The sequence below is a fragment of the Xylocopa sonorina genome, unplaced genomic scaffold (genome assembly GCF_050948175.1).
Source record: "Xylocopa sonorina isolate GNS202 unplaced genomic scaffold, iyXylSono1_principal scaffold0392, whole genome shotgun sequence".
Taxonomy (NCBI): Eukaryota; Metazoa; Arthropoda; class Insecta; order Hymenoptera; family Apidae; genus Xylocopa; species Xylocopa sonorina.
The window spans coordinates 142,474-214,562 of record NW_027490463.1 but is presented as its reverse complement, the minus strand read 5'-3'; the positions used below and the strand labels follow the sequence as shown (position 1 = coordinate 214,562).

The following is a 72,089-nucleotide window of genomic DNA, read 5'->3' as shown; positions in this document are numbered from 1 at the left end:
CAAAGATTCTGACCATTTCAAAATGGTTGACCTTCATCAATTTTCTTAAAAATTAAAGTACTGTCCAACTGATTGTACTAAAGACTGTAATTAAAGTTTTCAAATTATTTTATCTCCTATAGATGCATTCTGGAATTGAAATTGAACGTTTGATTTTTCTAACTCCTGTTTAGAACAGTTTTCTATTGGAATGTTCAGGTATTTTCTATATTCGTAATTATTGAAAATGTTTTGCATAGTTCTCTAATTTAATATTTAGAATTTCCTGAGAAATATTTTTTATCGTAGTGAGCTATATAATTGCAATTAGAATACTTTATGACATAGTAATAATAGAGAGGTATGTATCCAGTCTTGTAGTTTTGTAAAGAGTATTTTATCTTACTATTTAGAATGAAATATTAAGATTTGTTTACAATCTAATGGAATATAATTACCTTTTGATTCAAATTCACAATGAAAATCTTCCGTAGTTCAACAATTCGGTGAGCTGTCCTCAGGAATCCGCAACTCAGTACATATAAAATGGACGACACAAAGACCAGCCTAAACAAAAGTAATCGAACCGATTTTTCAATACTAATCTTAGCATGTTTAACTTATCCTGCAAACTATTAAAATGCCCTTCGAACAGTGTTTTTCACAGTGAAGTAAACAGTAAACATTATTAAATTAAACGTATGTTTCATTTACTATCAAAACCGCAAGTATTATCGCCTTTCTTTACTTTTTATTACCTTCAATGGCTTCATGTTACTGGTCGTTGAACTCGTTTTAAAATACTCTATCGTATTACGGAAGAATGAACACACCAATTCATTTTAAAATATGAAGGTAATCTTTAAATGTCCAGCATACCTCCACTTTCAAAAAAACTATTTTCATCAACAGATGGGCCCTTTGTACTGTGCAATTTTATATCAGCTGAAATGTCTATGAAACTTATAGTTTCAAGGATATCTGAGGTGTAGTTATTACTGCCCTACCTTGTATATTGTTACGGATGTGTCCAACAAGGCAACGATGAGCAACGTTAAATTTAATATTACGATGCTTATTATATTCTTTATAATATAATTGTTTGTCTGTAATTTAGCCAAAAAACAGTGTTCACGATGTCGGCAGATGAATGACAATATCGAAAGTAGAATATTTCTTTACTCCGCTCACCGAATCACTGGAAACGCCCACTGGAATACCCACACGCACGCTCACATACACACACACGCACATGCACATACGAAAACCATCAAGATTAAAGATACTGTGTATGTATTGGGGGACGCATACAAAAAGAAAGGACTATTACATGGATAAGTTGCAGAATTCAATTTGTAATTGATAATTGGATTATAAACATTTATATGCTTTTCTCAGAAATTTAAATACGTCAAAATTGCAGCACGCAGGTGTGTAAATATCACTTTGCGATCTCATTTCATTTTGGCAGTTATACTTATATATAAGCATCCATCCCGGCATGAAACTTGATAACCTTTCAACTATAAAATAATTATGAAACATTAGACTTTTTTCTGGCGTTGGTCTATTTTATCATTTTCGGAACTGGTGAAGTAGCTAGAAATATAAAGTAATTTATATCTTTATTCATTATTTCCAAAGAAAATATTAAATACGAATAACTATGTTCATTTTATTATAAATGTATGAGTAAAGTTTAATCTACATGAATAAATATTTTCAAACGTAATTTATTTAATTTTTATCACTTAGCGTTACAAAATATATTTAAAAAATATATAAAAATATATTTTACTTTAGTTTTTTTAATATTTTAAATATTTTATATTATCATATTAAACTTTTACAAAAAGTAACAAAATTTTTATAAGTAGGAATGATTTTTCCTTAATTAGTTAATATGTCGATTCATTTTAAAAAGATGGTATTTAATTTTTCAAAATATGTTTCGACTTTAAATTGACCATCAATTTTTATAATTTCATTACTGTTCATAGATCACCGTTAATTTTCAACTTTCCCATTACGACTTTGTCGATGCAAGTTTTAATTCTCCCAAAGATATATAGTATTGTGTTATTAGTAAAATTATTTTGCATTTCTCATTAATTTGAACGTAAAAAATATATACTTCTTATGAGATAGCATTGCGAGAAAATTTTGAGAATCCATTGTTAATGTTGTACCTAGCGGTTAACTAGGTTCTCCTCACCCTGCAACACCTTTTTATCATTTTTAAGATCCAATAACCGTTTACCAGCATCGTCACTTTTAAAATTTACGAAATTTACATACTGTAAATTTTTGCATATGTGATGTTAATTAACTGTTGAATTATGGTTGCTTGGGCAATTAATCAGACTGATCTGTGATGTGCTGTAATGTACGAGGAATAGTAAATTTTTTTTAATATAATGAACAATATAGTATTTGAGCTTACAGTTTTGTTAACAAACTCGCTGTTTAAATTAGTTTGGATGACAATTAACATTTGCATGATCCTTTCCTCTGATTTATCTGTATAATTTGTTCGCTCCTTTCAATTGTCATATATAATTATCCAAATTTATGTTCCAAATTCTCCTCTAAGATGGAATCAGGCAACAATTTATCTTATCAATAATATTTATATTCTGTCAAATAAATTGATTTGTTTACTAAAATATAAATTATACATTCATGTATTAATTGTAAACCATTAGTCAATTATTCACACCTGCATTACACGCATAATGGGTAAAATAGGACATTCCTTCAGTGTTTTAATATTGCCTTATTGATTAAAGACTGATTAATAACAGATTTACTGTCTTTGGAAAATAAAAGCGTACATTTCATCACCCATTATTTCCAGCTTCCCACTATAATTTTGTGATTCTGAACCAACTAACGTCTCTATCGCAGCCATTTGTATACCTGAAACAACACGTGCGTAAGCCAATCTTAAATTGAGAGAATTATTTTTCTTAACAATGAAATTAGGAATATGTATAATTTACTGCAGTCTTTGAAAAGACTGCATTCACAACAATACCATCATTTTCATATTCATTTTCAAGATAGGCCCTTTCAAGAGCACACATTAACATTAACATTTCAATCTTGGATATTATATAATTGACACGAGTTTGAAACCATATTTGTTTAATTTTTATACTTAGTGGTGGGCTGATATTTATTTTATGAGGATTTGTGCCTTTCTTTAAATATGGTAAGCATATCTTGGACCTGAAATAAGTATAATGTCATATTAGTGAATTTTATTTCTACAACTAAAACAGAACTTTTATTCTTACACTGGAAATGTTCATCTAGAATTGATATTATTTACAAGATCATAATTTTTCATACCTATGGATTCTATGCCTGGTTAAAGTAATGGCGCTAGCATTATTAACCCTTTCAGCCTGAGTTGTGTGACAAATGGTTTTGTGAGAACCCATATGTGTCCTTCGTTGTTGTCAGACCAGTGGCGTCATCTCTGTGAAAACTGCTCAAGCTAATCGCAATTCTGTTTCAGCAATGATTGAAGAGATGGTGAAACAAGTCAATACATGCCTACGGATGGTTGTTCCCATTAAGAATAACTTATAAGTTACCGATGGATGGTGCTGCTGGCGGTCGGTTATTCACAATCGACCGACGGCTGGTGATACTTGTGCTTAATAATCCATAAGTTGTTGACGACTGGTGTTACCAACAACCGATAGCGCATACTTTCACATACAGCTGCTGCAACCGATAGTAGGTAATTCAAGACTTATCAACGACTGGTGTTGCGTGTAGTCGGTAACTCACGATATATCGACAGTAGGTGATGCCTGCGGTCGATAACTGATGATATATTAACTCTAAACTTAATTTAAACCAAGCTAACTTCAGTTACACCTAATCTGACTTATTCTGCCTTCACTCAAATCTAACCCAACCTAACGCAATCTAACATTACCTTTCTTAAACATAAACAAATCAAACCTACGCTTTCTTAAATCTAATCCAACATAAACGAACAACCTACAAACATTCCCAAACTTAACCCAACCTAACCTAACCGAGCGTAACCTAACTAAGTCTAACATAACCACACTTCCATCTCGGAACGGAAGCAACCTCCGCAACTATCCCAGGGATGTGGCTATACAGTAAGTCTTCCGCAGTTACGAAGTGGCAGAGATTCGCTCCGATTGAACGTTTATTCACGTAACATAATATAATAATCGGCGGATTCTATCGGAGCGGGTCTGCCTTAAATACAGGAGCGCCTTCGGCTATGGAAGGCAATTATTTCGACGCGAATCCAATATACATCTAACTAAAACGTAATTCGAAAGATACAAAGGATAAGTGGAAATATTCTCCAATATGGGACATATACAAATCGACGGATGCAAGGGAGAACACTCGATTCCGGGGTAGCGAGACCAGGGCGCCATCATGAAGTAATCGTATAATGCCGGTTCCGGGATGGTGCAGAAAGGAAATGTGGAGGATAAAGAGCATAAAATAGCAACAACGTAACTAAAAAGAAAAAAAAAGAAAATCTGTGGAAACATTGCATTTATTAAGAGCAAATTCTAGAGATATCAAACATCAAATTATATATCATACCGTAAGGACAAGATACAACGAAATAGACGATGTGGTGAGAGAAAGTAAGAAATTGACAACTTTAAAAGAAAATAATAATTTAAATTGAACGAATCAATATCACTGATCCCGGCAAGCTTAGTGGTAAACGCATGACTGCGAGTCGGTTAGAGTATAAGACAGATGCATTATAGACCGTGATAGCGCACTTCATTTCAACGTTTCAAAGTAGGTAAGATGTAATATTCTATGCAACGCGTAACGTTTATTTCCGTCCACGCTTCAAAAGAATGTAAATCCTAAAGTTTCTTTCGAGGGGATAGCATTTCTGGATGAGGGGATAGCTACCTGTCGATGAAATAGAGATCGAATGCTTCATTCAACGCGATGTCGCAACTCATTTCAATGACTCATGGTAAATTGCAATGTTCTATGCAATATGTATATTATATTTATCTGCATCTAGACTTTAGAAGAATGTGAATCCTACACTTGCATGCAACAGAATATCGTTTCCAGATAACTTTTGTTTAATATAAGTGAAAACATTAAGCGTGATTATAAGTGTAATATTAGAAGTATAAATAAGTGACTAAACTATAAAAGAAACATTATTAGTGAATATAAATCTGTCTTTTAAAAATAAAAAAAGGATAGTGCAAAAACCAAAAGGAACATTAAACAATTTGATAGTGATCGCTACAAAATGTGGAAATTGTGAATTCGTGCACTGTCAAGCGAATTAGATGTCATCAAAGATATTGATGACCCCATTCCAGTAAAAATAGCTAAATATTGGAAGAAAGCGAAGAGGATTGCGAAAGGTGTCATTATTGAATATGTGGCAGGTTCCTTTTTGGGCTTCGCAAATAATGCGAAGACTGCTATTGAAATTTTGCAGAAATTGGATGGCATATATGAAAGGAAGAGTTTAACCACGCAATTGGCTGTTAGAAAAAACTATTACGTTTAAAACTACAGGGAGAGCAGCCCTTGATCAAACATTTTACGATACTCAACGACATAATCACGGAACTCTTAGCAGCGTGTGCAAAATTAGAAGAAACGGATAAAGCTTCCCATTTACTGCTAACCCTTCCAACGTGTTATGGCGAGTAATTACGGCGGTTGAACGTTTTCCGAAGACAACCTAACATTAGCGTTTGAAAAAACTCGTTTATCCGTCCACGAAGTAAAATTATGAACAGGCTGCTCGACAAGCGCGAAAATATTACATACTCAGAAAATACATACAGATAGAGATAATCTTAATCCAAAAGTACATAATAGACAAAACGATAGAAACGGCAAGATGGGATAATTTCAATGGTCAAAGAAACGATAAATATAAAATGCCATCATTATGGAGGAAAGGGCATAAAATAAAAGAACGTTTTTATTATAAAAAAACGGTCCAGCACGCAGGAAAGAAAAAGGTGATCGCCCAGGCAGCTCAAGTAACAGAAGAATTGGATATTCAAAAGGCTGGGACATCCTCGTTTGTCTTTATGACAGGGTACAATGAAAATGGCGAAGACGATAAGAACAAATTAAAGTTTCTGTTGGATTCCGGAACGTCGGATCACATTGTCAAATGTGACAATCTTTTTTTGACATTCGACGAGTTGAGTACACCCTTGAAGATTTCGGTGGTAGGAAAGTGCTGTCCATTAAAAGGATGCAAGAAGCAAAAATGAACATCGTATTTGTGACAGATGGAAACGTTGGGGTAATGAAAACTGGTCAGAAAACAATGAAAGGTATGAAACTTATCTATTACTAATTTTCAAATGGAAAATGGTGAAAAGTTGATTAATCACGAGATTCATAGTACAGTAAATAATGACTATGAACTGTGGCATCAGCGTTTGGGCGACGTTGGAATATAAAATTCGTAGAATTGAAGAATAAAAATATGTTCAATGATGTAAATCATATTGAAATGATAGTGTCGTATTATAATTTATGTGCGGCTTGCATTAAAGGTAAGCAAGTACGGTTATCATTCGAAAAGGTAAAGAATATGGAGCATATAAAGCGACCATTGTTTATTATTTATTCAGATGTATGTGATTTTATCATTCCTTCAACGATTAACGCTAAGAATTATTTTCTCCTGTTTGTGGACGAATATACACTTTACCGTATAACATATCTGATTACATATAAATCAGAAGTATTTTCTGCTTTTAAAGATTTTGTAACCAGAAGCAAGGCTCATTTTAATTTAAAAGTTATTCACTTGTATAGCGATAATGGCAGAGAATATCTGTCAAATGAGATGAAAGATTATTGTGTAGAAAAAGGTACTAGTTACCATTTAACAGTTCCGCGAATGCCTCCAATTCGTGTTTCTGAGAGAATGGTCAGAACCATAACAGAGAAGGCACGCACGATGATAAGTGGTGCCAGTTGAAATAAAGTGCTTTTGGTGGAAGCAGCTTCAACTACGACGAATTTAATAAACCTAAGCTCAACAAAGGCTTTAAAAGAAAGTAAAACGCCATTTGAAATGTGGCTGGATAAGAAGCCTAAAGTAAAGTATTTACGAATTTTCGGTTCCACGGCTTATATTCCTGATAAGCCCCGAAAAGCCATATTTGATGAAAAATCGTAGAAGGGCAATAGAAATCATGACCAATAGATAATATTATGTCTAATGATTGTGAATTCTACTGTACCATGCAACGGAATGGCGTTTCACATTGTCTGCTTGTCGAAGCAGTAGTGCTCTCATGCTCCACGCGATGCGATGGCACATCCAATTTCTACGTTTGGAACATTAACGCCGGCGTGCAGCACAGGTGGGTCACACGTGTCAGTTCCGTGGGGCGATGTACATCACCGGTGGGTCACATGCGTCTGTTTCGTGGAGCGGCTTGCATCAGCGGTGCGTCACACGCGTCTATTTTGTGATCCGGCATCACGATGGGTCGCACTTGTATTTCAGAATGTAGATAGTACAAAATAGGTTTATTTTTCAATTTTCACCATTATAAACAGATATTTAATCTATAAAATATAACGATTGAATATTGTAAACTTAACATAATTATTTAATTTTTTTATGTAATTTTTCAAAATATGTTGGGTGGAGTTCCGGTTGACCCTTACATCGGTTACAATAGGTTTTTACATTTATCGCCTTATTCGCGACATACTGCCTACCATTTATTCTAGACATATGTTGAACAAAACGTTGAAATTATATGCAACATAGCATTTCATAGAGTAAAAGAAATCTATTGCCTTAACAACCAGAGAGAACGAACCGCCATTCCGATGCATCGAACTGTAAATTTCACATTCTTATGAAGTGTAGAAGCAGATGAGCATAGTATGTTATGCATACAAGATTACAGCGTACTTCATTTCAAGCGTTGAAATGAATTGCGGCATCGCATTGCATGGAACATTAGGACTCTACTGTATCGACACCGAGACACTATGGAACGCCATGCCGTTACTTGGAACTACAGAATTCACATTTCTTGGAAATGTAGAGACAGATAACCATAGTGCTATGCATGAAAGATTAAAGACTACTTACCTTGAAACGTTGAAATGATATGCGCCACCGCATTGCATGGAGCGTTAGTACACCATTGCTCTGACACTCAGACATTATAAAGCGCCATCCCGATGCATGGAGCTGCAGAGTTCACATTCCTTGGAAGTGTAGAAGCAGCTAAGCATAACTGAGAAGCCATCCTGCTGCAAGGATGCAGAAGCAGATAAACATAATGCAATGCATAGAACGTTACAGCTTACATGCATTGAAACGCTAAAAGGAGATGCGCCAACTCATTGTAGGTAGCCACAGAACTTTATTGCCTTGACACGTAGACACTATGAAGCCCCATCACATTGCATGCAACTGGAGGATTCACAGGATTCATAAGTATCGATATAATAGAGTTCTAATGTTCATGTATCGCGATGATACACTTCATTCCAAAGTTTCAGAGCAAATAAGTAATAATGCGCTATGCAATGCATTATACTCGTCTGCTACTCCTCCTCAGAAGAATCACATTACGAATATTTGTTGTAAAGCGATCGCGTTTCATAGTGTCTGCGTGCCAAAACAACAGACTCCTAGTGCTCAATGCAGTGCGATGGCGTTTCTCATTTCAACGTCTCAAAGTAAGTAAGCTATAATACTCTTTGCATATCATTACGCTTATCTGCTTCCACACGTCATTAGAATGCAAATTATACAGTTCAATCCATCGGAATAGGGCTTCATAGTGTCTACGTATCAAAGCAACGGAGTTCTAATGTACTCCATGTAATACGGTGGCACATCTCATTTCAGCCATTCAAAGCAATCAGTGTAGTGTACTGGTATGTGGTAGGTGTAATCCTGTATGCATAAAACTATGCTTAGCTCCTTCAATTCCTCCAAAGAGTATGCACTATGGAGTTCCATACAACCCGATGGCGCTCTATAGTGTCTGAGTATCAATGCAATAGATTTCTAATGTTCCATGCAGTGCGATGGCGCATCTCATTTCATTGTATCAAAGTAAGTAAGCTGTATTCTACTATGCATAGCAATATGCTTATCTGCTTCTACACATTAAAGGAGTGTGTATGTTACAGTTCCATGCAATGGCATGGTGCATATCATTCCAACGATTCAAAGAATGTAAGCTGTAATCTTTTATGCATATCACTATGCCTAACGCATTGACAACCGACGACCTAAGAGACATTTAAAGACTGAGAGCCTGTAACGTATTGGCATCTTTAATCCCAGTTCCCCGCCGGCCAAATTCGTTTGTTTCAGGTCACTGAATAGCGAAATAAAATATTTAAAACGTTATATATTGTCGTCAAATAGAACATTTTATTTGCATATTCATCATATACAATTTAACGGTAATTAGAAAAAGAATATCGAAATTTTAAATTTATATTAACAAAGAAAAATACAGTTTCTTATTTCATGCTGGATTATCTCATATATATAACGTAAACAGAAGGCAAATGTGTTAATATTTGAAGCAAGTGTGGTATTTCTGGAAACACTGTCCAAGATGTAAAGGTACTATGCATTCAGCACACATAAAGCTGCTCTCGCTTCTATTTTTACCAGCAGAGCAAACATTGAAGGTCGTCTTACGATTCAATTTTTTTTCCCTGGTCCAAGAATTCTGGTAACTTTATTATTCTTCATATGGTCCGGAAGTCTCTGGGGCTATCAAATATTGGTGTGCGAGGTGTAGGAATATGTACAGAAGTACTTGAATTGTTAGAAGGAGTAGTAATAGAGGTATCAGTTAGTACATCTTGTACATTTGCGCTTTCCTCGATCCAAGAACGTCCATCAGTATGTAAAAATTGTTTATATTTTATAATGTTGCCATTCAATTCAATACGTAATCTAAGTGCAATAAACAGTGCGCAATTTAAAAGAAACGAGACTCTCTTCTTTGTCCACTTCACCGTTTTTCTCATGATGGAATAATATGATAAATAATGATCTGCCAAATCTGCACCCATCATATATTTATTATATTCTATGACGGAATAAGGTTTTGTAATTTCTTGTTTAGTTTTCCTGTGTATTTTATTTATTTCCATTAATTCTCCCGAATGTATCGTAGAACCCATGTGTACGACATTCTGTTTCAGTTTCCACGCCTGTACTTAAACTTCACCCTTTCGTTTACATCTATATTCTCCACTTCACAATCTGAAATGCAGTAAAGACTCAGGAACACCCCTATTTGGACTAATTGTACCACAAACTCGTGTACCATTTGTCATGAGCAATTCTGCAGTTTTAATGCTATTACAATAGATGTCCATGTATAAGTGATGTTCCCAACATATATTTTTATCAAGTAATGACATAATTGTCGGGTCCAATTTTTTGCCTTCCGCACAGTGCATTTCTATATTGGAAATATATCTGATTCTAGCTTCGCATAGCATACGGCAAAGTAGGCCGTACGTTGTTATTTTTGCCGGATTGTATGTTTTTATAGACAATTTTCCACGCCATGGAATAATGGATTCATCAAACAAAAATTCTTTCCTAGACGTATATACAGATTTAAATTTATCTACTAAATAGCTCAGAATGGACTCAATCTTAGCGAGCTTATTAGAACCGGTTATTGTTTGATTATTTGAAAAATGCCACGTCCTACAAATCTGGCAAAATCTATTACGTGGCATTATAGTGGAGAACGATGGTGTTCTCGTGTAGAATTCGGAGCACCAGTAATCATCTTTTACATCTTTCTTTACCTGGCCCATCACCATAATTATACCAAGAAATTCTTTTATCTCGGCTAGAGTAATATCACGTCACTCTGATATTTTCTTCTTCTCACTTTTGTCCTTATATTGCTGGTAATACATGCTGGATTCATTGATCATTAATTGAAACAAATAATTTCCAATAAACAATTCGGCGATTTCTTTTACGCTTTTCTTATCAGTAGGAAAAATCTTTGGGACGGTCTCCCCTGTAAAATCTGATGTGGCAAGAATTTTATCGACATCTGACCACACTTCACTGTAACTATGCAATGCTGTGAACATTTCACAATCACTGGAATCATTCGGAATCGCTTGAATGCTGTAGTGAAATGGCTCTTGATCTTCTTCTTGGACCCACATAACTATCGCAGTCCTCGACTTTTATATCAGAATCTTCTGAATGTACTGAATAATTTGACATCAAGTCAGCAATATATTCATTAATAATATCACTATATTATGTGGGTAAAAAGTTACAAAATAATAAAATTTGCTATACTGGTAAATTAAAGGCATAAGCGAACGAAACAGAAAATGACAATAGGATACACTGTACGAGAATAATTCTTGCCTTGATTGTTTCTAAACTATCGCATAGGTTTTATGTTTTGAGTATAAAAAATGAAGATCGACATAACCATGGCAAGTAAATCCAAGTCGATGTACAAGACACTCAGTCCAGCAAAAAAAATTGCACATCATCGTAAGATCAGTGCTCAATCGTCAGACTTAGAAACCCGCGTTTGCGCGAAGCCGGTGCTCAAATAGTAGACTCAGAAAGCCGCTGGCGCTTCATATTGTCTGCGTGTCAAAACAGTAGAGCTCTAATTCTTCATGCCATGCAATAGCGTATCTAGTTTCTACGTATTCAAGTAAGTAAGCTGTAATTTAATAAGAATAGCAGTATACTCGTTTACTATCAAACCTCAAAATAATGTGAATTCTACAGTGACGAGCAACGGGATGGCGCATCATTGTGTCTGCGTGCTACATCAATAGACTTCTACTGCTCCATGCAATGCGATATCGCATCTCATTTCAACGTTTCAAGGTATGTAAGCTGTAATCTTCTATACATAGCATAATGCTTATCTGCTTCTACACTTGTGGAGAATGTAAATTCTACAGTACCATGCAAAGGGTTGGCGCTTCATAGTGTCAGCTTGCCAAAGGAGTGGAATTCCAATTCTCCATACAATGCGATATCGCACCTCATCTGCACGTTTCAAAGTAAGTAAGCTGTAATTTTCTATGCATAACATTATGCCTGTCTGCTTCTACGCTTTAAAAGAATGTGAATTCTACAATTCTATGCAACTAGTTGGCACTTCGTAGCGTCTGCGTATAAAAGCAATAGACTTCTACTGTTCCATGTTATGCAATGGCGCATCTTATGCTATACTAATTTCATATTATGATATTATCTATTTTACTTTGAAACTTGCAAATAAGATGTGTCATTTTAATGTATGGAGCAGTAGAAGTCTATTGATTTTGTACGCAGATACTATGAAGCACCAACTAGCTGCATATAGCAGTAGAATTCATATTCTTTTAAAGCGTAGAAGCAGACAGCCATAATGCTATGCATACAAGAATATAGCTTACTTACTTTGAAACGTGGAAGTGAGGTGCGAGCCTGTTTTGGCAGGTAGACACTATGAACCGCTATTCCGTTGCGAGGAAGCGCAGAATTTAGATTCGTCTGCAACGTGGTAATAGATAAGTACAATGCATTGCATAGAACAGTACAACTTATACGTTGAAATGACGTGGGCAATTGCGGTGCATGTAGAATGAGAACTCTATTGCTTTGACATGGGGACAGTATGAAGCTGCATCCCAGTGCACAGAGCTGTAAAAAGTACATTCTTTTGAATAGCAGAAGCAGCAAAGTATAATACGATGCATAGAAGATTGCAACTTAATTATTTTGGAATGTTAAAATGAGATGCGCTATCCCGTTGCTGGAAACCATGAAGCCCCATGGGACCCCACCAGGGAACCCCGAGGAGGATTCGGGAAGCCCAAGGACTGCAGGCAATTTAATTAGCGAGTGAACTAGCGAGCGAACTAGCGAGCAACCAATCGAAATCTATAAGCAAGCGATTTTGTAGAGGAAAAGAGATAGAGAACGTGGGCCGCCATAAGGAGCCAGGATCATCTGGAAAGGAGAGCATGAGTGCTTATACGCTAAACCGTCCCATTTTCCAGCTGCATTTTTCTTTCTTGCCTTGTACTGTGTCTTATATCGTTAAGCGAGTGGTAATCCACGGTTGATCGTTACATAATTGCGTAATTCCCGCGACCATTTTCTGACCGGAGCAACGTAGCGTACGTTGAAGCATAGCGTTTGATTATTATACATACTATATATATTGAGTATTATTGTACGGGATCGAGCAGCCTGTAACACTTGATCATTTTGGCTCCATGCAGTGCGAAAAAGCATCTAATTTCAAATTTCCAAAGTAAGTAACTTGTAATAATCTATGCATCGCATGATCCTTTATCTGCCTATACACTACAAAAAGATTTGAAATCTACAGTTCCAAGCAACGGGATGGTGCTTTGTATTGTCTACGTCTCCAAGCAATAAGGTTCTACTGCTTCATGCTATGAAGGTCTACTGCCACGCTATGCGATGGCGCAACTGTTTTCACCGTTTCAAAGTATGTAGTTTGTATTATTCTGTGCATAGCATTATGCTCACATGGATCTATGCCTTTAAATAATGTGAATTCTACATTCCCTTGCAATGGTGATGCGGTTCATAGTATCTACGTATCAATGCAATAGGGTTCTAATGCTCCATGCATTGCGATGGGGCATCTAGATTTCAGCATTTCAAGGTAAGTAGGCTGTTATCTTCTATGCATAGGATTATGCTTTTCTACTTCTACACATCCAGAGAATGTAAGTTATATAATTCATTGCACCTGACTTGTCCTTCATAGTGTCTACGTTTCAAATCAATAGAGTTGTAATTCTCCATGCAATGCTATGTCGTATCTCACTTCAGCGTTTCAAAGTAAGACAGCTGTAATGTTCTATGCAGCGCTTTAAGCTTATCCGCTTCTACTCGTCAAAAGAATGTGAATTGTACAGTTTCTAGCACCAGCGTGACGTCTGATAGTGTCTACGTGTCAAAGCAGTAGAGTTCTAATGCTGCATGCAATGTGTCCTACGACAAACATGCGATTCATGCTGTAATAATTAATCGATTCATCCTTATTCAGACACTTGTCATAATTCACTCAACGAAACATCTTGCTACCAAACTCCTAATTTCACATATCCTGAAAAATCAATAACCCACACATAGCAGTAATAAACTCCTAAAGCAACAAATGTCGTCTTATCATAATTTTCAAAATTGATATTTCGTAGTGATCTTTCAAATTGCATATACTACATACCTGGCCGTTTTATTCCTTTATTGTCTGCTCCTCTCACGTGTCGCCACCGATCTACAACCCTTGGTCCCCCCTTCGCTCCTCCTTGTTTCCTCCCAGTTTCCGGAAAAGATGCAAATTTTTCCCCAATAACGTACCATCTAGTGACCACTTGTCCACACGAATTCACTATAAAACAGTCTAACTTCATCGCGCAAGATCTTAGTAGAAATTCAAATTCAGAGACATCAGAAAACATGAAAATAACTCAATCATTATGATTTCATTTTAAGTGAAATATAATTGTTACTTGTTAAGAAATCGTGTCAATTGTAATTGTATCTACCTACTTCCCTATTAATGTATCACGTATTAGGGCGCACACGGTAACGGTGACGAAAAGGTTCGGATCGAAGCTTTACGCCCTTCGTTGGCTTAACAAACAAAAATAAGCCTCGTGGTAACGCGTGCTCAAACATTTTGGTCCTTTAAGTCGGACTCAAAATTGGACTCCTGTAAACAGCGAGTTATAAAAAGGAACCGTTGAAGTCAATGTTGTGAGTGCCCGAACTATAGTGTCATTCAACCAACACTCAGCGACTGAAATATCAACCCAGTGATCAAGCCAACGCCCCAGGACAACTTGAGATTCTTTGCAGCAACATTTCGATCATCCCAGGGGTTCCAGACATCGTGGCAGATCTCAACATACCTGACATCCTCACATCGAAAAGGTAAACTCGTTTATTCGTCAATTCATTTCTGATTCATCTTCCACGATGTCAGCCCGATCGCTCGAATAAGCTCAGTCCATTCCTCATGTAATTAGTCTCAGTTCCCAACCTCGTAAACGCGGCAACATATTCGGTCAGATCACTGCCTTCATCGGAGGACACAGCATCTGGGCATGTGAAGCGTTTCACGGGCTCTCAGTCCAAGACCGCAAGGCAACTGTCGAAAAGGTTTCACTATGCATAAACTGCTTGCACAAGGGACACAAATATAGCCTGTGCCACAGTGGCTCCTGTCGCATACCTAACAAGCAACATTACACGATACATCACCAAGCGTAGAGAACCCGGCAACAGACTACTTCTAAACCGCTAACCATCAATTCACCCGAAGAACAAGAACCGATAACGAACGGAGAATCTTTAATGTCCGAAAGACTTCATGACGTTGAGGCGCCGAAGGAAGGGGGACATCAAAACGCGTTTGTCGTCGATTCAGTTACGAATGAATTACTCGTAACCACACAAATTCACATTTTAGACCACGATCAACAACCAGTCAACTGTCGAACATTGATCGACACGTGCGCAACTATAAATTTTATGTCAGAAACCCTCGCGAAGAATCTCGGCATTCCAAGAAAACGCTGTTCCGTACCCATCGGTGTTCTAAACATAATGTATACAATAGCAGAATACTCCATCACGGCAACGTTTAACCCATTCATCCATCTTCCAGATCTTTCAAAATCCAACTTGTTATTGTCCAGTGACAGTCAGCCTGCTCCTCAGCGCTGGAGCTGTCCTAGCGTTGTTACAGATTTATCCCAACCCAAACACAGAAACTTATATCATAAAACCACCACGTTACCACTTGACATCACCACGACAATATTGGAAGATTGAGTAAGTATCCAGAATCCAACGTTTCTCCAAATCGGAGAGAGCCTGTAAGACACATTACCGACTACATACCACGCGAAGCGCGGATGGCAGATACGTTGTGGTACTCCCATTCAACGATAAAGGACCACGATTCGGTGAATCCAGATCTAGAGCTTTAAAATGATTCACTGCATTGGCAGGGAAACTGAAGCGCGATCCAACTTTAACAAGGGAGTACTACGCAGTCATACAAGAATACCTTGTCCTTGGTCACATGTCAGAGATCGAAACCAACCAACACGTGAACGGGGGATATTAATTGCCTCATCATGGGGTCACAAAAATCGGTAGCCAAACGACCAAGTTGAGGGTGGTACTTCACGGCTACGATGCCACAACAACGGGAGTATCCCTCAACGATACAGTACATACCGGGCCGAAGATCCAAGAAGGCCTGATTCACATATTGATGCGATTCTGTACGCATAAATATGTCATCACAGGCGATATCGAAAAAATGTTCAGACAATTTATAGTGCGTCTAGCTAATAGCAAACACCAACGCATTCTATGATGCAATGCCACCGGAAAAATTCGAACATATCAATTAAACACGGTCAGCTTCGTGCTTTCAGTTGCACTTTTCTTGGTCATCCATTGCCTGACGCAAACAAGCCAATGACGAATAACACAGATTTCCCAATGCATCTAAAATCTTTAGGCGTGATTTTTACATTCATGACGCACTCACTGGAACAACCGTAGAAGAGACCAGTACATTGCGAGAAGAACTATCTGAGCTGCTACAAACCGTCGGATTAAAGGTCCGACAATGGGCAATCATCAGAACTCTCGGCGTGGTTTGGACTTCCTCAGATGACTCCATCGGATATGCAGTAAAAGCAACGTCACCCCCACCGAGCATCACCAAACGCTCGATTAGTTCTGAAATCGCGATAATATACCAAATATTATAGACCCAATAGGCCCCTTCGTCCAGTTATAATCGTGGCCAAGATCCTGCTCCAAAAGATTTGAGCCTGAAGGTGGATTGGTACGAATCACTACCGGTGGCTATTCATACCGAGTGGATAATGTACTATGCTCAACTACCACTCCTAACCAACGTTCAATTCGAAAAACTATTATCAATAAGGGAAAAAGCAGAGCTTCATGGATTATGTGACTCCAGAGAGAGAGAGAGAGAGAGAGAGAGAGAGAGAGAGATTAAGGAGCTTGTATCTACCTACAATTCGTCAATAAGCAAGGACATATACAGGTAGAACTCCTCATAGCGAAGTCGAAAGTGGCAACCCTAAAGAGTCAATCAATTCCACGACTCGAACTGTGCGGAGCACTACTGCATACGAAGTTACTCATCACGATTCACCAGGCTTTACAGCTAGAGTGCAATCGTACGGTTCTATGGACGGATTCCACCATCGTTCTACATTGGCTCAAAACATCGTCACACACGCTACAAACATTCGTAGCAAGTCGGGTATCAGAAATACAAACAAGAACAACCATCGATGATTAGCGACACATCGCGACGGGTTCGTCACGTTCACAGGTTCAGCGAAAAGGTCCCACATCGAAAATGGAGTCCTATCGGTAGCTGAACTCGAACACTCCAAACAGGTCATCTTAAGAACAGCACAGAGTATACACATCATCGACGAATTGCGATTTCTGCAAAACAAGTGGCACGACCAAATAAAGAGAAAATGGACAAGATTGATTTTTTGACGAAGATGGAATCCTAAGAGTGGGTGGTTGATTGACACATTCGCTACCACCATTCTCTCAGAAACAGCCCATAATTCCACCGAAAACTCATGTAACTGCTCTCATCATTATAAACGAACATCTCACACATTTATACGCTGGAGTCCAGGTAACATTATACAGTACACGAAGAAAATATTGGCCCATTGATGGCCGATGCCAAGTCTAGAAAACAATACGGGTTTGCATTCGTTGTTGCCGCGCCAACCCACCAGCGGTCAATTACCGTATGTGCCATCTACTGAAAGAACGCGCCACCCAATCTCGATCCTTCATCAATGTAGTCGTCGATTATTGTGCACTCTTTTTCACTAAAGATCGGCAATACCACAATTGTAAAAGAAAATAAGTCTATGTTTTCGTCTGCCTGGCAGTAAAGGCCGCTCATCTCGAAACTGTCCACGATCTCACGATTGAGACTTTCATCGCTGAGAATATGAATCGCAAGAGAATATGCATAAATTTATGCTCTGACAGTGAAACAAACTTCGTCGGAGCAAATAATGAGTTTCTAGAGATAAAAGAGTTACTATGTTCAGAAGGTAACCACAAAACAGTCATGTCATTTTTATCAAATCAATCAATCAACTGGCACTTTATCCCACCATACGCACAACATTTCGGTCTCTGGGAGGCCGCAGTAAAATCCTATAAGCGCCATTTAACGCGCGTTGCAGAAACTGAGCTGTTCACAGTAGAGCAGTTCATAACCCTTATAAGCCACATCGGAAGTATCCTTAATTCTCACTCACTCACTCCAATTTCTTCAGATTCACAGACCTGTTAGTCCTCACCCCAAGACATATCCTAATTTCCGATGCTGCCACGAGTATACACCAACACAACTTTGAAGACACGCAATCCATTCGCTTTTCTAGTTAAAAATAGATCCAAAAGACGTGGCAACACTTTTGGACTCGTTGACGTCACGAATATTTTCATTACGAGTATTTATATTAATAAGCTCACTAGCTGCAGCAAATGGACGAAGGGTAGTCATCAGATCACGGAGGGAAAGATTGTCCTCCTTAATGAAGAAAACACGCAATCCATGCAATGGCCACTAGGACGAATTATCCAAACCTATCCCGGCTCTGACGGCATCGAGCGCGCAATCACCGATAGGACGGCTTCGAGCAAGTTTGATCTAACAGTCAAAAAACTTGTTCCATTGCCGGACAGACGAAGAAGATTGCCCGGAATTTAACAAGAATGAAACTCATCCACAGACCAAGAGTACCAGCTTGCAGTAGACACATCATAACACAACCACACACTCTTACCTCACAATACATCACATATTCATCTGGATGCTCACTAGCCTCTCAACGGGGGGACTGTGTCCAGCGATGAACATACTATTCAAGCTATAATAATTAAACCGTTCATCCTCATCACTGTTCACTCGACATAATTCATTCAACGAAACACCTGGCTAACAAACTTCAAATTCCACAAATCCTGCGAAAACCCTAACTGACACGCAGCAGCAATAAACACGTAAAGCAAGAGAATAGGGCCTTATAATAAATTTCAAAATTAAGTCTCCGTAGTGACCCTTCAAATTGCATATACCATATACCTGGCAGTTTTATTGAATTATTTTCTGCCCCCTCTTACCAGTCGCAACCGACCTTCAACCCATCGTACCACGCTTTGCGCCTTCTTGTCTCCCCCACTTCCATAAAAAAAGCAAATCTACAGATTTTCTACCAATAACGTCTCATCTTAATGCCACACCCTTGATCACTCTTCCACACGAATTTAATACAAAACAGTCTGACTTCATCGCTCAAGAACTTAGTAGAAATTCAGATTCAGATAAATCTGAGTATATGAAAAACACTCAATCTTTGTGAATTCATTTGAAATTAAATATAATTGTTGCTTTTTTTTTTAAGAAACCGTGTTAACTCCAATTGTATCTATCTACATCCATATTACGTATTAGGGCGTGCATTGCAAAGGAGACGAAAAGATTCGTGACGAAGGTTTACGCACTTCGCTTTCTTATCAACTGAAAATAAGTCTCAACGTAACGCGTACTCAAACACAATGCGACACCTCATTTCATCATTTCAAAGTAAATAAGCTGTAATCTTCTATGCTTATTATTATGCTTATCTGCTGCTATGTTTCCGAAGAATGAGGATTTTAGAGTTCCATGTAACGAGATGGCGCTTCATAGTATCTGCGTGTCGAAGTAGTGGAGTTGTAATGTTGCATGCACTGCAACGGCGCACCACATTTCAACGTTTCAAAGAAAGTAATCTGTAATCTTCTATGCATATCTTTATGTTTATCTGCTTCAACATTTCTAATGAAAGTGAATTCTACAGTTCCATGCGTCGGGATTGGTCTTCATAGTGCCTACGTATCAAACCAACAGAGTTGTAGTGCTCCATGCAATGCGGTGTTGCGTCTGATTTTAACGTTTTAAAGTAAGTAAGCTGTAATCTTCTATGCGCAGCATTATACTTATCTGCTTCTACACTACCAAAGAATGTGAACTCTATTGTTCGTTGAAATAAATATTGTGCTTCATAATGTCTACGTGTCTAAGCAATGGAGTTTTAATGCCCCATGTGTAGCGACAGGGCATCTGAATTCACCGTTTCAATGTAAACGAGCTGCTTTGTTTCAAGCATCACTTTATGCATTACAGCTCTAGTGCTCTGATGCCTAGACAACATGAAGCGCAATCCAGTTGTTAGAAACTGTGAAATTCACACACTTTTGAAGCGTAGAAGCTTAAAAGCATAATGCCATGCATAATAGATTAATGCTTCGCATAATAGAAATTCGCATTCTTAGGATATGTAGACGCGAATAAGTATAATGCCTGCATAGAAAATTACAGCTTATTTACTTTGAAACGTTGAAATGGGATGCGCAATCGCATTCCATTAAGAATTAGAACACCATTGGTTTGACGCGCAGACAATATGAAGCGCCATCTCGTGGCATGGAACTGCGGAATTCACATTTTTCTCAACTATAGAAACGGACAATCATAATCCTATGCTTTAAAGATTATAGCTTACTCACATTCAAACGTTGAAGTGGTATGAGCCACCGCATTGTATACAGCAGTAGAAGTATATTGCTTTTACATGCAGACAATGTGAAGCACAATCTAGTTGTACAGAACTGTAGAATTCACATTTTTTTAAAACGTAGAAGAAGGCAGGCATAATACTATAAATTGAAGATTGCAGCTTACTTAGTTTGAAGCGTTGAAATGAGATTTGCCATCGTATTACATGGAACATTAGAACACCATTGCTTTTGCACGCTGACACTGTGAAGCGCCATCTAGTTGCATGGAATCTTAGAGTTTACATTCTTTAGAAATGTTGAAGCAGATAATCATAATGCCACGCATAGAGGATTACAGCTTACTTAATTCGAAACGTTGGAGCGAGATGCGCCAACACCTTGCATGGTGCAGAACTCTATTCATTTGACACGCAGACAATGTGAAACGCCATCCTGTTGCATGAGAATGTAGAATTCACAATCTTATGAAATGTCGAAGCAGATAAGCATAGTGCTATGCATGACAGATTACAACTACTTACTTTGAAACCTTGAAATGGCATGTGCAATTACAATGCGTGAAGCATTAGAACTCTACTGCTTTAATATCCAGCCACTTTAAAGCGCCATACTGCTGCGTCGTACTGTTGGATTCACATTCTTGTAATGTGTAGAAGCAGACAAGCATAATGCTATGAATTCATGATTAAAGCTTATTTACTTCGGAACGTTGAAATGAGATGTTCAATTTCATTGCATAGAGCACCAGAGCCTCATGGCATTGACATGTAGACACTGTAACGCGCCATCCCGTTTCAAGGAACTGTAGAATTCAGGTTCCGTTGATGTGTAGTAGCAGACAAGTATAATGTTATTAAAGGATAATGAAATTATGTTAATTTAAAAGGTAATCAATAATTCAGGTTTTAAAGATTATGTACATGGAATATTTTGGAATGCGGGTGAGTGCGAATGTTCAAAATAAATGAGTTTTTCGTGTGAATGTTTTAAAGCGATGAAGCAGTTATTCATTAGCAGTTTTTGGAGTAATATCTCAGTTGAAATGAACTATTTAATGATTTACAAAATCTTGTAGTTGTCTTTAATTAATAAGTTTCCTACAATTTTGCGGGCTTAGGCTTGGTAATTATTAAGAAGACATTCGTGAATTAAATCGGATACGTTCTAAAGATTGGAATATTATCGCGCATTTGAAGACATATCGTTCGTGAAAATTCCTTGACGGCCTAGAACGTTCGAAAAGATATTCAAATGACGCGAGTGTAGTTTTGAGAGGTAGTGCGAGGACGAAAATTGAACTTTCGTGTAGAGAGAATTCCAGTATAAACGCGAGTGTCGAGTGAAAATTTTCACAATGAAATATTTGAGTAAAATTACAGTTACAGCGCTAAGAGGGACATTAATAGAGCATAAATTACATACTGCTGTTTCGAAAGCTGAATTAATTTCCCGTTTAATGGAAGTTGACCCAGACGGAACGTGGATTGATGACAAGCTGAAAAAAGTTCGTCAATATAATGAAGAGTCGTGTGCTGGTGTACCATCAAACGTGCAGTCAGCAATGAATCTACAGCAACGAGAAATTGATATTTTCTTAATAGAAAAAGCATTAGCAGAACGTGAATAAGCCGTATTACGTCTTGAGTTACATACGATGCGAAAGAAATGACAGGTTGAGTAAAATTCGGAAAATGAGCAGCGAAGGTCGACGCGTAATTTTGAAGGCGAATAATTTGATGCTGTTAGCGACGGTGACAATTTCTTGGTATTGAATAATGGCAATTAATGCAATGTTTTATCTTAAGTTAGTCACCCGCGAATGAATGCTTCGGCAGTTGCAAATTTACTTGGTAACTTTGATGGTAAATCTGGTTATTATGAAATTTGGGAGAAACAGATCAAATTGTTTAAGCCGACATATGAATTGGAAGATGACATTGCACGCATATTTATCGGTATTCTACTGAAGGGAAAAGTACTTGAATGATTTCTTTCTAAACCAGAGTATATAACTATGCCATTTAACCAACTGCTGAAAGAATTAAGAGTTATGTTCTATCATCCATAATGCAAAATTGAAATAAGAAAGAAATTTGAAGAGCGATTATGGAAGAGGGACGAGATATTCCATAAATATTTACACGAGAAGATCATTCTTGGAAATCGAGTATCAATCAACGTCGATGACATACTTGAATATCTGATTGACGGCATCCTCAACGAAAAGCTCCGGAACTAGGCGCGTCATCGACAGTTTACAACTGATCAACTTTCGAAAGCGTTTGAAAAGGTAATTCTTCGAGATCGAGGTTTCTCGAGTGTGCAGACGTCAACAAAGTTTGAGAAGTGTGAAGACAGATCCGTTAGAAATGAACGAAAGGAGATGGTCAATGTTTGTAAGAAAAAAGAGTTCACTGGTAATATTGTACGATGTTATAATTGTGGTGGGTGCGATCATATTAGCGTGAATTGTCCAACGAAAGATCACGGTGTAAAATGTTTTACATGTCATGAACGTGGACATATTGTGTCAAAATGTCCGAAGAAATCTAAAGCGAGTAAAGAGAGCTGCGCGACATTAGGAGCATCGTATCGATAGTATCTTAAAAATATTTTACTTAATGGATGCGAGATCGAAGCATTAATAGATTTAGGAAGTGATTTTAATTTATTTCGCACAGACGAGTATATTAGGCATGGTTCTCCGGAATTACGACACAATGAATTACATTTCGATGGTATAGGTTCAAAGAATGATACAACATTTGGTGAATTTCAAGCAGAAATTACCGTAGATGGGCATTGATATCCGATTTGTATAGAAGGAATCTCTGATACCATTGTTCGACACAAGCGTTTATTCGTTGATTACCGAAAGTAACGCGCGAAATTGTTGAAAGAGAAAGCACTGTACCGGAAATATTTAAAACAGATGTGACGAGTGTCGTGTTAGAAGTAAATCAAGTTGATGTGTCTCATGCATTAGATCCTAATTAGCAAGTGGCGATAGAAAATCTTATTAGTAATTACAAGCCGAGGAAAACCTTTGAACGTGAAATTGCAATAAAATTAATATTGAAAGGCGAATAGTCCGTATATCAATCGGCGAGACGATTGTCAGCGTCGCAAAAAGAGATTGTTAATGCGCAGAGAGAACAGTGGATTGCGGATGGAGTCGCTTAGTTATTTACTTCTGATTACGCGAGTCCGGCTGTTCTCGTGCGGAAGAAAAATGATTCGCTTAGATTATGTGTGGATTATCGACAAATTGATCAAAAAATGATACTGAAAGTGGGATCAAACTCTTGAAAGGGTTATAATTATAGCGAGCGGAGCTGGTTTAATATTCAGTTGAGAAAAATGTTGTTTTCTGCAAACTTCTGTCGAATCCCTAGGGCATGTAATCAACAATGGTTGAATTAACCCCTCAGAGCGTAAAACTGATGCAGTCCGACGATTTCCGGAACCGACAAATGCTAATCAAGTACAAAGTTTTCTTGTAATAATCGGGTATTTTCGTAAACTTATTCCTGAATATCCTATAATTGCGCGACCTTTGTCTAACCTTCTGCGAGCGAATGCTAAATTCTGTTTTTGAGCTACTGGAAAGAAAGCATTCATACGACTTAAACTTTTACTTAATGAAAAAACCAATATTGAATTTGTATTAAGTAGAAGTAGGAATGGAGTTGCATACAGATGCTTCTGCGTTAGGGTACGGAGCGATTTTATTTCAAAGAAATAACGAAGATCAACGTTTTCACCCTGTATATTATTTTTTAACGGTAAGACAACATCTGCTGAATTTAAATAGAGTAGGTATGTGTTAGAGGTTTTAGCAATAGTAAAAGCGTTAAAGAAATATTGAGTTTCTTTATTAGGAATTTTGTTTGCTATTGTTACTGATTGCCATGCTTTTACTCTTACAATAAATAAGAAATATCTTTGTGTGCGAGTTGCGTGATGGGCATTATCGTTAGAAGAATTCTATTACCGGATAGAACATCGTCCAGGGCAGAATATGATACATGTTGATGCGCTTAGTAGAAAACTTCCACCTACCAATTTTTTAATCCACAAACCTTGATGCAAGTCTTACAGCACGTTTGCGGAAAACACAGGAAGAAGATGAAACTGTAATGAAATTTTGAGGTTAGGTACTTCAAAACTAGACGAATGATTGTGTTCTACGGGGAAATCTTCTGTACAGAAAGTTTGGAGGTGATATTCAACTAGTAGTGCTCATGAGCATGGACATTTTTCTGTGGTCAAGACTGAAGCGATCGTACGTAAAGATTACTGAATTTCAAATCTTCGATAGGAAATGGAAAAGGTGGTAAGAAATTGAGTTGCATGCATCTTAGCCCAAAGGTTGCTGGGGAAGCAAGAGTGACATTTAAATCCGATTGAAAATGGGAGTATTCCATTAGATGACACATTCCATATCGATGTTGGACCGGTTCCATCAACAAAAAAAAACGTACCACTACATATTTATAATGGTAGATGCATTGACAAAATTGGCATGGCTTTATGCTACACAATCTACTACTACAGCTGAAGTTTTGTCACGCCTGAGGAAGCAAGCGACTACTTTCTGTAATTGGTGTCGAATAATTTCTGATAGGGGAACGGCTTTCACAGCAAACGTATTCAAGCAATATTGTCAAGAAGGAAATATAGAACTTGTTTCAACTACAACAGTAATTCCTAGAGCTCATGGTCAAGTTGATCGTCCTAATCAAACACACATACCGGTAACAAAATTAGCTGCACCTAAGTCCTGTTAATGTTATTAATATTTAGAAGAATCATGAGACATAGTAATGAGATGCGATATCGCGTTCTATGAAGCAACAGAACTCTATTGCTTCGATACGTAGACATCTAGAAACACTATTCCGTAGCAAGGAAGTCTGGGATTCACATTCTTTTGAAGTGCAAACGAGGTAAAGATAACGCGTTGCATTGAATATTACATCTTACCATGAGACATAGAAACGAGATGCGACATCGCGTTCTATGAAGCATTAGAACTATATTCCTTCGATACCTAGACATCTAGATACGCTGTCCTGTAGCAAGGAAGTCTGGGGTTTAGATTCTTTTGAAGTGTTGACGAGATATACATAACGCAGCGTCCCAGTTTGCTTCCTTTCCATCGAGACTTGCAAATCTCTCTTCGTTATTCTTGTAATTCGTACTTTAGAAGGTATGTAGTACGTATTGATGGTCCGAAGCTGAAAATATTCCAAATACTTTTGCTTTACTTAACTTAGCGTATATGCAACCTCCTATCAACATTATGTCTATTTTTTATTTGTTTCGGTTCTTAATGTATGTATAGTCTTCTTTCGTATTGGTCGCAGTTAGATCGTTTCTTAGAGCCATTTTGATAATTTTTTCCTCTGTACGGTTGTTCTTTTTACTACCCCAAATTACCGATTTTTCGTTCAGGTCACCCGCGATTATTATTCTGTTTGCTTTCTCTCCCTTTTCTATATTAACCTCAGCTTGGTTTATATATTCTTCGATTTCTTTCCGTTCCTGTTAGGCGAGAAGTAGCAGCTTATAGCTTTTGTTCCTTCGACCATTGTATGAACGATTCCGGTTGAGGAATACGTGGTGCCATATGTGAAACCTTTTTCGACTAACACCGGTTATCCATATCGCAGCCTCACCGTTCTCGTCTTGCAGTCAGTATTCTTCCATCTTGTGTGCTTCCGATATTGTTACCACGTCTGTCACTTGAATCATTCGCATTTGCTGCATGATATTTTCATGGTATCAAAAATTATGATCTTGTGAGTAATATCAATTCTAGAGGAACATTTCTAGTGTAAGTATAAAAGCTCTGTTTTAGTTGTAAAAATAAAATTCACTAATATGACACTATATTTATTTTCAGGTCCAAGGTATGCTTACCATATTTAAAGAAAGCCACAAATTTTCATATAATAAATATCAGGCCAACAATAAGTATAAAAATTAAACCTATATGGTGTCAAACACGTGTCGATTATATACTATTCAAGTTTGGAATGTTAATGTGTGCTCTCAGAAGGTCCGATGAATATGAAAATAAAAAATTAAGAATTAAGGAAAATAAGTCTCTCAATTCAAGATTGCCTTACACACGCGTTGTTTCAGGAATACATATGGCTGCGATAGAGATGTTAGTTAGTTCAGAATCACAAAATTATAATGAGAAGCTGGAAATAATGGGTAATGCAATGTACACTTTTATTTTGCAAAGACAGAAAATCTGTTACTAATCAGTCTTTAATCTATGAGGCAATATTAAAAAACTGAAGGAATGTCTGATTTTACGCATTATGCGTGTAATCCATGTGTGAATAATTAACTAAAGGTTTACAATTAATACATGAATGTATAATTTATATTTTAATAAACAAATCCATTTATTTTACAGATTATAAATATTATTGATAAGACAAACTGTTGCCTCATTCCTTCTAGAGGAGAATTTGGAACATATAAATTTGGATAATTATATATGACAATTGAAAGGAGCGAACAAATTATACAGATAAATCAGAGGAAAAGATCATGCAAATGTTAATTGTCATCCAAACTAATTTAAACAGCGAGTTTGTTAACAAAACTGTAAGCTCAAATACTATATTGTTCATTATATTAAAAAAAAATTTACTATTCCTCGTACATTACAGCACATCATAGATCAGTCTGATTTATTGCTCAAGCAACCATAATTCAAGAGTTCATTAATACCACTTTTGCAAAAATTTACAATATGTAAATTTCGTAAATTTTAAAGGTGATGATGCTGGTACACGGTTTTTGGATCTTAGAAATGGTAAAAAGGTGCGGGAGCGAGAGGAGAAACTAGTCAACCACTAGGTACAACATTAACAATGGATTCTCAAAATTTTTTCGCAATGCTTTCTCTTTAAAAAAAATATTTTTTACGTTCAAATTAGTTAGAAATGTAAAATAATTTTACTAATAACATAATACTATATATCTTTAGGAGAATTAAAACTTGCATCGACAAAGTCGTAATGGGAAAGTTGAAAATTAGCGGTGATCTATGAACAGCAATGAAATTATAAAAATTGATGGTCAATTTAAAGTCGAAACATATTTTGAAAAATTAAATACCATCTTTTTAAAATGAATCGACATATTAACTAATTAAGGAAAAATCATTCCTACTTATACAAATTTTGTGACTTTTTGTAAAAGTTTAATATGATAATATAAAATATTTAAAATATTAAAAAAACTAAAGTAAAATATATTTTTATATATTTTATATATTTTTATATATTTTATATATTTTTATATATTTTACAATATATTTTGTAAAGCTAAATGAAAAAAATTAAATAAATTGCGTTTGAAAATATTTATATATGTAGATTGAACTTTACTCATACATTTATAATAAAATTTATTATTATATTAACTAATAGGGAATATATTATATATTAATTAATTAGGGAAAAATTATTCCTACTTATACTTACTTTTTGTAAAAGATTAATATGATAATATAAAATATTTAAAATATTAAAAAAACTAAAGTAAAATATATTTTTATATGTTTTGTAATATATTTTATAACGCTAAATGATAAAAATGAAATAAATTACGTATGAAAATATTTGTTTATGTAAATTGCACTTTACTCATACATTTATAATAAAATGAACATAGTTATTCATATTCAATATTTTCTTTGGAAACAATGAGCAAAGATATAAAGTGCTTTGTTACTATAGCTCTAGCTGCTTCACAAGTTCCGAAAATGATAAAATAGACCAACGCCAGCGAAAAGTCTAATGATTCATAATTATTTTATAGTTGAAAGCTTATCAAGCTTTATGCCTGGATGGATGCTTATATATAAGTATAACTGTCAAAATGAAATGAGATCGCAAAGTGATATTTATACACCTGTGTGCTGTAATTTTGACGTATTTAAATTTCTGATAAAAGCATATAAATGTTTATAATCCTATTATCAATTACAAATGGAATTCTGCAACTTATCCATGTAATAGTCCTTTCTTTTTGTACGCATCCCCAATACATACACAGTATCTTTAATCTTGATGGTTTTCGTATGTGCATGTGCGTGTGTGTGTATGTGGGCGTGCGTGTGTGTATGGTAGCAGTTGTAGAAATACCACATAATAGGTTTCATAGTTTGGATTCTAGTAAATCGAGTAAAATGGCATAAGATTTTCTGTAGAATATCAAGGGGATGTGAAGCTGCTATTGCACTGCATACAGCATTTTTACTCCAGATTTATTTGAATTGTTCTCGTTTAGAAAATTAAAACTGAATGACATATCCCTTAAAACAGCACGCCGGTAACTACGATACCTAACAGATCCAAGGTTCCTTTATCTTAGATTAAGGCCTGCTTTATTTCTTTCCAAACTTCTTTACATTGCGTTACGTTCTTAAGACTTTCTGTAAGTTACAAAGAACAGAAACACTACATGGATTATAAAATTGTAATAGTTTAACTTATATAATCTTAAACATTTTAAATCGATTTACGTTGTTTTGCTTGTTGTATATGTTTATCACCTGACGCTGAACCAACTACTACTGCCATCATCCCTTTCTAAAATTTGGAAAATCCACCTGGTCTAATAAAACCTTGCTTAGGTTGCAAGTGTGTTTTTACTGTATCCAGCAGAAATGAAATTACATTGACAGAAGTATTAGCTAGTTCTCCACGCCCATTTGAAACAACATTAAATCACCTTGTTAAACAATAATATATTAAATGTGACTTGGACTTTTGAATTTGAATTTATAAACATCTAAGAAATGATTATGTTTTTCATACTATTCATATCATTATACTTTCAGTGATTTATTATGTGTTGTCATTTGATATATTAACTGCTTGATTATATTTTACAACGATCCTTGCATACAAAACACTCCTTTTACTGCTCATACGAGTAGATAGTTCTTCGTTTTATATTCTTATGTCGCATTGATTATAAAAGTGTGTGTTATTGTTTTTATGCAGTCATGTATAATTATATACATACAAATTCGCGATTAAGTAGCTGTGTGTTCAAATTCAATTCCGAATAATGCTCTAGAAAGCATCCCGGATAACAAACGGCAAGATGGTGGCGACACCATACCCGCACTATATTGCCACTTCCAAGGAGCAGCTGATTTGTAGCTATCTGTAATCGGATCCATTAGCTAAAATGCCAGAACGCGTTACCAGCACGTCCTAGACTAGCGTAAAACACCGTGTGAACCGCGCAGTGCCAGTACCATCGTGACACGCGTGCCATTCCTCCATTCATGAATCTTCTCAGCAATGACGTAGGGTCACATTTGCTAATGGAGAACCTGTGTTTGCGATGTCAGTAGATGTTCAATATATGAGTAACGATAGATGTTCAGATAGTTGTTTTCCTATATTTATAGTTACTGAGAAAGTCATATATATTTCTTTCAACCCGTCATGAACTAAAAATATTATTTATAAAATAAGATTACTTATAAAATAAAATTTACTTACAAAATAAAAATTCATGCTGTTGCGTCCCTAACTTCGCCTTGTGTAATTTCTTAAATAACATACTGTCATCGTGTCTAATACAGCCCTCAAGTGCATGAATTTGTAACGTTGAATTGAAAAAAATATATATAAAGTAAATGTATATATTTTTATAATATAGTAATTAACGACTTTATTGAAAAAATCGCCGTATCGAGCTAGTTTATAGAAAATAATAAAATCGAGTTCTTACATCTTTGCTTCGTGCCGGTGTATCTATTTTGGAATAAAAATAAATAAATTACTTAGTTTAGTCATTTTTCATATTTGTTTATAATTTTTATGGAAACAGCTTCCCCATTAGTAAATGGCAGCCTACACCACTACCACGCGTGTAGCTATGGTGAGCTAATGGTGACATTGCCATGTCCATTTAGCCGGTGTGCTATATCGCGGTGCTTTAATAGTGCCGTGATACGAATGTCGCTCCAGTACTAAGAGTATGCCGTTACGAGAAGTAGGAGCACTGTCTTAGCACAGTTCTGCCACGGAATTCGTTCCATCCGTTGTCATTGGCGTGCCAATCGCTGACTGTTTGGAATATTGTAGTGCATGAGGCAGACTGGTTTCTTATCATCGTCAAGGAGATGGATTTTCACTCCCTCCTTTTTGAATTTTGTTAATTATTGTTTGGAATTTTCGCCGTTTCCGTATCTCTATGACCGCACTGTGGATTCAACTTATGTACGATCTTTTTGGTCTTCATCTTTTGTTACATGTAACATTATATATGTAATGCACGTTTGTTATATAATGCTCAGATTTTTAATCCTCAGATTCTCTTATTCTTTGGTAAAGCGACTTATTCGATTAACATATATTTATTAGGCATAGATATCAATAATTAGAAAAATGTTATTAAAAGGGTATTAAATATGTTGTTGTAATTATATATTTAAGTTCCAAGGATGTAGGTGGAATTAGTGTCCGATATTTTACGTGATCCAATTGACGTATCGAGTAAGGCTATGAAATATGAAAACCTTTTACTATTCCTCGACCCCTTTCCATGTTAAGTGAATGATTAGTTCTGGAAGACGAGGAGCCTGAATTAGTGAAATCCCTACGAACATAAGTAATTTGTAAGTAATACATTTTTTTTCTTTGAAATATTTACCTTTGCATAGAATAGAACGTATAGATATAAATTACTGTTTTATATCCATTTCGGTTAAATTCTATTATAGCTTTGGAGCAGAAGTAATATTGATTATACCTGATTTTTACAATAGTTCTTTATTTAACAAATTTTATAGACGTAGAAGCATCATTTGAGAGATGTATCTATCTACTTTGCAGTTCTACCAGTTTCTTTTCCTGCTCGCTAGTTTCCATTTTCAGTTCCGTATACTTTTCCTTTATCACCATCATATATATTGCTTCAGATTATAATAACTTTTTTGTCCTTAAATTTTGCGAATATTTCAATTAAATTTCCTTTGATTAAAAAGCGGAAATTAAAAAAGAGTGACAGGTACCATTTCTTGGAAACGTTGTATCATAATTTGCATCTAACTGTTTTGAAAGGCACACACTTTACTTAATGTTTCCAGTGATTCGGTCAACTGAGTAAAGAAATATTCTACTTTCGATATTGTCGGCTTTTGTAATTCTAAGGCAAATACATTCACCTGCCGACATCGTGAACACTGTTTTTTGGCTAAATTACAGAAAAAGAAATATATTATAAGGAATATAATAAACATCGTAATATTAAATTTAACTTTGTTCATCGTTGCCTTGTTGGACACATCCATAACAACATACAGTGTGGGGCAGTAATAACTATCACCTCAGATATCCTTGAAACTAAAAGTTTCATAGAAATTTTTGATAATAAAAAATGCACAGTATAAAGGGCCCATCCGTTGATGAAAATAGTTTTTTTGTAAGTGGAGGTATGTTGGACATTTAAAGATTACCTTCCTTTTTTAATATGAATTGGTATGTTCATTCTTCCAAAATACAACAAAGCATTTTAAATCGAGTTCAATGACTTGTAACATGAAGCCACTGAAGGTTACAAAAAGTAAAGGAAGGCGATAATGCTTACGGTTTTAATAGTAAATTAAACATACGTATTGTAAACAGTGGCGGAATGGAGTGAATAAACACTGTTCGAAGGGCATTTTAACCGTTTGCAGGATAAGTGAAGTTACATAAGTTAAAGTATATTTAGTTAGGCTGTTCGTTTGTCGTCCATTTTATAAGTACTGAGCTACGGATTTCTAGGGACAGCTCACAAAATTGTTGAACTATGGAAGATTATCATTGTGAATTTGAATCAAAAGGTAATTAAATTGCATTAGATTGTAAACAAATCTTAATGTTTCATTTTAAATAGCAAGATTAAATACTCTTTACAAAACTACAGGAATGTATACATACCTCTCTCTTAGTATTATTTCATAAAGAATTCTAATTGCAATTATACAGTTCATTACGATAAAAAATATTTCACAGGAAATTCTAAATATTAAATTAGAGGACCAAGCAAAACATTTTCAATAATTACAAATATAAAAAATTCTTGAACATTCCAACATGAGAAAGATGTTCTAAACAGTAGTTAGAAAAATCAAACATTCCATTTCAATTCCAGAATTCATCTATAAGAGATAAAATATTTTGAATACTTTAATTACAGTCTTTAATGCAAGCAGTTGGACCGTATGTCGATTTAAAGAAATTAATGAAAGTCAACCATTTTGAAGTGGTCAGAATCTTTGTCGTTTGAGCAATAAGCGACTAACAAATGACTGCATAAATTTCAGACTTATAAACATATGGATTAAATCTTATGCAGACGCGTTTATATCCGAGTTACTAAATAAAAATCAACATTAAGTAATCATTTTAAAACTTAAACAATTACACCTCGCATACATTTAAAAATATTGCAAACGTGAGAAGTAAGTGATTTATCAAAAACTCTTCTAAAAGAACGGACGAAGCTAATAGAAATCTTTGTTGAAGTAAGCAAGTTCTAAAGTTCTAAGCAATGTGATGGTCCTTATCTGCCTACGTTCCATAGCAAGTAAGTTCTGAAGTTCTATGAAATCCGATGGAGCTCCTCACTATCAACGTTTCAAACTAAGTTCTCAAATTCTCAGTTCTACGCTTAAAGTTATGTGTGTTCTATATATCTATGTAAAGTTATGGTCCGTATCAGTTGTGACGGAAACCTATGTACAGTAAGTCTGGGAAGCTCGAAGGGGTTAATTATCCAAATGCTTTAAGGTGTAAAACGTACTTTAATCTAAAGCGATCTATCGTTACAAGGTATCCGCTCACGTACTACTTTTCATGGGCTCGCGAATGCAATAATAATCACAGAAACAGGGGGTATTTCGACACTGCGAGACTATAGTTTCTTGGGCACCAGCTGCTCATAAAGCAGCAAAAAAATAGACTACACGACCCCGGGAAACCCGGGCCAGAACAACCCTTGAAACTTCGAAATGCTCCTCCTCTCGACTACGCCTAGCGGCATGAATATGGGACGCTTTAGCGAATAACTCTCAGGTTCTCTTCTTTAGGTTCCTTGAATTCGCTGGTGGTCCTCGGGTCTCCTGGATCCTCCTCGGGGTCCATTGATGGAGTGGGCTGTAAGCTTCGGTATTGTTCGGGGCCATCGATCAGTGGATTTCAGCGATCACCTCTTCTCGCCCCCTCGGGTGTCTCTGAGGGCGGTCCTCCTAATCATTTGAATTGCGGAGCGCCTCGCACGCCACGCTCCCATGGCGCACCTGCAGGGCTGCTGGGCTTTTGACTCCTCTTTAGGCGGTTAAAGGGCGGTTGAGGTTCTTCTCACATCCCAAAATATTATAAAGCATAGAAGTAGATAAGCATAATGCTATGCATAATTGGTTACAGTCCATTTACTTTGAATAGTTGAAATGAGATGCGCAATTACATGGTGCAGTCTTTAGGTATCTACTGCTTTCAGACGCAGACAATATGAAACCCCATTCCGCTGGAAGAAACAGCAGAATTCACAATCGGTTGCTGTGTAAGGGCAGACAAGTATACTGACATGAATAGAATATATCATATTATATGCTTTACCACCATCTGAATAGATTCGCCACCATATTGCATGGACCCAAATTGTTTGACACGTAGAAACTATTAAGCGCGATCCCGCTCTATTGACATTCATTAAAAGTGTAATGAGTGTAAATGAGATGTGACATCACATTGAATGAAGAAATAGAACTCTATTGACAGGAAAAGTAGACATCTAAAAACGCTATCCCTCTCAAAGGGCGTGTATGGTTCACATACTTCTTAAGTGTAGAAGAGATAAACGTAACGCGTTGCAATGAATATTACATCTTACATTAAACTTTGAAATGAGGTGCTACATCGTAATAAATGAAGCATTAGAACTCTATTGCTTCGACACCATGGGATAGCGTTTCTAGATATCTAGTAAGTAAGTAAGTTGATTTTAATGCTCTATGCATCGCATTAGGATTGTCTGCTTCTTCGTTTCAAAACAGTGTGAAACCTGCTCTTCATTGCTAAGGGATAGCGTTTCTAGGTGTCTACGTGTAGAAGCAATTGAGTTGAAATAATTCGTCCAACGCGATGTCGTATCTCATTTCAGTGCTTCCTGATAAGATGTAATATTCAATACAACGTGTTGCGTTTATCTGCTTCTACACCCCAAAAAGTGTGAATCCTACTTTTCCTTACAATGGGATAGTGTTTCTAGTTGTCTGCGTTTCAAAGCAACAGAGTACTCATGCTTCACGCTATGCCGTGGCGCATCTCTATCCAACGTTTCAAAGTATGTAAGCTGTAATCTTATAAGCATAGCATTATGCTTATCTGCTTCTGCTCTTCAAAAGATTGTGAATTATATAGTTCCATGCAAGGGGATGGGGTTTTATATTGTCTATGTGTCAAAGCAGTGGAGTGCTTTTGCTCGATCCAATGCCATGGCGCATCTCGTTTCAATGTTTCAACGTAAGTAAGCTGTAATCCTCTAAGCATAGCATTAAGCTTTTCTGCTTCTACACTTCAAAAGAGTGTGAATTGTACAGTAGCTTGCAACGAGATGACGATATGTGGAGTCTACCTGTCACAGAAATAGAGTTCTGATGGTCCATGCAATGCGATGGCACATCTCATTTCAATGTTTCATGATGAGATGTAATATTCAATGTATAGCATTTTGCTCATCTGCTTCTACGCTTCAAAATAATACGAATTCTACTCTTGCGTGCAAAGGTAAAGCGTTTCAAGAAGCTTACGTGTCGACGCAATAGAATTCTAATACTTCATTCAACGTGATTTCGCATCTCATTTCAATGTTTTATGACTTTCAGCTTGCTCCCCTTATAAGAATGTGAATCCTACACTCCCTTGCAACGGGATAGCGTTTCCTGATGTCTATGTGTCGAAGCATTAGATGTCTAATGCTCCATGCATCTCCATAATGCATTTCACTTCAACAATTCAAAGTAAGTTAGCAGGCTGTAAGGCTCTATGCTTCGCATTATGCTTATCTGCTTTTGCACTTAAAAGAATGTGAATCCCACACTTCCTTGAAACGGGATAGCGTTTCTAGATATCAACGTGTCGAAACAATAGAGTTCTAATATTTCATTCGACCCTATGGCGCTTCTCTTTCCAATGTTTCATGATAAGATGTAATATTGAATGAAGCGCATTATGTCTATCAGCTTCTACACTTCAAAAGAATGTGAGTCTTACACTCATTTCTCATTTCTCATTTCAATGTTTCATGATAAGGTGTAATAATCAATGCATCGCGTTTTGTGTATGTGCATTTACACTTCAAAAAAATGTTAATCGTGCACTTCCTTGCAAAGGAATAGCGTATCTAGATGTCTACGTGTCGAAGCAATAGAGTCGTAATACTCCATTCATCGAGATGTCGGGTGTCATGTACTGTGGCCGTGAATGCGCTCATCACGTTGACACTAATCATAGCCTCTCCCGAAGTCGAAGCGAATTGCGGGGAGCTGTATTCTTCGGCGGACAGGACGCTATTTACCGGGTACAAAAACGTTAGTTTTTAACGTAACGCAGTTATTTGTTAGTCACTTATTGCTCAAACGGCAAAGATTCTGACCATTAGAAAATGGTTGACTCATCAATTTTCTTAAAAATTGAAATACTGTCCAACTGCTTGTCTTAAAGATTATAATTAAAGTTTTCAAAGTATTTTACCTCTTATAGATGTGTCACGTCTCAGATCGTGTAAAATTAACCGTTTGCCGGAGCAACACGCAGCCTCGAACGGTTGCACAATTGTGTCGAAGGCCGGGTTCTTTTTGGAACGCGGAACACTGCGCGAAAGTCACGAACGCGAGTATATAAAAAAGGGGACTAACTTTTCGAAGCCTTGGACGCCGCTAATTATTAACCTCGTTCCAGGTATCGTCGTCGGCGAGGATCATCCTCTAGTATGGTCCCTGCGTACGAGCTGTGAGGCGGAATCGACAATGGAACGAGTACCCAGGCAGGCTGATCTCTGGTGCGGATCGGTGACGGAGGCGACGATGCGGAATGGCTGTCCGGTCGGCAGACAGCAGGAGATGAGACGGCGCAGTGGTGGATGATGGAGTAGATGCTTGTACCCACGTATTCGCGCATTAAAGAACGTAGGAAGTTCTTCCTTCCCGCGCGTCGAGTTCGTTTACTCGTAGCGGAACGGCGCATTCAAATCAGATTCCAAAACGCCAGATACGGGTCCACTAAGCGGAGGGCTGCTCTAGTTTGCCGGTCCAGAGATATGGAAAAGGATGGATATCTTCTCCTTAGTCGAACTGTAGCTCGATGCAGCAAAGTGGAGGGCTGCTCTAACTGGTCGGTAACCAAGCGTAACTAAGGGTCAGAACTCCTTGAATGATTTTGGAAGACGCGTGAACTCGTTGAAGACTTCGTACCGTAATGAATTTATTTTAATATAAGGCAAGGAATGTTTTGAGAATAATGAGAGTTTGTAAATACTGGTAAAAATAAAATATATTCTAAGTCAAACTTAAGCTTATACTTTACTGTCCTATGCTAAGAATGACTAAGTACTTTAATCGTTGATTTAGAATGTAGTAAAAGTTAGAATTGAAAATAGGAACTTGAATTCTGAGTTAGAATAGTAACGAAATAGCAAACACCTCCAAGTGAGGTGGAGTAAGGCCCGTAGGCATGAGAGGTACGGTCGCGATGAGCGCTTGGCTCGATCTGTACTCGTCGAGCGCTGGGCTTGATCTCTCGGTTGACTCGCGGATCCGCGACCTCCTTGGATCGCACAGGAGCGTGAGTCTTTGGACCCTGAAGTAGGGCAGATCCTCGGCCCTCGCGTTGGAGCTGACGGTCGTGGTGGGTTGTGCGCGGTCGGCATAAGCCGCACGCGTCGGGCGCTCACACCAGCGCTTTGCTAATACTCTAGTTATGAATAATACGCTTTCTAAAATTATGATTACACATTAAATGACTTATGCTATGCTTGTGTATTGTGTCCTGCACGTACATAGAGTGTCGTGTAGTTAGATACTAGAATTCGATTAGTTATAGACATGAGTATAATACGAATATGGGTGCATAACTGCGGGCGACTCCTCGTGGTACGTGGAATAGTCCTCGTGCGGAGGCTGTGGTTGGTGTCTGCTCCAACTGTCTGATGTATGCGCGTCGAGGCGCGATCGTGTGGTCCAACTCCTTGGTGCGAGGGTGGCTGCCTTAGCTCGACGATCGGACTGTGTTACCGTATCGGTATGCTCGACTCTGCAATGGCGGCAGGCGGTGTATGCCGCTCTGGCGGGGAGTGCAGAAGGTACCGTGAGGTTTGGCGGACGTCATAGATACATTCTGAAATTGAAATTGAATGTTTGATTTTTCTGAGGTGGGGTGCACCGTAAACTACCATATGCGTTCATAGGTGTCGGGTGGCCCGTTGGCGCCTAATATCCAAGAATGGCGATGGTCCCCGTGATAACGTCACAGGGTGGATGACGCGTCAAGTATAGCCTCTCACATCCTAGCCTCACATCAAACGTACTAGTGGTCCCCGCAGAATGTGCCTACGGGCATTCAGGTTGATGCGGGTCGGGGAGATTTTTGCGTGAGTCCGTCCCATCACGGACCGCGGTCTCCTTTCTGATCGAATATTAATGGGACAAGTTGTGGTTCTCGTATATTGACTCAACACTAATCCATTCAATTCGTAGAACAAAATTCCTTACAGCCGACACAGAGTCAAAACAGGAAAGGTCTTCTTCTCACTGCTAAAGTGTTTATGAAGAATACACTCAGTGCATGGGCGGATGGTATAAGAGATGGCTTATACCAAATGACGAATTTGTGGTGCATGTCCTGGCCCCTACCGAAAGCGCTGGCTAGCCGGGAGGTAGGTCCAGGTTGAGGATTAGTGCGTATGCCCTAGAGGCGCGGTAACACATCCGAGGACCGTCCCGGGGCCGAATTCATAATAATCTGTTTGATTTTTCTATCTACTGTATAGAACATCTTTCTCTTGTTGGAATGTTCAAGAATTTTTCATATTCGTAATTATTGTAAATGTTTTGCTTGGTCCTCTAACTTAAAGTTTAGAATTTCCTGAGAAGTTCTTATCTGATTTCTATAAATCATTTTTTATTATAGTGAACTATATAATTGCAATTAGAATTCTTTAAGAAATAATAATAACAGAGAGGTCATTCCTGTAATTTTGTAAAGAGTATTTAATCTTACTATTTAAAATGAAACATTAAGATTTGTTTACAATCTAATGGAATTTAATTACCTTCTGATTCAAATTCACAATGATAATCTTCCATAGTTCAACAATTTTGTGAGCTGTCCTCAGAAATCCGCAACTTAGTACTTATAAAATGTACGACAAACGAACAGCCTAACTATATGTAATCAAACCGATTTTTCAATACTAATATTAGCATGTTTAACGTAACCTGGAAACTATTAAAATGCCCTTCGAACAGTGTCTATTCACTTCCTTCCACCACTGTTCACAATACGTATGTTTCATTTACTATTAAAACCGTAAATATTATCGCCTTCCTTTACTTTTTGTAACCTTCAGTGGCTTCATGTTACAAATCATTGAACTCGATTTAAAATGCTCTGTTGTATTTTGGAAGAATGAACATACCAATTGATTTTAAAAAATGAAGGTAACCTTCAAATGTCCACCATACCTCCACTTACAAAGAAACTATATTCATCAACGGATGGGCCCATTGTACTGTATATTGTCATGGGTGTGTCCAACAAGGCAACGATGAATAAAGTTAAATTTAATATTACGACGTTTAAGATATTCCTTATAATAAATTTGTTTTCTGTAATTTAGCCAAAATACAGTGTTGACGATGTCGGCAGGTGAAAGTATTTGCCTTAGTATTACAAGACTCGACAATATTGAAAGTAGAATATTTCTTTACTCCGCTGACCGAATCACTGGAAACGTTAAGTAAAGTGCGTGCCATTCAAAACAGTCAGATGCAAATTACGATACAACGTTTCCACGAAATGGTACGTGTTACTCTTTTTTAATTTTCGTTTTCTTAATCAAAGCAAATTTAATTGAAATATCCGCAAAATTTAAGGACAAAAAAGTTATTACAATCTAACGCAATATATATGATGGTGATAAAGGATAAGTATATGGAACTGAGAATTGAAAATAGCGAGCAGAAAAAGAAACTGATAGAACTGCAAAGTAGATCGATACATCTCTCAAATGATGCTTCTACGTCTATAAAATTTGTTAAATATAGAACTATTGTAAAAATCAGGTATAATCAATATTACTTCTGCTCCAAAGCTATAATAGAATTTGACCGAAATGGATATAAAACAGTAATTTATATCTATACGTTCTATTCTATGCAAAGGTAAATATTTCAAAGAAAAAAAATGTATTACTTGCAAATTACTTATGTTCGTAGGGATTTCACTAATTCAGGCTCCTCGACTTGCAGAACTAATCATTCACTTAACATGGAAAGGGGTCGAGGAATAGTAATAGGTTTTCATATTTCATAGCCTTACTCGATACGTCAATTGGATCACGTAAAATATCGGACATTAATTCCACCTACATCCTTGGAACTTAAATATATAATTGCAACAACATATTTAATACTGCTTTAATAGCATTTTTCTAATTATTTACATCTATACCTAACAAATATATGTTAATCGAATAAGTTGCCTTACCAAAGAGTAAAAGTATCTGAGGATTAGAAATTTGAGCATTACATAACAAAAGTGCATTACATATATAATATTACATGTAACAAAAGATGGAGATCAAAAAGATCATACATAAGATGAATCCATAAAGCGGACAAAGAGATACAGAAACGGCAGAAATTCCAAACAATATTTAACAAAATTCAAAACGGGGGAAGTGAAAATCTATCTCCTTGACGATGATAAGAAACAGTCTGCCTCCTGCTCTACAATATCCCAAACAACCAGCGATTGGCACGCCAATGACAACGGATCGAACGAATTCTGTGGGAGGACTGTGCAAAGATAGTGCTTCTATGCTGTTCTCGTAACGTTCTGTACTCTTAGTACTGGGGCGACACTGGTATCACGGCACTATTAATGCACCGCAATACAGCACACGGGCTACACGGCCGCTAAACGTTCTGGCATTTTAACTAACTAATCCGGTCACAGATGACTACGGATCAGCTGACACTCCCCGGAAGTAGCAATGTAGTACTGGTATGGTGTCGCCACCATCTTGCCGTTTCTTATCTTGAATTCTTTTTAGTACATTATTCGGAATTGAATTTGAACACATAGCTCCTTAGTTGCGAATTTGTATGTGCATAATTATGCATGACTGCATACAAACAATAACATACACTTTTATAATCAATGCGATATAAGAATATAAAACGAAGTACTATCCACTCGTATCAGGAAGTAAAAGCAATGTTTGGTACGTCAGGTTTGTTGTAAAATATAATCAAGCATTTAATACAGCAAATGACAGCACATAATAAATCACTGAAAGTATAATGATATGAATAGTAAGAAAAACATATTTATTTGTTAGATGTTTATAAATTCAATTTTAAAGGTCCAAGTCATATTTTATAAATTATTGTTTAACAAGGTGATTTAATGTTGTTTCAAATAGGCGTAGAGAACTAGCTGGTACTTCTGTCAATGTAATTTCATTTCTGCTGGATACAGTAAAAACACATTTGCAATCTAAGCAAGGTTTCATTAGATCTGGTGGATTTTCCACATTTTAGAAAGGGATGATACCAGTAGTAATTGGTTCAGCGCCGGGTGATAAACATATACAACAAGAAAAGCAACGTAAACAGATTAAAAATGTTCAAGATTATATAAATTAAACTATTACACTTATAAAATCCATGTAGCGTTTCTGTTCTTTGTAACTTACAAAGAGTCTTAAGGATGTAACGCAATGTAAAAAAGTTTGGAAACAAAGAAAGCCTTAATCTCGGATAAACGAACCTTGGATCTGTTGGATATCGTGGTTACCGGCGTGCTGTGTTAAGGGATATGTTATTCAGTTTTAATTTTCTGAACGAGAACAATTCAAATAAATATGGAGTTGACACATTGGAAGAGAAATTCTTCCAGTGAAAAATGCTGTATGCAGTGCAATAGCAGCTTCACATCCCCTTGATATTCTACAGAAAATCTTATACCATGTTACTCGATTTACTAGAATCGAAACTATGAAAACAATTATGTGGTATTTCTGCAAATCCTACCATACACACACACGCACACGTACATACGAAATCCGTCAAGATTAAAGATACTGTGTATGTACTGGAGGATGCGTACAAAAAGAAAGGACTATTACATGGATAAATTGTAGAATTTCATTTGTAATTGATAATTAGATCATAAACATCTGTATGCTTTTATCAGAAATTTAAATACGTCAAAATTGCAGCACGCAGGTGTGTAAATATCACTTTCCGATCTCATTTCATTTTGGCAGTTATACTTGTATATAAGCATCCATCCCGGCATAAAGCTTGATAATCTTTCAACTATAAAATAATTATGAAACATTAGACTTTTTGCTGGCGATGGTCTATTTTATCATTTTCGGATCTTGTGAACCAGCTAGAACTATAATAACAAAGTACTTTATATCTTTTTTCATTGTTTCCAATGAAAATATTAAATATGAATAACTATGTTAATTTTATTATAAATGTATGAGTAAAGTTCAATCTACATATATAAATATTTTCAAACGCAATTTATTTAATTTTTTTCATTTAGCTTTACAAAATATATTGTAAAATATATAAAAATATATAAAATATATAAAAATATATTTTACTTTAGTTTTTTTAATATTTTAAATATTTTATATTATCATATTAAACTTTTACAAAAAGTCACAAAACTTGTATAAGTAGGAATGATTTTTCCTTAATTAGTTAATATGTCGATTCATTTTAAAAAGATGGTATTTAATTTTTCAAAATATGTTTCGACTTTAAATTGACCATCAATTTTTATAATTTCATTGCTGTTCATAGATCACCGCTAATTTTCAACTTTCCCATTACGACTTTGTCGATGCAAGTTTTAATTCTCCTAAAGATATATAGTATTATGTTATTAGTAAAATTATTTTACATTTCTAATTAATTTGAACGTAAAAAATATTTTTTTTAAAGAGAAAGCATTGCGAAAAAATTTTGAGAATCCATTGTTAATGTTGTACCTAGTGGTTGACTAGTTTCTCCTCTCGCTCCCGCACCTTTTTACCATTTCTAAGATCCAAAAACCGTGTACCAGCATCATCACCTTTAAAATTTACGAAATTTACATATTGTAAATTTTTGCAAAAGTGGTATTAATGAACTCTTGAATTATGGTTGCTTGAGCAATAAATCAGACTGATCTATGATGTGCTGTAATGTACGAGGAATAGTAAATTTTTTTTTAATATAATGAACAATATAGTATTTGAGCTTACAGTTTTGTTAACAAACTCGCTGTTTACATTAGTTTGGATGACAATTAACATTTGCATGATCTTTTCCTCTGATTTATCTGTATAATTTGTTCGCTCCTTTCAATTGTCATACATAATTATCCAAATCTATATGTTCCAAATTCTCCTCTAGGAAAGAATCAGGCAACAATTTATCATATCAATAATATTTTTATTCTGTAAAATAAATTGATTTGTTTACTAAAATATAAATTATACATTCATATATTAATTGTAAACCTTTATTTAATTATTCACATCTGAATTTCACGCAGAATGGCTAAAATCAGACCTTCCTTCAATTTTTTGATATTGCCTCATCGATTAAAGACTGATTAGTAACAGATTTACTGTCATTGCAAAATAAAACTGTACATTGTATCACCCATTATTTCCAGCTTCCCACTATAATTTTGTGAATCTGGCTGGTGTTGCTTGTGGTTAATAATCCATAAATTATCGACAACAGGAGTTATCAATAACCGGTAACGTATGCTATCACACATGGCTGATGTAATCAATAGTAGGTAACTCAAGACTTATCAGCGACTGGAGTTACCTGTCGTCGGTAACTCACGATATATCGACAGTAGGTGATGCCTGCGGTCGACAAATCATGATATAATAACGGCTGATCTTACCAAGAGTCGGTAATGCAAGAACTATCGACGAATGGCATTGCCAGCTATCGGTAATCCATATCTTACTTGACATAACTTAATCTAACATCATCTAAACATAATTTAAACTAAGCTAACCTCAGTTACGCCTAATGTGACTTAACCTACCTTCGCTCAAATCTAGCCCAATCTAACACAACCTAACTTTACCTGTCTTAAACATAAACTAATCAAACCTAAACTTCCTCAAACCTTTTTTTACGTGGGGAAATCTTTATGGATCCACGGTGACCGTCCTCGGAGCTGCTTAGAGGAGAGCGGGAACTCTGGATGAACACGTCCAGTCCCCCCTTCCCTGCCGGAATCGTCTGTGGTAACTTAGACGACGCCCTTACCGGTGGGAAACGTGCTCCATGAGACACACTCCCCCGTTAGAGGAATGAGTGGCGGCTGGATCACCAACCATCACTCCCGTCCCGTGGAACGCGTGCAATGGTCGATACGTTTCCCCTAACGTACCGACCGCGCCTTCCGGACAATACCCGTGCAAATACGCGGGGCATGACCACCAAAGTTGTGCACGGGTGTTGTCGATGCTTCGGGCTAGGCGTGACTCGGACAGACAGTGTAGTTCGGAACGTAAGTCGTCCGATGCTGCGACTTACCCATTAATCTAAAAAGGAATGGATCGCCCCGATGGTTCAGTGTTCGCTGCTACGAGACAACTCTTCCTGCCACCTTGACATTGTGGACCGCCGGGCCTGGAGCCTAAGCTCGTCCCGACTTCTCATTTCCCATAGCGGGCTGGAGATCTGACCAAGACAAAGGCACCAATAAAGATAGGCGTTTTCGAGCGCCAAGAGCTCCAGAGGTGGAAATCCCGCCAGGGTGGTGACTGCCTTAAAGGACACCATACGGTAATCCCTAATGACGCATATGATCGCGTCATTACTACATTACTTCACTCACTTCGGAAAAGCGTGATGCTTTTCCGTCTTGCCATCAGTGTGTGGGGCCATACAGGGGCACCGTGCAGTGCCACGCTTTTCATAACGCCACAATAGAGGCGGCGCACCCGCTTGCCCGGCTGGGCATGATGCAACTCAAATGAGTTGTGAGTTTACCCAACCTGACGGTCAGACGAATGAATTGTGGGACGAAGCTCCAGGAGATGTCCAGGTATACATCTAGATATTTGATGTCCTTGGCTACCTGAACGTCGGACGAATCGATTCTCAGCAGACACGGTGCCGGTGCATCCTTCTTACGAAGACGAAAACAGACGATTTTCGTCTTTTAAGGAGATAACTCCAACCCCAAGCACCGAATTCGTGAGGCGATGGCCGCAATGGCGGCTTCCGCTCGACGGATGGTTCTCCCCAAGTCCTTGCCGGTAGCTAACACCAATGTTTCATCGGCGTGACACGTAAAGTGCACGCCGATCGGCAGGTAGGCCGACAGATCCGTGTCGTACCCCAAGTTCCACCTCCAACTCCTGTGTACAAGGAAACGATGATCTGCAGCTCGTCCAGTGGAATGTCAAAACGACTAAGGGGCCAGCTCAGTGGCGCATAAACGCCAACCACCAGACAAACCGCCCAGTTGACCGCCATGAAACCGTGGACGCGTGCAACAGGCAGATCGCTTACTTTCCGCCTGCAAGGCCTCTAACGGCGCCTTTAGCGCAGCAATGTTTTCATCCGACGGTGGTGCAGCCGGACGTTTCACGCTCTGTGCCAATTCGATGGTGGCAGCCCTCAAGCATCTAGCACCAGCCCTTAGATCCGTCTGGATATTCCTTGCCTCCAGACGGAAGTCCTCCATTTCCGACACACGCGACGTCAACTTTCCCGGTGTTGGCGAGATGCCTGTGTTATGGTAGATTTCCAGCACGAGATCCACCATCTCCGCCTCACGTTGCACCCGAACGTAGGCCCACTTTGCCTCAGCGAGGCCGACATATTCCCCTGTCGTTGGAGGTCTCTGACGCTTTTTCAATTTCGGGCAGGGTCGCTGCACCGAAAAACTGGATCGCACCGTTCCCACAGACGTATCAGAATCATAGGAGGCATCTCCCGATTCTTCAACGGCGCCCTTCTACAGCGCACCACGCACCCTGTCCGAGACAAAGCTGGCCTTGAACCACCGGGCCTTGAACTTACTAGTCACCGCCCTCTCGTCTATTCCTAGGTTTTTTAAAAGTTGAAGAATTTTCCATATTGTTCCCACGAGCGTGGTTGGGAAGGAGGTCACTCCTGGTAGAGCCGCCATGCCAAGGGAAGGCTTGTACACCCGAGGGGCGCCAGTATCCCCGGGGTTGGTCGCTAGAGGCAAGTGCAGCTACCGGCCTCGGCCAGCCGCGAGGACTGGGCGTGCTCATCGCCACGTACCGCATCTTGAGGCTAGGAACTTTTTATAGAGATTTATCCCCTGGCTGGTTGGCCAATTAAAGCAAGCCCCTCGTTCCGGCGAAACATGACCAACGGTTTACGGTATTACGACAGGGGTAACACCACCCCTGATGAACTATGGGATCAAGGAGTCACAACCCCCCGTACCACGAACAGAATTGGCCGTGGCCCGTGGCGCGAGACGGCTTCAACCAATAACATTCCTCAACTCTGGGCCTTACCGGCAAGGGAGGCCCTGCCAGAATCCGAAGATCCCGCCGGCATCGCCCCGGAGTATCACGGAGGTTACTAGGTATCCACGATCCCCGAAAGCCAGAGCCCCATTAGCCACCAGAAAATTCCGTTGTTACCATGTTCCACCACGAGGAGGTGGGCATGGCACATATTGTTGCAAAAATGCAACAACTTTAGAACCCAAACCCAACCTAACCTAACCTAACTAGATCAAAGATAACCACACTTCCATCTCGGTTCGAAAGCAACTTCCGCAACTTTTCCTGCGATAAGTCTATGCACTAAGCCTTCCGCAATTACGTAGTGGCAGAGATTATTTACATAATGTAATGATCGGCGGGTTCAATCGGAGCGGGTCCGCATCCAATACAGAGCACCTACGGCGAAATGGAAACTAACTGTCGGAAAAGAATAAAACTTTACTAAAAAACCATACGGAAATCCGATATATCGACGCATATCTAATATACATCTAACTAAAACATATTTCGAAAAGGACAAAGGATAAGAGGGAACATTCTCTAATATATGACATATATAGATCAACGGATGCAAGAGAGAACACTCGATCTCGGTATAGCGAGACCGGGGCGCCATCCTGAAGCAATCGTATAACGCCGGTTCCGGGATGGTGTAGTCAGGGAATGTGGAGGGTGGAAAGCATAAAATATCAACAATATAACTAAAGAGAAAGGAAAAGAAAATCTGTGGAAGCAGTGCATTTATGAAGAGGAAATTCTAAAAATATCAAACAACAGATTATATAACATACCGTAAGGGCAAAGGACAACCAAATAGACGATATCGTGAGAGAAAGTAAAAAAATCGAGAAACTTAAAAAGAAAATATTAATTTAGATTGAACGAATCAATATCACTCATTGCGGCAAGCTTAATGGAAATCACGTGACTACTAATCGATTAGAGTATAAGATAGATGCTGGTCGCGAGTCGAGTGGCCCTAGGAGTTTCTCGCCCGCATCAGGGTAGACGGAGGATGACGGAGGGCCTGCAGCACCCACCCTTGGCGTGAGCGAGGCTGCTTGCATATGCTGCTTAGACATGCTGCTGTCTCGTGATTCGGAATCAGATCCGCCGGATCCAGGCAGAAGATTAAAGGTTGGGTAGGCGGAAAGAAGCACAGACACGGAAGGAGAAGCATCAGGAGCCGAAGTAAATGCAGGATAATGAGATAGCTACCGATAAGAATAGTGCCTACACTTTTAAATAGACGAATAGGCAGCAACACATCAGACGTAATGATAGATATTCTGAACGAGGATACGGCGAAGCTAATGACATCTTAGAATACGTTAATGGCAAACATCAGGCATAAAAAAGACTGACATCGAACACTTAGCAATTAAAGAAGCAATTAAAGGAGCAGGAAGAATTCGAGGACAGGCAGTGAGAAGAAGAGAAGCAGGAAAAACGACAGAAATACGAAAAGATGACGCAAGGAAATCGAGGGCGGGAGATATAATCCTAGAATTTAACAAAAAAACAGGCATAGAGAACAAAATAAAGGAGATACAAGGAACTCTGGAAAAAGTATTCGAAGTAAAACATACGAGTGCGAGTGTAATGCTCCAAATAAGGGACATATACCCATTAGGTGGCCAGAGAAGAAATGAAGGAGTACATAAAACGAAAACTGAAAATAATCGAAGGAAAGGATAGCGGTATAAACGTCAAGTTGTTAAAACAAACGTGAAGAGTCAGTCGAGTCGCGTTAGTTGAATTTGGACAGGAATACAGTAAAGAGTTGGAGAAGGTCAGACGACTCAAAATACCATTAACACCTTGTCTCTGCAAAGTGCTACCGAGAATCGAGAGATGCTTCAAATGCCATAAACTGGGACATATCGGCAGAAATTGCGAAGAAGTCAAAGATAATAAGGGAATCTACAGAAGATGCGGATCTCAGATTTATACGATGATCGGTTGCATCGCGAATAAACCGAAATGTATCGTCTGCAGCGAGGCAGGAAGAAGAAATCCGTACATCAGACACGTTACCGGAGGTTTAATTGTCCGGCCTACAGAAAAGCGTTGATAGAAAAGAACGAGAAACGAATATGGAATTCAAAGTCCTACAAATGCGAATGATTTAAGAGACAAACGTGGTAATAATATCGGAAGCACACAGGATGGATGAATACTGCAAGACGAGAACGGTGCCGTTGCGGTATGGATAACCGGTGTTAATCGAAAATATTTCACATATGGTACCACATATTCCTCGACCGGAATCGTTCATGCAATGGTCGAAGGAACAAAAGCTATAAGCTGCTACTTCTCGCTTAACAGGAACGGAAAGAAATCGAAGAATTTATAAACCAAGTTGAGGTTAACATAGAAAAGGGAGAGAAAGCAAACAGAATAGTGATTGCAGGTGACCTGAACGAAAAATCGGTAATCTGAGGTAGTAAGAAGAACAATCATAGAGAGGAAAATATCATCAAACTGGCTCTAAGAAACGATCTAATCGCGATCAATCAGAAAGGAGACTATACATACTTTAAGAACCAAAACAAGTAAAAAATAGACATAATGTTGATAGGAGGTTGCATATACGCTAAGTTGAGTATAGCAGAAGTGTTTGAGATATTTTCAGCGTTGGACCATCAATACGTACTACATACCTTCTGAAGTACGAATTACAAGAATAACGAAGAGGGATTTGCAAGCCTCGATGGAAAGAAAGCGAACTCGGACGATGCAAATAAATGATCGGCTTGTATAATATATAGATATTTATTTTCATTTAAAGGGTATGATCTATATTTAAGTAACTAAAATATATGATAAATGTAATTATATAAACCAATTTCAAATATTTAATTAAAATATCATGAAGTGATATGGAATTAGATAGGATTTTAGATGTAATGAAGTTTCTTAAGGAGATATTGTATTCAGAATTAACTAAAATATAAAATATGTATTAATATTTATACCAGTTTGATACATTTACTTAAAAAATCATGAAAGCATTTGGTCCAGCGAGTGGGGGATTTACGGATCGTTGCGAGGAGCATGCGGTGCAGCGAGTGTGGACTCGCGTCTCGTGGTGGGACTAGCGGCGCGTCTTTCGCGCTTAACTTATGAAATTGTATAATGAAGTAAGTACAGCATGAACCTACAATTACGCGTGTGTTGTTCGTGTCTTGGATTCTTAACGTGTGTAACTTCGATTTATGAATTCTTATATGCAGCAATACATTAGACCGGACATACTATATATATGTATGTGAAAGGCTTAAAAGTAGAATATAGGTTCTGCTAAAGTCGGCTCCCTGAATTGGGAGAATCCCCATTGAGGTGATGAGCTGCGACTGCACCTCTTAGCAGAACGAAATCACTGGTGCAAGGTAGGCAAGGGTGTTCGTCGTTGGAGCGAACGCAGATATACTCGACAATGGGAGTGAGACAGTAGTGCTTGCCGGTGAGATTCAAAGAGCGATACCTGGTACGTACGAGCCATGTATACCGGTCGGTTCGAGTGACACAGCGTTACTTGGTGCCTGTGAGCGCGTGCAGGTTTGCGCGCGCGAACGCTGCAATTGCCGGTGTTGTATGCGAGCACGGGAGGTTCCCTGATTCAAGGGGTTGATGATCGAAGTGCGAGAAGGCTCATGTGTAGAATGGGTGGTAGGAGATACGCACGACATTGCACTTGGAAGCGCTATCCCATTGCATGAATTTGTAGATCTCACATTTCTTTCAAGAGCAGACGCAGATAAGTATAATACAATGCATAGAACATTCCAAATAACTTACCTTGAAACGTTGAAATGAGATGGGCTCTCGTGTTGCATAAAGCATTAGAACTTTCATGCATTCGCACGCAGACACTATGAAACACCATCACATTGCATCCAACCGTAGGATTCATAGGATTCGTAAGCATCGAAGAAACAGAGTTCTAACGCTTCATGTATCACGACGACACAATTCACTCCAACGTTTCAAAGCAAGTAAGTAGTAATGTCCTACGCAATGCAATATTCTCATCTACTACACCTCTTTAGAAGAAGTGGATAACGAATATTTCATGCAACGCGATGTCGCATCTTATTTCAATGCCGCATGATAAGATGTAATATACAATGCAAAACGTTATGTTTATCTCGTCTACACTTCAGTTGAATGTAAATGCCACACTTCCTTGCTACGCAATAGCGTATCTAGATGTCTACGTTTCGAAGAAATACAGTTCTAATGCATCATAATGCGCTCTATCACGTCTCATTTCTATGTTTCATGAAAAGATGTAATATTCAATGCATCGCGTTATGTATATTTCGCCTACATTTCAACAGAATGTAAATCCTACACATTCTGGTGACGGAACAGCGTTTCTCGATGCCTACATATCGATGCAATAGAGATCTGAATCTTCATAAAACGCGATATCGAATCTCATTCCTATGTTTCATGACAAGATGAAATATCAATGCAGCGCGTTATGTATAACACGCCTACACTTCAAAAGAAAGTAAATACCACACTTCCGTACTAGGGAATAGCGTATCTAGATGTCTACGTATCCAAGAAATAGAGATCTAATTCTTCCTAGAACGCGATATCGCATCTCATTTCAATGTCTCATAATAAGATGTAATGTCAATGCAACGCGTTGTGTATATCTCGTTCATACTTGAAGAGAATGTAAATCCCACAATTCCTTGCAACGGAATAGCGTTTCTAGAAGACTACGTATCGAAGCAACACAGTTACATACATTTGATACACTAACGCGAAACACTGAATTACGTCTTATCAAGTAACATAGAAAGGAGATGCGATATCGCGTTTTATGATGATATAGAACTCTACTTCTTCGATGCGTAGACATCTAGAAACGCTATTGCATAGCAAGCATGTGTGGCATTAACATACTTTTGAAGAGTACATACTTTTGAACATACTTTTGAGATATACATAACGCGTTCCATTGAATTACATCTTACCATGAAGCATAGAAATGAGATGCGATATCGCGTCCTATGAAGCATTAGAACTCTATTACCTCGATAAGTTGACATCTTGAAACGTCATTCTGTAGCAAGGAAGTGTGGCAGTTACATTCTTTTGAAGTGTAAACGTGATATGCATAACGCGTTGCATTGAATAATACATCTTATCATGAAACATAGAATTGAGATATCGCGTATTATGTAGCACTAGAACCCTATTGCTTCGAAACGTAGACATCTAAAAACGCTATTCCGTAGCAAGAATGTGTCGCATTAATATTCTTTTGAAGTATTGTCGAGATACACATAACTCGTTGCATTGAATTACATCACACAATGAGACATAGAAATAAGATATGATATCGTGTTTTATGAAGAATTAGAACTGTATTGCTTCGATACATTGACATCTGGAATCGCTATTTCCTAGCAAGGAAGAGAGGCATGTACATTCTTTTGAAGTGTAGTCGAGGTATACATAACACTTCGCAATGAATATTATATCTTATCATGAAACATAGAACTGAGAAGCGATATCGCGTTTTAAGAAGCAATAGAACTCTATTGCTTCGATACCTAGACATCTGGAAACGCTATTTCCTAGCAAGGAGGTGTGACATTTTCATTCTTTTGATGTGTAGAGGAGGTATACATAACACTTCACAATGAATATTATATCTTATCATGAAACATACAAATGACATGCGATATCGCGTTTTAAGATGCATTAGAACTCTATTGCTTCGATACGTAGACATCTGGAAAAGCTATTTCCTTGCAAGAAAGTGTGGCATTTACATTCCTTTGAAGTGTAGACGAGGTATACATAACACTTCGCAATGAATATTATATCTTATCGTGAAACATGGAAATGAGATACGATATCGCGTTTTAAGAGTCATTAGAACTCTATTGCTTCGATACGTAGACATCTGGAAACGCCATTTCCTAGCAATGAAGTGTGGCATTTACAGTCTTCTGAAGTGTAGGCGAGGTATGCGTAACACTTCGCAATGAATATTATATCTTATATCATGAAAGATAGAAATGAGATGCGATATCGCGTTTTAAGAAGCATTAGAACTCTATTGCTGCGATATGTAGACGTCCAAAAACGCTTTTCCGCCGGAAAGTTGTCTGTGATTTACATTCTTTTGAAGTGTTGACGAGATATAATTAACGCGTTGCATTGAATTTTACATCTTATCAGGAGACAAAGAAATGAGAAGCGATATCGCATTTTGTAAGGAGTTAGAACTCTACTGCTTCGATACGTAAATATCTAGAAACGCTGTTCCGTAGCAAGGGAGTGTGGCATTTACATTCTATTGAATTGTATACCCTGCAGAGCCAGAAGATGACGTGTCTGCAAACAACAACACAATGCGAAGCTGCACGAGGACCACCAACCGGAAGATGCATGTCTGCAATGGAAATTCGTTAAGTTCGTACCAAGGTTCACGAGCTTAGTCGTCAACAGTCGGACAACGTAGCTGATGACCACCGCGATCGTCCGCGTTCTCGATCGCCACCAGAAGCCAATCGAGTGTAGTACGTTGAGCTTCACCTGTTCGAGTGCAAACTTCATTACAGACGACCTGGCAATGAAGCTTGGACTTCCTACGAAAAATAACACGACAACCATCGAAGCGTTGAACCAATTACACAAGGTCGCGAATAAATTGCCTCAACGAAGATCAAATCGCAGTTATCGGGCTTCGTGCGGAAGCTCACATTCTTTACGATACCGCGAATCGCTGGACCGATACCGGAAGAGCAAGTCGATCGTGCGAAGATTCCGATTCCGGCCAACGTATAACTAGCAGATCCACAATTTCATCGGCCGGCAAATGTAGATATGTTAATCGGCACCGGCTCCGCTTTATCGTCCCTTAGCATCGGCCAGTACACACTTTCTTCTTGCAACGATCCTGAATTAATCCTCCAAAAGGCGCAATTTGGATGGATCATCGGGTGGAGCTTCTCCACATCGGCGTCGTGGAGGAAACATCAAACGTTCGTTACAACACTGAATTTCAAACTTCAAAAATTCTGGGAGCTAGAAGAGGGTCCACTCGTACGACAACTATTTTCCGCGGAGCTGGAATGCGAGCAGCATTTTCACGACCACGTTAAACGGACACGAACCGGTCGTTATATTGTCGCACTGCTGTTCAATGAAAAGAAGATGTAGTTAGGCGAAACTCGGTCGTGCGCCTTCAACCGTCTTCTTTCGCTCGAACGAAAATTCATGAAAGATCCAGGGCTGAAACGAGAATACTCCGCCGTCATCGAGGAGTATCTTAAGATGGGACACATGAGCAAGGTAGAACCACGCTAATCGGATGGCTTCTACCTCCCCCACCACGCCGTCATTAAACTGTCCAGCTAAACAACGATGGTTCGCGTCGCCTTCGATGGGTCTGTAATATCGAGCAGTGGACTGTCATTGAAAGATACGCTATTGGCAGGACCAACTATACAGGGCGACATATTCGCGCTTTTCATAAGGTTTCGTCAACACACCTATGTCTTAACCGGAGACATAGAGAGGATGTATCGGCAGTTCCTCGTAAGACCGAAAGACCGCCGATACCAGCCGATATTGTGGCGAGATAACAACGGAAAGGTGAAAACGTACGAGCTGAACACGGTCGCCATCAGGTGCATTTATCAGCTGGCGGACGACGAAAAGGTGAATGCTCCTATCGCATCGACTGTGCTCCAGCGAGATCTATACGTCAACGATCTCCTAACTGGCACAGATAATTACAAAGAAGCTAGACAACTACGGGACCAGGTAATCAAGCTACTTAACCGCGGCAGCCTCCACATTCAACAATGGGTCTCGAACGAACCGAAATTTTTAGCAGGACTTCTGGAAGGCGAAATTCAACCAAAGTATTTTGGAGACGCAACGATGAAAACTCTCGGCGTATCGTGGCACGCGCAGAACGACCGAATCATCTATTCCGTGGATCCAAACATCGATACGAGGATCACCAAACGCACGATCTTATCCACCATAGCAAAAATATTCGTCCCGTTAGGTTTACTGGCGCTAGTAATAATAACGGCAAAAATATTTATGCAACACCTTTGGAAACCGCAATTGGCCTGGGACGAATCGCTACCAACCAGCCTCCATACAGAATGGTCCACGTACGTAAAGGAATTGCAGTTACATAACGAAACATTCCCCCAGTGACAAGTATACCAATCGAAGGTGCGAAGAGTGGAATTACATGGGTTCTGCGACACGAGCGAACGAGCATACGGAGCTTGCGTGTGTTTACGGTCAATCGACAATTACGGACGAATTAAAACGAGACTATTATGCGCGAAATTTCGAATCGCGCCTGTAAAAGTTGTTAGCCTCGCGCGTCTCGAACTTTGCTGTGCGGTGCTACTGACGTCATTATTTTCTAACGTCCGAGATAGTAATGCACGCCGATTCGACTCGATTAACTTCTGGACGGATTCCACGATAGTTTTGAATTGCCTGCAACGCGAACCGGCCAGGCTAAAAACATTCGTGGCAAATCGAGTGGCCGAAATCCAAGCAAAGACCGATAGCGGCACGTCAGGTCAAACGACAATCCAGCGGACCTCATATAGAGAGGACAAACACCGGCGGAATTCTTGAAGCCCTCCATCTGGCGTCATGGACCATCGTGGTTTGCCGACGATAACAGGGATTGGCCGAAATCTACGTTCAACCTCGTTTCGGAAATACCCGATATTCGTGCCCATACATGCTTACGTTCGAACAGTTCAACACGTTCGCGATCGAAATTGAAGCGATCCCAAAATCCCGCCCACTTACACCATTATCATCCGATCCTAATGATCCTTCGGCCCTAACTCCGGCCCACTTCCTGATCGGCACGTTGTTAACGAGTTTGCCCGAGACTGATTTCAGCGATACTTCTCGATTGTCACACTGGCAACACATCCAGAACGTCCAGCAGGACTTTTGGACCAGGTGGCACAAGGAGTATATCCACCATCTGAACAAGCGAAAAAAATGGACCAAGGGATCCCACGAGATCAAGAAAGAATCCCTCGTAGTCTTAAGGGATGACTACCTCCTGCCTTTCCACTGGCACCGCGGTCAAGTCGAAGAGGTGCACCCAGGTGCAGACAAGATCATCCGTGCGGTCACCGTACGCACCAGCTAGAGCGTCTACAAATGCAATGTCAAGCAGCTAGCGGAGCTGCTCAAATCCGAGACGACAGCGTGAACCATCGACGCCGCGGCGATATTCAGATCAATCCGATATACATTGATCGACACGGTCTCTCAACGGGAGGAACATGTTCCGAGCGACACAACGAGCAAAACGTGGGGTCTTCCAAGACTTCATTTATTACACGTTTGTGACGAAAAGGCTATGCTTGAGGTTAAGACCATTTAAGTAATTTCGTAATTATATCTATTGCTGCGATATATAGACATCTAGAAACGCTATTCCCTGGACATGAAGTGTGGGATTCACGTTCCTTCGAAGTGTAGGCGAGATATACATAACTCGTTGCATTGAATTTCATCTTATCATGTTACATGGAAATGAGGTGCAATATCGCCTTTTGTGAAGAATTAGAACTCTGTTACTTCGATATGTGGACATCTAGAAACGCGAATCCGTAGCAAGGACGTGCTATATTTACATTCGTTCGAAGTGTAGACGAGATATACATAACGCGTTGCACTGCCATTGCATATTATCATGAGACATAGAAATGAGATACGATATCGAGTTTAATGAAGAATTAGATCAGTATTCCTTCGATACGTAGACTGGTAGAAACGCTATACCGTAGCAAGGAAGTGTGGCATTTACATTCTTTAGAAATGTAGACGAGATATACTTACCGCGCTGCATTAAATATTACATCTTATGATGAAGCATGGAAATGAGATGCGATATCGCGTCTTATGAAGCATTAGAACTCTATTGCTTCAATATGTAGACATCTAGAAACGCTATTCCGTAGGAAGGAAGTGTCGTGTTTACATTCTCATTTCTATGTTTCATGGTAAGATTTAATTCAGTGTAACGCGTTATGTATTTGTTATCAAGACTTCAGAAGAATGTAAATTCCACAATTCCTTCCTACGGAAAAGCGATACTAGATATCTACATATTGAAGCAATCGAGTTCTAATGCATCATAAAGCGCGTTGTCGCATCTTATTACTATACATCATGATGTGGTGCAATATTCAATACAGCGCGTTATGTATATCTCGTCTACACTTGAACAGAATGTGAATGCCGCACTTCCTTCGTACAGAAATGCGTTTCTAGATGTCTACGTATCGAAGAAATGCAGCTCCAATTCTTCATAAAACGCGATATCGCATCTGAATCCTATGTCTCATGATAAGATGCAATATTCATTGCGAAGAGTTATGTATACCTCGTCTACACTTTAAAAGAATGTAAATGCCACTCTTCCTCGCCAGGAAATAGGGTTCTTTAATGCCTACGTATCGAAGCAATAGAGTTCTAGTGCTCCTTAAACTGCGATATCGCATTTTATTTCTATGTTCCAGGGATAAGATATAATATTCAATGCGAAGTGTTATGTACACCTCGCTTACACTACAAAAGAATATAAATGCCGCACCTCCTTTCTAGGAAATGCGTTTCCAGACGTCTACGTACCGAAGCAATAGAGTTCCAAGATATCGCATCTCAGTGCTATGTTTCATGATAAGATATAATATTCATAGCGAAGTGTTATGTATACCTCGTTTATACTTCAAAAGAATGTAAATGCCACACTACCTTGCTAGGAAATAGCGTTTCCAGATGTCTTCGTATCGAAGAAAAGCAGTTTCAATTCTTCATGAAACGCGATATCGCATTTCATATGTATGTTTCATAATAAGATGTAATTCAATGCAACGCGTGTACTATATCTCGTCGACTCTTCAAAAGAATGTAAATCCCACATTTCGTTGCTACCGTATAGAGTTTCTAGACGCCTACATATCGAAGCAATAGGGTTCTTATGCTTCATAAAACGAGATAATGCATCACATTTCTATGTTACATAATAAGATGTAATATCAGTGCACTGCGTTGTGTATGTCTCGTCAGCACACCAAAAGGATGTAAATCCTACACTTTCTGGCGACGGAATAGCGTTTTTAGATGCCTACGTATCGAAGCAATAGATTTCTATCGCTTCATAACGCGATATCGCAACTTATTTCTATGTCTCACGATAAGACGTAATATCAATGCTATCCGTTATGTGTACCTTGTCAGCACTTCAAAGCAATGTAAATCCCACACTTCCTTGCTATGCCATAGCATTTCAGGATGTCAACACATCGAAGCAATAGATTTCTAATGCATATAAAAACGTTATATCGTATCTCACTTCTATGTCTCATGATAAGATGTAATATTCAATGCCACGCGTTATGTATATCTCGTCAGCATTTCGAAGGAATATGTCTCACACTTCCTTGCTACGGAATAGCGCTTCTAGATAACCACATATCGATGCATTGGTGCTCTAATGCTTCATAAAATGCGATATCGCATCACACTTCTATGTTTTATGTTAAAACGTAAATCAATGCAACGCCTTAGTTGCATCTCGTCAGCACTTTGGAAGAACGTAAATTGCACACTTCCTTGCTACGGAATAGCGTTTCTAGGTGTCTACGTATCGAAGCATTATAGCTCTAACTCTTTACAAATTCGATATCGTATCTCATTTCTATGTCTCATGATAAAATGTAATATCAATGAACCGTGTTATGAATATCTCGTCTATACTTCAAACGAATATAAATCCCACACTTCCTTGTGACGGAATAGCGTTTCTAGATGTCTACGTATCGAAGCATTAGAGTTCTAATGCTTTATAAAACGCGATATCGCATTTGATATCAACAGTTCGAAGTATGTAAGTAGATAAAAATGCTCTACACATCTCGTTATGCTTGTCTGCATTTACACGTCAAAAGACTGTGATTTCTACACTTCCCTGCAAGGGAATTGCGTTCTTAGATGTCTACTTTCCGAAGCAATAGAGTTCTATTGCTTCATTCAACACGATGTCGCAACTCATTACAATAATTCATGGTAAATTGCAATGTTCTATGCAATACGTTACATTTGCCTGCATCTAGACTTTTGAAGGATGTGAATCCTATACTTACTTGCAACAGAATATCGTTTCCAGATTTCTACGTATCCAAGCAACACATTTCTAATACTTCATGCAGCGCGATGTCGCATCTCATTTCAACGTTTCAAAGCAAAGAATCTGTATTCGTTTATCCATAACATTATGCTTAACTGCCAGAGGTCTTCAATAGAATGTGAACTATATAATTCCATGCAACGGCATGGCGCTCCGTAGTGTCTGTCTGTTAGAGCAAGAGAGCTAGAATTCTCCATGCAATGCGCTGGCGCATCCCATTTCATCGTTTGAAAGTAAGAATGCTGTACTCTCTTATGCATAGCTCTATGCTTGTCTGCTTTAAAACTTCATAAGAATGTAAATTCTGCAGCTGCATGCAACAGGATTACCCTTCGTAGTGTCTACAGTCGAGACAATAGAGTACTAATGCATCATACAATGCCATGACTCATCTCATTTCAACGTTTCGAATTAAGTAAGCTGTAATCTTCTATGAAAAGCATTATAATTATCTGCTTCTATTCTACAAAAGAATGTGAATTCTATAGATCCAAGCAACAGGAGGGCAGGCCCTCCACCATCCTACTGCCTGCCCTGATGCGGGCAAAGGATTCCCAGGGCCACTCAAACTGCGACCAGCATCTATCTTATACTCTAACCGATACATCGGCATGCGTTTTCCAATAAGCTTGCCGGGATCAGTGATGTTGATCCGCCCAATCTAAATTATTATTAATAATTTAAGTTTCTCGATTTTTTTAGTTTCTCTCACGATATCGTCTATTTCGTTGTACCTTACCTTTACAGTATGGTATATAATCTGTTGTCTGATATTTCTAGGATTTCCTCTTAATAAATGCAATGCTTCCACATATTTTCTTTCTCTTTCTCTTTAGTTACATTGTTGTTATTTTATGCTTTTCACCCTCCACATTCCCTCTCCACACCATCTCGGAACAGGCGTTATACGATTACTTCAGAATGGCGCCCCGGTTTCGTTACACCGAGATCGAGTGTTCTCTCTTGCATCCGTTGATTTATATATGTTATATATTGGAGAATATTTCCTCTTATCCTTTGTATTTTTCGAATGAAATTACATTGACAGATGTACGAGCTAGTTCTGCACGCCTATTTGAAACAATATTAAATCACCTTGTTAAACAATAATATATTAAATGTGACTTGGACATTTAAATTTGAATTTATAAACATCTAACAAATAAATGTGTTTTTCTTACTATTCATATCATTATACATTCAGTGATTTATTGTGTGTTGTGATTTGATATATTAACTGCTTGATTATATTTTACAATGAACTTTGCGTACCAAACATTGTTTTTACTCCTGATGGGAGTGGATAATTCTTCGTTTTATATTCTTATATCGCATTGATTATAAAAGTATATGATATCCTTTTTATACAGTCATGTATAATTATGTACATACAAATTCGCGATTAAGTAGCTATGTGTTCAAATTCAATTCCGAATAATGCATTAAAAAGCATCCCAGATAACAAACGGCAAGATGGTAGCGACACCATGCCGGCACTATATTGCCACTTCCGAGGAGTGTCAACTGATTCGTAGCCATCTGTGTCCGGATTCGTTAACTAAAATGCCAGAACGTGTTACCAGCACGTTCTAGACAAGCGAATCGCGCAGCACCAGCACCATGGTGACACGCGTATCATCGCTCCATTCGTATTCATGAATCTCCTCAGCAATGACGCTGGATCACATTTAGCAATGGGGAACCTGTGCTTTCATACTAATTAGAACCGTTAGATGTCAGTAGATGTTCAGCATATGAGTATTGATAGACATTTTGATAGTCGTTTTCCTATATTTGTAGTTATTGAGCGAGTCGTATATATTTCTTTCAATCCATCATAGACTAAAAGTATTATTTATACAAAAAATATTACTTATAATATAAAAATTCATGCTGTTGCGTCCCTAAATTCGCCTTGTGTAATTTTTGAAATAACATGCTCTCATCGTGTTTAATGTAACCCTCAATTGCATGAATTTGTAACTATAAATTGAAGAAAATATATATAAAATAAGTGTATATATTCTTATGACAAAGTAATTATCGACTTTATGGAAAAAATCGCCCTATCGAGCTAGTTTATAGAAAATAATAAAATCGAGTTCTTATATCTTTGTTTTGTGCCGGTGTATTTATTTTGGAATCAAAATTAATAAATTGCGCAGTTTAGTCATTTCTCATATTTGCTTATAATTTTTATGTATACAACTTCCCCATTAGTAAATGTCAGCCTATGCCACAACCACGCGTGTAGCTATGGTGAGCTGATAGTGTCATTGCCACGGCCGTGTAGCCCATGTGCTATATCTCGCGGTGCATTAATAGTGCCGTGATACGAATGCCGCCTCAGCACTAACAGTATGCCATTTCGAAAGCTGAGTAGGAGCACTTTCTTAGCACAGTTCTGCCACGGAATTCGTTCCATCCGTTGTCATTGGCGTGCCAATCGCTGGCTGTTTGGGATATTGTAGTGCATGAGGCAGACTTGTTCCTTATCATCGTCAAGGAGACGGATTTTCACTCCCCCCTTTTTGAATTTTTTAAATTATTGTTTAGAATTTTTGATACAACTTATGTACGATCTTTTTGATATTCATCTTTTGTTACATGTAACATTATATATGTAACGCACTTTTGTTATGTAATACTCTGATTTGTAATCCTCAGATTCTTTTATTCTTTGGTAAAGCAACTTATTCGATTAACATATATTATATTTATTAGGAATAACTATAAATAATTAGAAAAATGTTATTAAAACGGTATTAAATATGTTCTTGCAATTATATATTTAAGGTCTATAGGTGTAGATGGAATTACTGTCCGATATTTTACGTGATCCATTCGACGTATCGAGTGAGACTATGAAATATGAAAACCTTTTACTATTCCTCGTCCCCTTTCCATGTTAAATGAATGATTAGATCTGGAAGACGAGAAGCCTGAATTAGTGAGATCTCTACGAACATAAGTAATTTGTAAGTAATACATTTTTTCTCTTTGAAATATTTGCCTTTGCATAGAATAGAACGTATAGATTGTATAAATACGTATAGAACGTATAAATGCCTGTCTTATATCCATTTCAGTCCAGTTCTATTACAGCTATTGAACAGAAGTAATATTGATTATACTTGATTTTTGCAATAGTTCTTTGATTAACAGATTTTATTAACCTAGAATCATCATTTGAGGGATATATCAATCTACTTTGTAGCTCCATCAGTTTCTTTTTCTGCTCGCTACTTTCCATTTTCAGTTCCGTATACTTATCCTTTATCACCATCATATATGTTGCATCAAATTACAATAACTTTTTTGTCCTTAAATTTTGCGGATATTTCAATTAAATTTCCTTTGATTAAAGAAAGGAAAATTAAAAAACAGTGACACGTACCATTTCTTGGAAACGTTGTATCGTAATTTGCATCTGACTGTTTTGAAAGGCACGCACTTTACTTAACGTTTGCAATGATTCGGTTAGCGAAGTAAAGAAATATTCTACTTTCGAAATTGTCAGCTCTTGTAATTCTAAGGCAAATATATTCATCTGTCGACATCGTGAACATTGTTTTTTGGCAAAATTCCAGAAAAACAAATATACTATAAGTAAAATAATAAACATCATAATATTAAATTTAACTCTGTTCATCGTTGCCTTGTTGGACACATTCATAACAATATATAAGGTGAGGCAGTAATAATTAGCTCCTCATATATCCACGAAACTTTAAGTTTCATAGAAGTTTTTGCTAATATAAAATTGCATAGTACAAAGGGCCCATCCGTTGATGAAACTAGTTTTTTTGTAAGTGGAGGTATGTTGGACATATGAAGGTTACCTTCATTTTTTAAAATGAATTGGTATGTCCATTCTTCCGTAATACGATAGAGCATTTTAAAACAAGTTCAACGATCTGTAACATGAAGCCATTGAAGGTTACAAAAAGTAAAGAAAGGCGATAATACTCACGGTTTTGATAGTAAATGAAACATACGTATTGTAAACAGTGGTGGAAGGCGTAATACTTACCGTTTACTTCACTGTGAATAAACAATTTCGAAGGGCATTTCAATAGTTTGTGGCATAAGTTAAACATGATAAAATTAGACATTTGGTTAGGCTGTTCTTTGTGTCGTCCATTTTATAAGTACTGAGCTACGGATTCCTGAGGACAGCTCACAAAATTGTTGAACTATGGAAGATTATCATTGTGAATTTGAATCAAAGGGTAATTAAATTCCATTAGATTGTAAACAGATCTCAATGTTTCATTTTAGATAGAAAGATTAAATACTCTTTACAAAACTACAAGAAAGAATACATACCTCGCTGTTATTATTATTTCATAAAGAATTATAATTGCAATTATATAGTTCATTACGATAAAAAATATTTCTCAGGAAATTCTGAATATTAAATTAAAGAATCAGGTAAAACATTTTTAATAATTACGAATATGAAAAATACTTGAACATTCCAATAGAAAGATGTCTGAACAGGAGTTAGAAAAGTCAAACATTCAATTTCAATTCCAGCATTCATCTATAAGAGGTAAAATGTTTTGAAAGCTTTAATTACATTCTTTAATGCAAGCTGTTGGGCAGTATTTCAATTTTTAAGAAAATTGATCAAAGTCAACCATTTTGAAGTGGTCAGAATCTTTGTCGTTTGAGCAATGAGTGAGTAACAAATAACTGCATAAATTCCAGGCTTAGAAACTTATGGATTAAATCCTATGCAGACTCGTTTATGAGCGAGTTACTAAATAGTAATCCACACTAAGTAATCATTTTAAAACTTAAACGATTACATCTCGCATACTTTCAAAGATATCACAAGCGTGAAAGGTATGTGGTTTATCAAAAACTCTTCTAAAAGAACGGACGAAGCCAATAGAAATCTTTGTTGAAGCAAGCAAGTTCTAAAGTTCTAAGCAACGCGATGGCGCTTATCTGCCTACGTTTCATAGCAAGTAAGTTCTGAATTTCTATGAAAGTCCGATGGAGCTCCTCATTATTAATGTTTCAAAGGAAGTACTAAAATTCTCAGTTCGACGTCTAAAGCTATGTGTGTTCTATATATTTATGTAAAGCGATGGTTCCTAACAGTATATACAATTCAGAGTACGTAAGATGCAAAGTTCTATGCAACCTGATGGTGCTTCTCATTTCTACATTTCATACTGAGCACTTTCTAAATATCTATGCATTGCGATGCACCTTCACAGACCTACGTTTCAAAGTAATTCTGTGCAACAAGATGGAGTTCCTCAGTTTCATGCTTCAAAACGAGTATGATGTAATGTTCTTTGCATCGCATTATGCTTAGCTGCTTCTACACTTCGAAATGATGTGAATGCTACAGTTCCTTCAACGGAATGGCCCTTAATAGTGTCTACGTTTCAGAGAAATAAAGTTCCAATGTATAGTGCAATGCAATGGCGCGTCTTATTTCAACGTTACAGAGTAAGTAAGCAGAAACATTCTATGCATCGTATTATACTTATCTGCTTCTACAGTTCAAAGGAATGTAAATTATACAGTTCCTTTCAACGGGTGAGAGGACGTTTTTGCTCTGTGACGTAGATACTATGAAGTACCAACTCTTTGCATGGAACTGTGGATTTCACAATCTTTGGAATTGTACAAACAGATGAGCATATTGTTATGCATAGAAGATTACAGCTTACCTACTTTGAAACGTTGAAATGAGATGCTCATTGCTTGCTTAAATGGAACTCCATTGCCTTGACACGCAGATACAATCAAGTGCCATCCCGTTGCATGGAACTTTAGAAATCACGTTCTTCTAAAGTGTAGAAGCAGATACGCATAGCGCTATGCATAGAAGATTACAGCATTCTTAATTTGGAACGTTGAAGTAAGATGTGCAATCGCATTGCATGTAGCCATAAAACTGCATTTCCTTGGCACACACAAAATATGAAGCGTCTTCACGTTGCACGGAAAAGTCGAATCCACATTTTCTTGAAATGCAGAATCACATAGGCATAATGGTACGAATAGAAGAGTATAGCTTACATACTATGAAACGCTGAAAGTGTTTGCGCCATTACATTTCATGCAGCATTGGAACTCTATTGCATTGACACACAGACCCATTGAAGCGCAATCCTGTTGCATGGAACTGTGGACTACACATTCTAACGAAGTATAATATCAGATAAGCATAGTTCCACGCATAGAGGATTCTATCTTACTTAGATTGAAACGCTGAAATGAGATGTGCCATTGCATTGCATGAAGCATTAAAAATCTGAAATCTTAAAAAAGCATTAAAAACAACTTTGATGCGCAGACACTATAAAGCGAAATTAGGTTGCATAGAACAGTACAATTCACATTCTTTCAGATCGTAGAAGCAGCCAGGCATAACTCTATGCATAAAAGAATACAATTTGTTTACTTTGGAACGTTGGAGTGAGATGCGCCATTATATTGCATGGAGCATTAGAACTCCCATGGTTTGACACGTAGAATCATTGTAGCCCCTCCATGTTGCACGGAAGTGTAGAATTTACGTACTTCTGAAGAGTAGAAGCAGATAAGCTTAATGAGATGAATAGAGCATGAAAATCTACTGACATACATAGAAGCATTAGAACTCTATTGCTTCGAAAACTAGATATCTAAAAACGCTATCACTTTGCAAGGGAGTGTGGCACCTACATTCTCTTGAAGAGTAGACGAGGTATACATAGCACTTCGCCATGAATATTATATCTTATCATGAAACATAGAAATGAGATGCGTTATCGCGTTTTAAGAACCATTACAACTCCGTTGCTTCGATACGTAGATGTCTCGAAACGCAATTTCCTGGCAAGGAAGTGTGGCATTTTCATTCTTTTGAAGTGTAGACAAGGTATACATAACACTTCGCAATGATATTATATCTTGTCAAGAAACATAGAACTGAGAAGCGATATCGCGTTTTCAGAAGCATTACAACATTATTGCTTCGATACGTAGATATATAGAAACGCATTTCATAGCAAGGATGTGTGGCATTTACATTCTTTTGAAGTGTAGACGAGGTATACACAAAACTTCGCAATGAATGTTATATCTTATCAAGAAACACAGAAATCAGATGCGATATCACGCTTTAAGAAGCATCAGAACTCTATTGCTTCCATACGTAGACATCTGGAAACGCTATTTCCTAGGAAGGAAGTGTGGCATTTACATTCTTTTGATGTGTAGACGAGGTATACATAACACTTCTCACTGAATATTATATCGTATAATGAAACATAGAAATGAGATGCGATATCGCATTTAAAGAAGCATAAGACTCCTATTGCTTCGATACGTAGATATCTGCATACGCTATTTCCTAGCAGGCAAGTGTGGCATTTACATCCTATTGAAGTGTTGACTAGGTATACATATCACTTCGCATTGAATATTATATCTTGTCACGATAAATAGGACTGAGGTGCGTTATCACGTTCTAAGAAGTATTACTACTCTATTGCATCGATACGTAGACATCTGGAATCGCTATTTCCTGGCAAGGCAGTGTGGCATTTACTTTCCTTTCAAGTTTAGACGAGGTATACATGACACTTGGCAATGAATATTATATCAACAATGAAACTTAGGATCACTTATCTCATATCTATGATTCCTGATAAGATATAATATTCATTGCGAAGTGTTATGTATACCTCGTCTGCCTGTCAAAAGAATGTTAATGCCACACTGCCTTGCTAGGAAATAGCGTTTCCAGATATCTACGTATCGAAGCAATAGAGTTCTAATGCTTCTTAAAACGCGATATGTCATCTCATTTCTATGTTTCATGATAAGATACAATATTCATTGCGCTGTGTCACTTTAACCTCGCATACACTTCAAATGAATGCAAATGCGTCACATCCTTGCTAGGAAATAGCATTTGCAGATGTCTACGTGTCGAAACAATAGAGTTGTAATGCTTCTTAAAACGCTATTTTGCATCTCATTTCTATGTCTCATGATAAGATATAGTATTCATTGCGAAGTGTCACTTATACCTCGCATATATATCAAATGAATGTAAATGCGACACTTCCATGCTAGGAAATAGCGTTTGCAGATGTCTACGTATCGAAGCAATAGAGTTCTAATGCTATTTAAATCGCGATATCGCATTTCATTTCTATGTTTCATGATAAGATATAACATTAATTGCAAAGTGTAATGCATACCTCGTATTCACTTCAAATGAATGTAAATGCGTCACTTCCTTGCAAGGAAGTAGCGTTTGCAGATGTCTACGTATCGAAGCAATAGATTTCTAGTGCTTCTTTAAACGGGATATAGCATCTCATTTCTATGTTTCATGATAAGATATAATATTCATAGCGAAGTGTCATGTATACCTCGAATTCCTTTCAAAAGAATGTAAACGCTACGCTTCCTTGCTAGGAAGTAGCGTTTGCAGATGTCTACGTATCGAAGCAATAGAGTACTAATGCTTCTTGAAACGCGATATCGCATCTCATTTCTATGTTTCGTGATAATATATATTCATTGTGGAGTGTTATGTATACCTCGTATTCACTACAAAAGAATGTAAATGCGACACTTCCTTGCTAGGAAGTAGCTTTTGCAGATGTCTGCGTATCGAAGCAATAGAGTTATAATGCTTCTTAAATCGCGATATCGCACCTCACTTCAATGTCTCATGACAAGATATAATATTCATTGCGAAGTGTCTTGTATACCTTGTACTAACTTCAAAAGAATGTAAATGCGACACTTCCGTGTTACGAAATAGAGTCTCCAGATATCTACCTATCGTAGCAATAGAGTTCTAATGCTTCTTAAAACGCGATATCGCTTCTCATTTATATGTTTCATGATAAGATATAATATTCATTGTGGAGTGTCATGTAAACCTCGTATACACTTCAAATGAGTGTAAATGCGACACTTCCATGCTAGGAAATAGCGTTTGCAGCTATCTACGTATCGAAGCAATAGAATAGTAATGCTTCTTAAAACGCGATACCGCATTTCATTTCTATGTTTCACGATAAGATGTGATATTCATTGCGAAGTGTTATGTATAACTCGTACACACTTCAAATGAATGTAAATGCAACACTTCCCTGCTAAGAAATAGCGTTTGCAGATTTCCACGTATCGAAGCAATAGATTTCTAATGCATCTTAAAACGCGAATATCGCATCTCATTTCTATGCTTCATGATAAGACATATTATTCATTGCGAAGTGTTACGTATACCTCGTCTACACTCCAAAAGAATGTAAATGCCACAATTCCTTGCTGGGGTATAGCGTTTCCAAATGTCTACATATCGAAGCATTTACATGTGGCATTTACATTCTTCTGAAGTGTAGACGAGGTATGTATAACACTTCGCAATGAATATTATTTCCTGTCATATAACATAGAAATGCGATGCCATATGGCGTTTTAAGAAGCACTAGAGCTCTATTACTTCGATACGTAGACATCTGCAAACGCTATTTCCTAGCAAGGAATTGTCGCATTTACATTCATTTGAAGTGTAAACGAGGCATACATAACACTTCGCAATGATTATTATATCTAATCATGAAACATAGAAATGAGACGCAGTATCGCGTTATAAGAAGCATTAGTGCTCTACTGCTTCGATACGTAGACATCTGGAAACGCATTTCCTGGCAAGGATTTGTGGCATTTACATTCTTTTGAAGTGTATACGAAGTATACATAACACTTCGCAATGAATATTATACCTTATCGTGAAACACAGGAATGAGATGCGTTATCGCGTTTTAAGAAGCATTAGAACTCAATTGCTGCGATACGTAGACATCGGGATTCGCTATTTCCTAGCATGGAAGTGTGGCTTTTACATTCTTTTGAGGTTTAGACGAGGTATATGTAACGCGTTGCATTGATATTCTAAAAGGATAGAATTGTGATGCCCGCCGAACCTCCCGGTACTTCCTACACCCCCCGGCAAAGCCGCATACAGCGGTTGCCGCCATTGCAGAGACGAGCAAACCGACACACGGTAACACAGTCTGATCACCGAGCTAAGGCAGCTACCCTCGCACCATGGAGTTGAACTACACGATCGCGCCTCGATGCGCATACGTCGGACAGTTGGAGCAGACACCAGCCGCAGCCTCCGAACGAGGACCATTTCACGCACCACGAGGGTCGCCCGCAGTTACGCACACATATTCGTATTATACTCATGTCTATAACCAAGCGAATTCTAGTATTTAAGCATACGGCACTCTATGTACAAAGAGGACGCAACACACAAGTATAGCATAAGTCATTTCATGTGTAATCATAATTTTAGAGAGCGTATTAGCGCCGCGCCAGCTCTCGCCTGCCGCGGACGCCTCACCACGACCGTCCGCACCACCGCGAGTGTCGAGCGTCCGCCCCACTCCAGGTCCTAGCGACTCGCGTTCCCGCGCGATCCGAGGCGGTCGCGGATCCGGGAGTCAACGGAGAGATCAAGCCCGATGCTCTCGATGAGTACAGATCGATCCAAGCGCTCGTCGCCTTCATCGCCGATCCGCACCAGAGATCAGCCTGCCTGGGTACTCGTTCCATTGTCGATTCCGCCTCACAGCCCGTACGCAGGGACCATACAGAGGAAGATACTCGCCAACGACGATACCTGGAACGAGGTTAGTAATTAGCGATTTCCAAGACTTCGAATGGTAAATTCCCTTTTTTATATACTCGCTTTCGTGACTTTCGCGCAGTTTTCCGCGTTCCAAAAAGAACCCGGTTTTCGAAGCAATTGTGCGAGCGGAACCGTTCAGGGCTGCGTGTTACTTCGAAAAACGGTTCATTTTCCGCGACCCAAGACGTGACACGTCTATAAGAGGTAAAATATTTGAAAAACTTTAATTATAGTCTTCAATGCAAACAGTTGGACAGTATTTCAATTTTTAAGAATATTTGTGAAAGTCAACCATTTTCAAATGGTCAGGATCTTTGTTGTTTGAGCACTAAGTGACTAACAACTAACTGCATAAATTTCAGGTTTATGAACATATTGATTAAAGCTTATGCAGACCCGTTTATAACCGAGTTACTAAATAATAATCAACACTAAGTAATTATTTAAGAACTTAAAGGATTACACCTCGCATACATATAAAAATATTGAAATCGTGAAATGTAAGTGGTTTAACAAAAATTCTTCTAAAAGTACGGACCTAGCTAATAAGTGTCTTTGTTGAAGTAAGCAAGTTCTAACGTTTTAAGCAGCGCGATGGCCCTTATCTGCCTACGTTTCATAGCAAATAAGTTCTGAATTCTATGAAATCTAATAGAGCTCCTCACTATCAACATTTCAAAGTAAGTTCTCAAATTCTCAGTTCAACGTTTAAAACTATGTGTGTTCTATATATTTACGTAAAGTTTTGGTCCCTATTAGTTTATACGATTCAGAGTACGTAAGATGCAAGGTTCTATGCAACATGATTTCGCTTCTCATTTCTACGTTCGATAGTAGGCACTTTCTAAATCTCCATGCAACGCGATGTAACTTCACAGTCCTACGTTTCAAAGTAATTCCTAAACATCCACGAAAAGGGATATCGCATATGAGTGTATACATGTCAATGTAAGTAGCTTCGAAGATTCCTTGCAACAAGATGGAGCATCTCAGTACTCTAATTCGACGTAAGTAATAACAAATATTTTGTGCTACAAGATGGTGCTTCCCATTTTTACGCTTCAAAGCAAGTATGTAATGTTCTATGCTTCGCATTATGTTTACCTGCTTCTACACTTTAGAATAATGTGAATGCTATAATTCTCTGCAACGGAATGGCCCTACATAGTGTCTACGTTTCAGAGCAATAGAGTTCCTATGCTCCATGCAATGCGATGGCGCATCTCATTTCAACGTTACAAAGTAAGTAAGCAGTAACGTTCTGTGCATCGCATTATGCTTATCTGCTTCTACAATTCAAAGGAATGTGAATTCTAAGTTGCGTGAAACGGGAGAGAGAACGTTATTGCTCTAAGAGGTAGATACTACGAAGCGCCATTCCGTTGCATGAAACTGAAGAATTCATAGTCGTTTAAAGTATGAAAGCAGAAAAAATTATTTTTGCGAATGGAAGATTACAACATACTTACTTCGAACCATTGTAACTGCATGCGCTTCCGCATTACAAGGAGCATTAGAACTCTATTACATTCACTCGTAGACATTCCGGAGCGCCATACCGTTGCATGAAACAGTAGAATTCACATTCCGTTGAGGTGTACAAGCAGAAAAGCATAGTACTGTGCATTGAACATTACAGCTTACGTACTTTGAAACGTCGAAACGAAATGCGCCATCGCATTGCGTGGAAAATTTGAACACCATGGCTTTGACATGCAGATAAATTGAAGTGCCATCCCGATACATAGAACTGTAGAACTCACATTCTTTTGAAGTATAGATGCATATAAGCATAATGCTGTACGTAAGAGATTACAGCTGAATTACATTGTAACGATTAAACTAGATGCGCCATTGCATTGCATGGAGCAGCGTAACACCACTGCATTGACACGCAGACATTATGGGGCGCCATCCATTTGCAATGGACTGTATAATACATATTCTTTTGAACAGTAAAAGCAGATAAGCATAAGCTACGCATAAAAGATTGCATCTTCCTTTTTTTGAAACTTTGAAGTGAGATGCGATCACATTGCATAGAGTATTAGAACTCCGTTGTACTGTTATGTAGACACTATGAAGCAACAACCCGATACATGGAACCGTAGAATTAACATACATTTGAAATGTAGAAGCAGATATGTACAAAGCTATGCATAGAATGTTACTGCTTACTCAGTTTGAAGCGCTAAAATGGGATGCGACGTCGCATTGCATGGAGAAATAGGATTTTACTCTAGTGATACGCAGGCACTGTGATGCACCATACCTATTCATGGAACTGTGGAATCCACATTGTTTGGAAGTGTAGATGCACATAAGCGTAATGCTATGCATAGAAGATTGCAGCTTACTTACTTTGAAGGGTTGAAATGAAATGCGATATCACATTGCATGTAGCATTAGAACTCCGCTGCTTTGACACGCAAACAACATGAAGCCCCATCCTGTGTAATGGAACTGTAGAAGTGACATTCTTTTGAAGTGAGGAAGCAGATAAGCATCACGCTATGCTTTGATGACTGCAGCTTACTTACTTTGAAACGTTAAAATAAAAAGCGCCATCGCATTGCATGAAGCACTAGTTCTTCATTGTTTTTACACGCAGACAGTGCGAAGCACCATCCCGT

General features: G+C 38.0%; 1 protein-coding gene across 1 annotated transcript; it reads left to right on the top strand.

Annotated features, from left to right (window-relative positions):
* The first annotated feature begins 17,800 nt into the window (after positions 1-17,800).
* On the top strand, positions 17,801-18,851 carry LOC143432481 (uncharacterized). The gene is made up of 4 exons (XM_076909144.1): positions 17,801-17,924; positions 18,019-18,375; positions 18,423-18,473; positions 18,523-18,851. The coding sequence occupies exons 1-4, from the start codon at positions 17,801-17,803 to the stop codon at positions 18,849-18,851; spliced, it is 861 nt and encodes a 286-aa protein (XP_076765259.1).
* Positions 18,852-72,089: the final 53,238 nt, after the last annotated feature.

Bases quoted from the DNA above. Each gene is read 5' to 3' on its own strand.
- LOC143432481 (XM_076909144.1), top strand. From the start codon at position 17,801: ATGCCAAGTCTAGAAAACAATACGGGTTTGCATTCGTTGTTGCCGCGC. The intron at 17,925-18,018 runs GTAGTCGTCGAT...TCTGCCTGGCAG, and splicing joins AATCTCGATCCTTCATCAAT to TAAAGGCCGCTCATCTCGAA. The intron at 18,474-18,522 runs GTATACACCAAC...TCGCTTTTCTAG, and splicing joins AATTTCCGATGCTGCCACGA to TTAAAAATAGATCCAAAAGA.